The 70,372-nt window shown below is 52.3% G+C and overlaps 1 protein-coding gene across 1 annotated transcript; it reads left to right on the top strand.

Annotated features, from left to right (window-relative positions):
• The first annotated feature begins 11,969 nt into the window (after positions 1-11,969).
• Zcchc24 (zinc finger CCHC-type containing 24) lies at positions 11,970-65,851 on the top strand. Its single transcript, XM_028893554.2, has 4 exons — positions 11,970-12,410; positions 24,434-24,634; positions 56,938-57,102; positions 62,076-65,851. The coding sequence occupies exons 1-4, from the start codon at positions 12,165-12,167 to the stop codon at positions 62,187-62,189; spliced, it is 726 nt and encodes a 241-aa protein (XP_028749387.1). The 5' UTR covers positions 11,970-12,164; the 3' UTR covers positions 62,190-65,851.
• Positions 65,852-70,372: the final 4,521 nt, after the last annotated feature.

The raw sequence follows: 70,372 nt of genomic DNA, 5'->3' as shown, positions 1-70,372 counted from the left end.
CTTCTTTGGAGAAGTGTCTAATCAGATTATTTGCCATTAAAAACAGGATTATTTATCTTTTTGGGGGGAGGAGACAGGATGTCATACATCTTGCCTAAATTTGCCTCAAGCTCCATATGTCGTAGCTAAGGATGACCTGAAATTTCTGACCATCCTGAGGGCTAGGATGACAAGTGTGCACCACCATACTTGGTTTATGAGGTTCTGGGGTTAGATCCCAGGCAAGCATTCCACAAACTAAGCTACATTTTGCGTGTGTATGTGGGAAGGGCCTGCTTGTACGTGTACATATGTATGCTGCTATACTCACCTGTGCGTGCACACGTAGAGGCCCAGAGGTCTATGTCAGGCATTTTCTTCTTCTCTCCCCACATTATTTTTTTTTTTTATTTTTAAGTTTCATTGGTTGATTGATTAATTGTAAAGGGGCAGGTGTGCCTGGTGTTTGTGTAGCGGTCAGACAGAGGACAGTTAGCCGCAAATGGTAGTTATTTCCCTCCATTATGTAGGTCCTTTAGGTCAAACTCAGGTCATCAGGTTGGCAGCAGGTACCTTGGCCTGCTGAGCAATCCCTCCAGCCTCTCACTTCATTTTCTTTTCTTTAAATATGTATTTATTTATTTATTTATTTATTTATTTATTTATTTATTTATTTATTATGTGTACAATGTTCTGCCTGCACACCAGAAAAGGGCACCAGATCTCATTACAGATGGTTGTGAGGCACCATGTGGGTGCTGGGAATTGAACTCAGGAACTCTGGAAGAACAGCCAGTGCTCTTAACCTCTGAGCCATCTCTCCAGTTCCCTCACTTCATTTTCTGAGACAAGGTCTCTCAATGAACCTCTTCAGCTAGACTGGCTGGCCGTGGAGGCCGGGGCTTTCCTATTTCCTCTGCCCCAGCACGGGGGTTATAGGCACAGCCATCACACCCGGCCTCTCTGTGGGGGGTAGGATCCAAATTTATGTCCTGATGTTTGTACAGCCGGCATCTCTCTCCATGGGGCCATCTCTTCAGCACCTGCACTATCTTTTTTATTGGAAAGCTGAAACTGTGCTTCATCTGTTGTGGATGCAAGTTCCTCTTGAAGTACACGAACGGCAAAATGTTTCCCTTGTCCCTCGGACTGCCTTCTCCCTGCGTCAACAGCGTGCTAAGGAACACAAAAGAGCCTCGTTCTCGTAAGGTCCCACTTGTCTACTGGATGGCCACGTGAGCCTTTGGTGTCATATCCAGGACATAAGTCATCTTCCCCTTGTCCAGATACTTTCCATCTGCTGAGTTCCAGATCCTTCCTTGCGTTTGCAAGCCTCGCTTCTAACACTTGCATCTTGAACAAGTTTATCTGTCTCAGATAACCAGTTCCCCAGGGGTAGTGACCAGCCCTGAAAAAACAAGCCAACAGAATGCCATTAATTTGAGCTTTTAATGATGACCAATGATGGTGATCATGGGTCACCAAGTTCTCCCCTGGGTCTGCTTCATACTGCAGAATAAATCCATTTTATTTTCACAGGAGATGACCCTGAGATAGGGGCCACCCTGGTATACAGTTGGGGAGGGCGGTCCAAAGATGCTGTCCTACTTGAAACAAGACCACTGTCCATCCTGGCTTCCTATCAAGCTCAGGACAATGCTTTTGCTGGGGTAATGGTGTGGGCTCCTGCTCCAAGAGAAAAAAAAAATATGGTGCCCACACAGGATCAAGGTCCAGCGCTCTGAACCCAGGCTTGAGAGATGAGAGACTCAGGGAGGCACTGCTCAGTTTCCGGTCTCGAACACTCTGCCAGCTGGAAATTGGAGCCTATCCCTATATGGATATTCCCAGATCAGCTAAGAGCCTTTACCAGGGCATGGGGGCCCAGGACATACCAGCCTCAGATTCCAGGCCTTCCACCCTGAGAGTCTCACTGTGTGTCTGGAAAGTACTTCTGGGACACGCATATCTGCTTGACTCTGAGGCCATGAGAAGGGTTGAAGCTTGTCATGTTGGATTTTCACTTAACTAAGGTGATGAGGAGAAAAAAAATTTTTTTCTTTTCCCTTTTTTTTTTTTTTTTTTTTTTTGAGACAGGGTTTCTCTGTATAACAGTCCTGACTATCCTTGAACTCGCTTTGTAGTCTACCTCAGAGCACGGCGCTCCATTCGGGACCCTCAGGAATCTCTCCATCCACTCCCAATAAGAACGCCCATCTTCGCAGTGACCCGCGAAGCTCTGCACTGTTCTTATTCTCCCCTCCAGCTACCCTCTACCCTCCACTGGGCTCCTTCGTTCTTCTTTATGCCCCCTGGACACTTGAAACACAGTTCTACCTTGCAGCCTTTAACTTCCTGATTTCTGGCCATGGAGCACCTTCCTTCTGCTGTTTCCAGGCTTCACTTCATCCCCTTATTCAGGTCTTCATTAGGTGATTCTCAGAGAGGTTCTCCCCAGTGGCTTCGTTCAAACAATTCTTGACTTGATTTTTTTTTTTTTAAGTTTAGCCCAGGTATGTCTTGAACTTGTTTTTGTTTTGTTTTGTTTTGAGACAGGGTTTCTCTATATGTACCCTGGATGTTTTGGAACTCTCTCTGTAGACCAGGCTGGCCTCAAACTTAGAGATCTGCCTGTCCCTGGATAAAAAGCGTGCACCATCATGTCTGGCTTGGCCTTGGATTTCTGATCCTCTTGGCTCAGCCTTCTGAGAAGCTAGGATGAAGGCCGGGCCATTGTGCACAGGTGGGTTCTTTTTCTTTCTCTTTATTCTCCTCCTCTTCTTTTGGAGGCGTGGTACCACAGGCTGGCCTCAAACTCACTATGTAGCTGAAGATGACCTTGAACTGCTTATCCTTCAGCCTTCACCACCTTTTAGGAATACAGGCCTGTGCCACCACGCTTGACTTCTGGGGATTGAATCTAGGGCCTTGTGGGTGCTGGGCAGGTATTCCACTGACTAAGCCGTCACCTCAGTGCCCACACCTGACTTTTCCGTCCCACTTTCTTGCTTTGTCACTCTCCATTTTCTTAATCTAATATCTCTTATTTATTCTTTGGCACTTTCATGCACGTAACCAATAGGTCTCCATCATATCCACCCCAACTCCCATCCCCATCCCTCCCCATCCCCTTCCCCGCTTCATGCCTCTTCTTTTTGTTTTTAATGAACATACTGAGTTCATCTCTCCTTTTTCCTTTCTTTCCTTCTTAGCAGCACACTGAGGCCCATCGGTGCTGCCTGTCGGAACGCTGACTCACCGTGTTGGCTTGATCTTGGCAGGTAGCCATTGCTGCAGTGAGTTCATGTGGGCAACGGCCGTGTCATGTCCAGGAGACTGCACTTCACCGCCCTCCTCCTCACCCTCCAGCTCTCACACTCTCTCCACCCTTTCTTCTCCCATGTTTTCTCAGCCGTAGGGGAATGATTGATAGGTCCCATTTAGCACCGAGCACTCAGTATTCTCATTGTTCTTAGCACTTGGGTCACTTATGGGTCTCCATATTATCTGATGACCACTGAAGAGAGAAGCTTCTTTTGTTTGAGGTTGAGGCTGGCATTATCTATCTATCTATCTATCTATCTATCTATCTATCTATCTATCTATCTATCCATCTATCCATCTATCTAAACATAAATGTTTCACAATATGTCCACTGAGCAAGATAACAGCCTTGGGCCTATGATTGTCTTAGTCATAAGCATGTGACCATGTTTATGGTACCAGGTCTGAGTTCCTCCTGTGGCTCAAATCCAGTTAAAACCAGTTGGTTACCCTCACAACCTTCACGCCCCTCTTGCACTCCAGACGAGTTTACGTTGGAGCATGCAGGGTTTGCCACTGGGTGATCTCATGGATGGGTTTTCTCCCCCAATGATGTGCAAAGCACATTCCAGGACTATGAAATTTAGCCAGCAGGAAAGGACATTCTCAGTCAGTTTCCAGCTTAATTTCTGTCTTGCCACCAAAGTGTGTTGTGTGTTCAGCAATGGGCCTTACCAGTATCCTCATTTTCTATCATGCTGTTCATCATAGTTTAAAATGCAAGCTCACTGAAGGCACCCATTTTCATATTTTGCATTGGCAGTCTTATTTCCGGCACGTGGAACACATGTGCTCTGCTACACAAAGCAGAGACTCCGCGAGTTTTGGGTGAATGAGTAACTCCTCTCCCTTCCAGCCCAAGCTCACATAGCAGCCAGTGTCCTGACAGGAGCACACAGATCACACCCCTTCCTCCCTTACCACTGTTCAGCACTCCCATTTCCCACTCTTCAAGACCATCCACAACCCTGGCACTGGACATCTGTTATCAGGTCATGTCTGTCTACTCCATCGTGAAACTCTATGAAGACAGAGGCATTTGCATATGTGCTTGTGTGCATACAAGAGGCACACATGCACACATCTGTACACGCACAAAGAACAACACAGACCAAAATCTCTCCTAAAGGTTCTAGACAGGCACAGATCTCCTCTGTACAGAGACCCAGAGTGGAGGGAATCCTCCATCACCAGAGCTGAGTTGAGCTGCAACCCTTATGAAGGCTGCTCCTTAACAGTGGTCATCCCAAGACCCAGAGATGCAGCTCCTTCTGCTGGGGTGGGAGGGAGAGCGAGGTCTTTGCTCCTGTGTCTTCTCTCCACTTCCAATGTGTCTATCCAGTAGCAGCATCGCAGAGTGGGCCATCTCCCGCAATGCTGACCCGAGAACTAGAATTTCAGGAAGCCGAGGGCTGGGGATTGGGGAGAGTACTGTTTATAGCCATTCATAATGGGACAGCCGACATCTTGAGAGGAGATGGGTTCATGTCTGAACTTGGCCTTGTGGGGACTCAAATGGCAGACTCCACATCTAAGTAGTATTTTGTTGTTTTTGGTAGAGGGGACACTGAAGCAGGGTCTCACTCTTAGCCCAAGCCTCAAACTCTTTGTGTGTTGTTCTCAAACTCAGATTCCCTCTGCCTCAGTCTTCATAATCTCCATGTTCAGTAAGAGACCCTTTCTCAAAAAAAAAACAAGGTAGAGCCTGGTGGTGGCGGCAGCGGCAGCGGCAGTAGTGGTGGCGGCGCACACGTCTTTAATCCCAGCACCCGGGAGGCAGAGGCAGGTGGATCTCTGTGAGTTCGAGGCCAACCTGGTCTACAGAGTGAGATCCAGGACAGGCTCCAAAACTACACAGAGAAACCCTGTCTCGGAAAACCAAAAAACAAACAAACAAAAAACCAACCAACCAAACAAACAAACAAAAAACAAGGTAGAGAGCATTTGAGTGAGACACATGCTGCACATGCAAACATACCTACACACACACACACACACACACACACACACACACACTCATGCATGCATGCACATAACACACCTACATATAATTATATATGCAGTCACACACATACATATACAAAAGGGAGGCAGAAAACTGGTATGTTGGCTAGTTTTATGTCAACTCCACACTAGCTAGAGTTGTCTGAAAGGAGGTAACTTCCATTAAGAAAATGTCTCCATAAGATCTGGCTGTAAACATTTTCTTAATTAGTGACTGATGTAGGAGGGCCCAGCCCATTGTGGGTGGTGCCATCCCTAGGCTGGTGGTCCTGGGTTCTCTAAGAAAGCAGGTTGAACAAGCCCTGAGGAGCAAATCAGTAAGCAGCGCTCCTCCATGGCCTCTGCATCAGCTCCGGCCTCCCCGTTCCTGCCCTGTTTGAGCTCCTGTCCTGACTTCCTTCAGTGATGGACTGCGATGTGGAAGTGTATGCTCAATAAACCCTTTCCTCCTCAGCTTGCTTTTGGTCATGGTGTGTCATCATAGCCATAGAAAACCTAACTAGGACAGCTGACCTTTGTGATAAGTCCCATCCCTTCAAAGTAGTATTAGTGTACCCATGAGGCAGAGCCCTCATGACCTAATCTTCTTTCTTTCTTTCTTTCTTTCTTTCTTTCTTTCTTTCTTTCTTTCTTTCTTTCTTTCTTTCTTCCTTCCTTCCTTCCTTCCTTCCTTCCTTCCTTCCTTCCTTCCTTCCTTTCTTTCTTTCTCTCTCTCTCTCTCTCTCTCTCTCTCTCTCTCTCTCTCTCTCTCTCTCTCTCTTTCTTTCTTTCTTTCTTTGAGATGCTCGGGATCGAACCCAGGACCTCACACATGCTAGGCAGACTCTCTACTCTTGAGCCACGTCCCCAGCATCTGATCACCCCTTGAAGGCTCCACCTCTCTACACTGATTCTGCAAGGACTACATGTCCAGGACATGGATGGTAGGGCACATTCAAATGTAGCAGAGGACACAGACGGCCAGCACATGCTGGCAGTCCCTGCAGGAGCTCCTTGCCATCGTCCAATCCCTGTGTCTCTGAACTGCCCCACAACATGCCCCACAGTCTCCATTTCTCAGCCTGTAAACACAAGGACGCACTGAGTTTGTTAAAGTAAACAGAAGGCTGCTTCTGGGGCAGAGCTGAGTGAACAGAGGAGATGATGGTAGCTGCCGAAGGTGGTGGGCTGGGTGGGAAGTGAGAGGAGGGTGGTTTACACTTGTCACACCAGGGGAACACCGAAGGGTCAAGAAGAGAGGGGAGCTATTTACTGGGTAGGAGTGAGGGTGGGGACTATCATCACACACAGTTTTCCGCTGAGCTTGAAGGGTGGGATACTGCAGAAGACTCCCTTCGGAGGCTGTTCCAGAGGCCTGGGAAAGGCCAGTCGTCTCATTCATCTGGAGGATGCTATCCACATGTGTTAGAGCTGGGAGATAATTCAGGTAGAAGGTAGAAGGCGGGGGGGGGGGGGGAACGCGGAGGGGGACAGGAATCAGAAACTGACAAGTCCTTGAATGCCATGCCCAATGATTATTTGGATTTTATGCAGATAGCTACCATAAAAAGAACCTGAGAATGAAAAGAGGGTCTGGGATGACTAGAGAGAGGGTCCTCAAATTAATGTCAGCTCCCCTTTTGCCCTTTGATATGGACAAGGAGTTTCTCAAAGTAGCATAGAGAGTTCTGCTCACTGAGTTTCGGGGCGGGTCTCTTAATCCCATCTCCCAAACAAATGTCTCGTAAGTCAAAACATAGAAAGCTTCCAGACTGCTTCCCACCACTGCGATGCACAGAAGCGAATATTCTTGTTTGGATCATGGATCCTGCAGGAGCAGGCATCTCTGGAGTGACCAGTAGCCCCTGGAGACCTGGGGTTCCTCCAGAGGTGGAAGCTTGCTGACAGACCGTTGAGGAAAGGCACACCACCTGCTTTTTCTTTCTTTTCATTTCTTGAAAGTGAATGTGGAATCAGAAGGTAGAGCAGAGTGTCTGCTGCTCACTCACTCCCTTTTTGGAGGATGCTCCTGGGCTTGTTCTGTGACTTCCAGGTACCAGACATGTAGGGGACTCCGCCAGGTTGCCTGGCCATGTGTGCAGGCTGTCCAGGCCTCCTGCCCACAGGCTGCCCTTCTCAAGCTTATCTGTCACTGTCCTGCAGCCCTGAGACCAAGCAGGTACCCACGGGGGCCTTTCAGGAGCAGGCCGCCTGGCCACCCATTTCTCCCTGAGTGGTCCTGGGATTCAAGCAACAGCGGGAGGTTTTTTGTTTTTTTGTTTTTTTTTCATTAGGACACTCTTCAGGTGGGACACTCAGTTTGTCAATGTCTCATAACTGGGAGGAGTTGATCTCTAAGGGACCAAGCCCTTCCCACCACTCAGAAGCTGCACCCCGTTAGGAGACTGAGCCCAAGGCTGGTGAATGTGTTCACACTTTGCCCCTCTTTCTTCTGCCTCTCCCTCTACTCTCTCTCTCTCTCTCTCTCTCTCTCTCTCTCTCTCTCTCTCTCTCTCTCTCTCTCTCTCTCTCGGGGTTGGGTATGGAATACAAGGCTTCACACATGCCAAACAGTCTTCGGCCGAGCTACATCCCTGGTCTCTTGCTGCTCTCTTAAAGGCTGGTCAAGAGCCTGTATGAGGGCTCTAGTGTGGTCAGGCTGCTCTTAGGACTTTACCATCTGCTCAGAAGGGCATCTGGGGTCAGTGGGGGCAAACCCTAGCTGGTGTCTAGTAAGCTGTGTGCCTCGATGACAAGGGGCTGGGTCCTTGGGTAAGACGTTGCCTTCAGTGTACACATTCAGGGAAGGGGAACAGAAAGCCGGGGTGCGAAGAAAATTTCATTTTGTGGGACAATGCCATCTTCTTATGAGGGCGGACCTTGAGTGGACCTGGAGTGTTGCATTAAAGAGGAAGGACCTGAAGCCCGGTCTGGGGAGGTCTGTCTGCCCTGGAGAGAGCTCTCCTGGTGGGGGATGGGACAGGAACAGGAGTCAGGAAAGCGTTTGTCATTTTGCCCTCTCTGCTGTAAACTGACACCTTCTCTGTCAACACACAGCTTAAAAGCACCCAAGTGCCCGGCCCTGGTCCAGGGGGAGAGGAACCTCAGGCTTGTCCAGTGGGCACGTCATTGTAATCCTGATGCTATTTGGGAACAGCCAGAGATCTGCAGACTCCTGGATTCCTTCCTCTGTGTGATAAATCACCATGCTCTGTTTGGCAGAGAGATAAGCAGCATGGCTTGTACAGAATAGTGAAGCCCCATCTTCCCTGGGCATTTCCTTTGCCTTATTGGCCCCAAGTGAAGACCGATTCCCTCCCCAGGGCCTCCCCAATGCCCTCTCCTTCCTCCGTTTCTCCTAGTCTTTTGACCTCAGAGTTCTTGTCTAAAACCCTAGTAGGACTTCTCAGACCCATTTCCTGAGTGACTTCAGGACAGAGACATAGCTGCTATCTCTTCCCTCATTTTCCTAGACAGCCTGAGTATTATTGTTATCGAGATGGCCTGTGCCCCCCTTTCTCTCCCACATGGCTGCTAACAGTTAGCAGAGCATGTTCTGGTCACACCTTCTTTTAGCTCTTCTAGTCCCTGGAGAAGTGGGTAGGGATGAGCTAGCCACTCTCACAGTTTTAAAGAGAAGGGAGGAACCTGCCCAAGGTTCTCTAAATTCTGATTTCTCTCCTTTGTCCCATGTTGTGGACCATAGACTAGAAAGAATCCCCAGGTGACTGGGGCCTCACATGAAACTCCCTCCTCCCTCCAGTTCCAAGGTTACCCGCAGGGGTAAAGCTGTTCATCAGAGAGCACTAAGGGAACTCAGTGGTATGGTTAGGAACAGGTGACTTAGTAATTAGGATTACTGTGTGACCCCGGCAAGTCCCTTCCCTTGCTTGGGCCTCACTGCGTCCTCTGGTTAAGTGTGTGTCCGGGCAGGGAGGCATGGGGACTGGTCTGGCCCAGCCTATTGGCCTAGTACTAGTCCCCTGGGGACTCCCTGCCACTTCTACCCACAACCCCATCCCACAGCCCATGTTGTCTCAGGGAATTTGTAGTATTTGTCTCCAGCAGTCATCTGGGGGCTGACCTCAGGCCAGCTGATGGCTAGTCAAACAAACTGCCCATAGGCTGTTCACATTTATTGATCACTTACTGGGTACAGAGCCCACATATTGAGCAAGTACCCTAAGGACAGAGGGAAGGAGAGACATGTAAACCCACAGAGGCCACCCAGGCTTCCAAGAGGCCCAATCTTGCTATCCTTTCATCTGCCTATCTCTCAACCCACCAAGTATTTCCCTATCAACCCCTCATGGTGCACCAGGTTCTAGGTAGGAACTGCAAGGAGGGGGTGGGGGAAAGAGACAGAGATTACCAGTTAAGCAAGCACCCTCCTGGTGTCAAATCATTCTGGAGACCAGGAAGAGACCAGCGTCTCTCTCTAAGCAGGCGTCAACGTCAGACTTAAGTCTCAAGGTGAGAATAGGTGTTTGGCCAGCACCACCTTTCTACTTTTGTCTGGTGGTTACCTGTCTGACCTCTAAAGGAGTCTGGATCTGCAATTCACACTAAGGGGGAAAGGTCAATATTTTTGACAGCACAGGGCGACTTCATCTAGAAAGCTAGATTGATGAATAGAGTCAAGTTTCTGGGTGTCTCAGGCTCTCCTCTGGGCTTCCTAATTTTCCCCACTGTGCAGCTGGAAGATATCATCCACCTTTGTAAAAAATATTTATTATTTTACTTTAAATATGTGCGTGTGTGTGTGTGTGTGTGTGTGTGTGTGTGTGTGTGTGTGTGTGTGTGTAAGGTATATGGGCATGTTGAATGCTCAACAAGACCAGAAGAGGGTGTCAGAGTCCTTGGAGCTGGAGTTACTGGTGGTTGTGAGCCACCATACAGGGGCACTGGAAACCAAACTCAGGTTCTCAGCAAAAGCAATGCTTGCTCTTAATTGCTAACCCTTATCTCTCCAGCGTTTATCACTTATCTTTAAAGTCTGTGGAGGGTGGTTTCAAATCCTAATTCATATTTTTAGGAGCTCAAAGTCTCTAGCAGAATTGTAGAAATGCTGAGGTGTTTTGTTTTATTCTGCTTGAGACAGGGTCTCATGTAGCCCAAGCTGGCCTCAAACTCACTGGGTAGCAAGGATGACCTTGAACTTCTGATCCTCCTGCCTCCACCTCCATGATGCTGGGATTACGTACATGCACCACTCCATCCATCTTATAGATATGTCTTTGATGAATAAAAATATTGTGATTTTATTGGCATACACATTGTCATTTGAATTAATAACTGTCAATTGTTTAATAAACAAATTCTTTCAAAACATGGAGATTTGAGATCAAATGGGATCTTGGTTGGTGACACTGGTCAGCTCTTGGTCACCACTGTCAGGTACAAGCATCTGCAGATGTGCTGAGGTGCCCAGGCATGGTGGTTGATGGGAAAGAAGTGGCCTTCCTGAAACAGCTCCGACTTACCAAATCCAAGCTTCCACTCAACAGACAAGTTTGAATTCGATCATTCCCATTTTACAGAGAACACGGGCTGGTCGGCAGAGGTGATATGGCTACTCACAAGTCCATCTTCCCTCACTTTAACTCCAGGCTGAATGAACGGCTCCAGGGCCAAACTGGAGACAGGTGACTTGAGTCCCCACAGAGCAGTGAGAGGCTGGGCCCTAGTTGTTAGGTCCCGGGATATGGGGCAGCACATACCTTTCTGGGACCCTGAGGTTAAGGCACCAGGATCTGGGAAGCCAGTGCCTACTGCAGGCTTCTCCAGGCAGATGTGGGTTTCTGGGATCTTTTAGACCAGGTCAGGGTCCTGGAACCCCTACAAGAGATTAGGGAGGGTTGAGGATGGAGCCAGGGAGCAGAATAGAGGAGAAAAGCCTAAGCCGGCCTGGAGCAGAAACAGGAGAAGTGCAAGGAGGGGGGGGCGTGGGGGCGTGGAGAAGGGGAGCCCTTCCTGGGCAGGAACCCGGGCCCCCCTCAGCGCAGGCCGTCAGCAAAGCGATTCTGCAGATGGAAGGAATTAAGGGGGAGGGGGAGGGTTCTATGGTGATAGCGAGAGGAGTGTGTGTGTGTGTGTGTGTGTGTGTGTGTGTGTGTGTGTGTGTGTGTGTGTGGCAAGGGAGACAGAAGGAAGCTTCAAACGAGACACGTTTAAAAGAGGCGTTGGAGAACACCAAGACAGCCACAGAAATACAATCAGAGTAACAGCAAGAAGAGGGAAGAGAGGAAAAAAAGGTGTGAAAACGAATTAGCTGGAGAGGGCTGGGAAGTGATGGGAGCCAGCCTATAGTGGAGCAGGCAGAGTGTTTGGGCCTGGTCGGTTCTGAGCTCCGGGTTGAGGAGCTGCGCTGGCCCGGGGAGGGGGCGGGAGGAGGCCGCTCTTGGTATGGGGGCGGGCAGGGAGCTGCATGTGCGGACCCGCCTTCTTTCTTGCCCCGCCCCTACATCCATATTTAGCCAATGGGGGAGCGAGGACGGGGGCCAGACGGGTCGGGATGGGGCGGGGTCTCGGTGGACCCCACCCTTTAGAAGCGTCTCCGGAGGGGTCAGCGCAGAGGCAGATAGCGGATCCCCGGGCGGGGCGGGGCGGGCAGCGGGCGGGGCGGGGCGGGGCCAAAAGTTTCCTGCCCAACTTTCTCTGCCTCCTTCCTCCGCCCGCGCGCGCCCACTGCTGCAGTCCCGGGAGGCGGCGGTGGTGGCGGCGGCGGCTTCGGGCAACGCGCGGGGCACGGGGCTCTGGGTGATAGCCGTCGGGGCCGGGGCGGCCGGCAGTGGGCACAGGCTCCCCGGTGCCCGCCCCTCCGCCGGGAGGGGGGCGCGAGCGGGCGGCCGGGGAGGGGCCGGCACCGCCACGGCAAAATGAGCCTGCTGTCTGCCATCGACACGAGCGCCGCCTCGGTGTACCAGCCGGCCCAGCTGCTCAACTGGGTCTACCTGTCGCTTCAGGACACACACCAGGCTAGTGCCTTCGATGCCTTCCGGCCCGAGCCGCCCGCCGGCGCCGCGCCCCCGGAGCTGGCCTTCGGCAAGGGCCGCCCGGAGCAGCTGGGCTCTCCCCTGCACTCCAGCTATCTTAACAGCGTCTTCCAGCTGCAGCGCGGAGAGGTGGGTGCCCCAGCGCGCGCCTGCCCCGCTCCCACTGCTCCAGTCAGACCCCCTTTCCTATCTGGTCTGCTCTTCCTGGCCTGGCCCGGGCTGGCCCAACATTGCCCGGCCCGGCTTGGCTTGGCTTGGATCAGCTTTGCCAAACTTGCCGCCCGAAGTCCCTGGGGCGCCCGGAGCGCGTCACCTCCCGGCAGAACCGCTCGGAGCAGCTCAGGCCTGGGCAGGGCCCTCCCGCCCCCTCTCCCAGCCCCCGAGCTCTGCTCCTAGTAAGCAGGCTTAGGGGTGTCTCCGGATTCTCTTCAGACTGCCGGGGTGCGGCTAGGGCGGGGACCCCCTTCCTAGTCTTTCCTTCGCCCAATGCTATCAACTTTTCTGGCTGCCGGCAGCTGGGACCGAGGGTTGCAGAGCCTGCTCTGAATTCCTCTGGAAGGGCCTAAGAGCCTTCTCCTTCGACCTCCGTGGTTCTTCGCCTGGAGGGCTCCCTGGAAGGCAGTGACTCTTTCAGGGGCTTTTCCTCCCGTTCCCACCACTTGGGAACCCCTAGATCCATCCTGCAGCTGTTTGCCCTCCCCCAGCCACATAGGAAGTGGTTTTGGAGGGCTTGACCTAGCAGACTGCTCTGTCCCCTGCCTTCCCAGGCTGGAAGGAAATGAAAGGGAAATCCTTGGGGGGGGGGGGCGTCGGTGGCTGTGGCTATGGGAGAGAGGGCTCCAGCTGCCTAGAGCCTTTTCCCAAAACCTGGATGTGTTGCAAAGGCTGCTTGTTCAATAGATTCGGTTACAAAGTCTACTTCCCCAGTGCTTGTCCCCAGCTAAATAAATACACAGGTGGCCATGACCTCTCAGCCCCTTTTAAGTGGGGTCTTATCCAGAACCTTCCCAGAATCTATCTCCCACGACCCTACCTCCCCCATTTACTCCAGTTTGCGAATTGCGGATCCCTCGGGGGCCTCTTTCACTGGGCCCCTTGTGCAGGAGGTAGAGGGACACACACGGGGGTCACTTTCACTTTTCTGACCTGGTGTGGTCTGGGAATAAGGCCTGTGTATCCTGAGGTGTGTTAGGGTTGAGTTGTGGAGCCAGAAGGTCACTCTTCCTGGTATCGGGTGTGTGTTCAACGCTGCCACGGTTCCCTGAAGGACCAGGGACATGTGAGGCAGTGGTGTAAGACCAGCCCCTCCCAAGCTGCCCGGCTGCCCTGTGGGGGTAGAAGTGGTGCCAGGGGAGGGGGGATGGCTGGGTGTGGGGGCAAGGCTGGAAAGGTGCCAGCAGAGCCAGGGGGATAGTATTCATATGCCAAGGCCCTTTATAAGCCATAACGCATGCTCTCTGCCCCAGGAATGGTTCCTGGCTGGGATCTTCCTTTCTTAAGACAAGCTGTTGTCACTTGAGGAGCTGGCTTCAGGTGACCAATGACTTTGGAGAACTGTTTATGGAGCGTTTCTTTAGTACCTGGATCTTTTCTGCTATTAATTCTCTTACCAAACCTTTCTATGCAAGAGTGGGAGTGTGGAGCCTGGGGCTACGGAGTCACGCCGACAATCCCTGTGCAAAAGGCGAGTGAGTGGATAGGGTGCTATCTTGGGTCATAGTTGGATGGAAGCGCACTCAAGGGGGGGGGAGGGTGTCTTCCATCTAAGGAGAAGATGACCATGGCCCAGGGGTCCAGCAGTACCCCAACGAGGCTTTACAAGACTCCCTCTGCTCCCACCCGGCATTGCCTTTTCCTCACATGTGGTCTCTGCTCTGCTGCCTGCCCATCAATCCGTGATCCTCTCAGGAAATTTTACACCTCCGGGATCCCAGCTGTGGTTCAGTGAGACCCGTCTCCTACCACACTTTGTTGCTGTGTTCCTCAGTTTCCCTCAAGAAAGGGTCCAGTGTGGGAGGAGTTGGAGCCATGGTGGGGGAAGTCTCTTGCGATCTGGCTCCAGGGAGCTCCCATCTCTCAGGTCCTCAGCTTTCCGGTAGAGTAGATTTAATCTCTGCTGTCACCCAGGGTGGTATGTTTGAGGTTGGAGGCATATATAAACAAGAGAATATCTGCCAGCAGACAGCCTGGACCCGGGAGATGAGAGGGACTTTTTGCACTAAAAGACCTATGGCCTCCCGGGAGGCTGGAGAGCTGTACTCTCTTGGGTTCTGGCTCCCTCATTCTCACCTCCCAGTCCTTGACCTCTTAGACCCTCTCAAAACCACAGCCATGGTCTTGGGCATGGGCCTTTCCTGAGTCTAGGGCTTAGCTGGCGACCTGATATAGCCGAGAAGGTGAGGACCCCCCTCCCCAAGTCAATACCACCACCAAGGGACTGGGTGCAAAAAGCAGCAAGTTCTGTGTCTCCAGAGTGGACTTTAGGAAGGGACCCAGGGTCTACAAGCATTGCCATTCTGTTCGAGGCCTGGCAGGCCCGGTGGCAGTGCCTGCGGATGTGACTTGCATGCTGACCGCTGACCATAGCCTGTCTGCACCAGCCCCTGTGCCAAGAGCCCACCCCCCTCCTGCACCGCCCGCAGGCTGCTCCCTCCACAATAGCCAAACACCATGAATGCAGCTGGCATTGGGGGAGGTGAGGATACGGGGGCACAGAAGCCTATTGTGCCCCTGAAACCTCAGCCCTGGGAGCTGAAGATAAGCCAAGGGTCCTGAGTGGCCCTCCGGCTCTGGGAGCACGAGGAAGATGGAAGCATTCACATACAAGGGCAGGACAAGCTCCAGGAGGTGGCTCTCAAGTGGACATGGACACTTGGTTGTGTCTGAGAACACGTCTGGGTTCTGAGCCGAGACCTGGTAAACCTGACTTTCAGAAATGGCATCTGTGGTCACAGCTGTGTGTCTTCAGAGAGAGAGAGAGAGACTCCTTGGCTGAGCCCCTCTGTCCTCCAGGTGCTGCAGGAGGAGGTGGGGCCTAGGAGGGGGTTGGACCGCATGGATCTTCCGTGCCAAATTCTGTTTGGAATTTAAATTCCCAGCAGTGTAGCCACCGCGAATTCCATATCTGGAAAAGTGGAGTGAAGCATTACCTCTCGGACCCTTGGAGGGAGGGGTTCTCAGAGCTGCTCCTGGGCCGTCTTTGTACCCCACGCCCTCCACACCAGGGAAATGAGACTGCCCCATGTCATTTAATTCAGATTCTTAGGACAACTTTCCCCTTTTCTCTGAGACTAGAAGTAGCCGGAAAGTGCTGCCCCACTGTTGAAGGGACCACCCCTCCTTTGTGAGCGTGGGGGGGCACAGGGGGGAGGAAGGCTCAAATAGGCTTAGAAAGCACAGCATATGTCCTTTAGTTCACACAGTGCTCGCTAGCACAGTAGAGGCTCAGAGAAATTCTGCAATCCAAAATGTGATAACAGTTCCTCATCCCAACATTGCTTTTTTTTTTTTCTTCTCGTTTTTCAAGACAGGATTTCTCTGTATAGTTTTGGTGCCTGTCCTGGATCTCACTCTGTAGACCAGGCTGGCCTCGAACTCACAGAGATCCGCCTGGCACTGCCTCCTGAGTGCTGGGATGATCCGCCTGGCACTGCCTCCTGAGTGCTGGGATTAAAGGCGTGCGCTGCTGCTGCTGCTGCTGCTGCTGCTGCTGCCGCCGCCGCCGCCGCCGCCACCACCACCACCCGGCATCCCAACATTTCTTATAGTTAATTTAACAGAGGATGGTTTTGGCTCAGGATACCTGCCAGTGTTCTTCCAGCCATCTCCAGGTCCTGTGATGTTCCACTGAGTCAGCTATATGGTCTCTTGGGCTGCATAGCTCTAAACTTCAGGAAGCTCTTCTTGGTGACATAAGGTGGTGGTGGGGACCCCTGAGGCCTCACATTACTCTCCACAGTGCTGCAGAGCCCACTCTGGGCCGCTGTGGCCCACCCATTGCAGATTCGTTAGTGGTATCCAGGGTCTTCAGCTCTTCCGCACAGAGATAGCAATGAGAAATTATGGGAACAAATATAGGGTCTTGTGCAAGGTTCCAGCTGGAGGAGGTGGCTCATATCTGTATTCCCAGCATACGAGGATTGCCATGAGTTCAAGGCCAGTCTAGGCTGGAGTAAAACCCTGTCTCAAAAAACAAAGTAGGGTTGGTGAGAGGGATGGGTGGGCAAAGGCTCCTGCCATCATGCCTGACGACCTGAGTTTAATCCCTGGGTCCCGCACGGCAGAAAGAGGGAACCAACGCCTGCAGGTTGTCCTCTGATCTTTGCGTGCGTGCTGTGGTGTGTGCCCACAGACGCACAGATAAATAACTAAGCACAAACATTAAAAACAAACACTAAAGTCCCCAGCCGAGACAGCTGTTGGGAGTTTGGTTGAAATACCGCGTGTGCCCCTACGGCAGGTGTCCAGAGGCTCCCCAGTGTGGACATGTGGAACAAAGTCACAACGCAGGGGGCTGAGCTTGGCTTACACAGTCTTTGTGGTCTGGTTGAGATGGGAGGCAGGCAGCCCCGATCATGGGAGGAATGCTCTAGATTTGGTATGACCAGGGAAGAGTTCCCAAATGCCTGGTCCCTCCCCGTAGGATGCTGACCGGTGACTCAGACAAGGAGGCTGCCACCTGAGAGGAGTTGGCACAGGCAGCCTGGCTCTCCTCAGTCAAACTAAGTTGACTGCATGGGTCTGGGCTCAGAGGGAGACCATGCTTGGGCCATGTCAGTCAAGTGAAGGGAGGGCAGGGGCTTCAGTCATAAATGATTAGTGGCAACAGAACCCAAGGTGGCATAAATGGGGAGCAGCAAGCAGCCGTGTTTTGTTTCTTGAGACTCTGCTTCATCCTAGCCCAGGCTGGCCTTGAACCTAGGTCAGTTCTCCTGTTTTAGTATCCCAAGTGCTTGGAATACAGGCATGAGCCATCAACCCCAACTGGAATATGATTCTTCACCACTTCCATTGTGTAGAGAGCAGTGCAGAGGCCCTGGATGACCGAGTCATCAGTAGAGCTAGATCTAAACCAATTCTGCATCCCAGCCTGGAGCGATCTATCTCTGTAGCCTGTGTTGCTGCTGGTCTCTGGGTTAGCTCCTGCCTGCATCTTCCTCTGGGCCATGTGCATGTCAGGCACCTCACCTGAGACTTCCTAACATGCCACACTACTTCTGATGTTTGATGTTTGCTCTGGATACAAATCCTTTTTTTTTTTTTTGAGGCAAGGTCTCGCTGGCCTTAAACTTGCTATGTAGCTAAGAATGGCTGTGAAGTTCTGATCTCTTTGCCTCCACTCCACAAGTACTGGGATTACAAGGGTATGTATCATGTCCAGTTTAGGCAGCGCTGGTGATCAAACCCAGGGCTTCATGCATGCTAGGAAAGCACTCTACCAAAAACCACCTTTTTGAAGAGTCATGGGCACTTGTGTAGGACTAGGTTTCCTAATGTGTTCCTACTCGGATTGGTCTGGTTTAGGAGACACAGAGGAGAAAAACCATGTTTTCCTATTTTATGCCCATGTCTCTGCCTGGGCCAGCAGCCCTGTTGTCCAGAGGAAGAGGTTGCATTCAGAGAACTAGGGACAGAATCAAGCATGTGCCATTGGATCTGTTCCCCAACCCTGGTGTCTGTGTGTGTGTGTGTGTGTGTGTGTGTGTGTGTGTGTGTGTGTGTGTGTACACGTGTACACACGCGCGTGCATGCATGTGTTAATATCTTCTGTGGCTCAATCCTCATTTGGCTGCACTGGTTAACTTGTAATTTCTGGAAGGACCTAGCAGTCTTGTGTGTCCAAGCCTTTATATTGCTTATGATTATAGTAGGATATCATTTCCAGCTCCTTCCCCATGGGCAGATTCCAAAGTGTTCCTTAGGGCGCAAATGGATGTCCCTCCTGAGAGGCCCAGGGTGGCTGCCTTAGGGAGCAGCTCTGCTTCCAGCTGCTCTAACAGCGTGGGCAGTGGTAGCCAAGGTGTGATGCTTCAGGCCAGGCAACAGGCTGGGCAGCTAGGCTGCCGTTCACTGGGCCATAGCTGTCTCTCTATAGCTCTGCTGTTGGTAGAAATCCTGCCTCTCCCAGCTTAGCATGATACTCACTCGGTGCTTTGGCCACCCTGGATGCTCAGCTTCTTCTACTAGGTGGGCGGGGGTAGGGCACATGGCTGGGAACCTGGTCTCTCTTCTGTCTTCAGCCGCGTGATGAAGTGGATGGTCTCCCCTGTCTCAGCCTCCTGTGTTGTCTCAAGGAAAGGGTGTTGGTGGCTAGATTAATTGCAATGAGCTGACTTGAGAAATGGTGAAACCCTGTCCTGATCCATGTCCTGCTATTGGCTTTGATGTGCAGATGGTCCTCACCCTTTTAGGTCACGAGAATCTTAAGGCATTTGGACTTCCTGGTGTGAGCCCAGTACATATGACAGAAGCACACATGTCTGCCCATGACTTCACAGTTCGTGGACACCATCACTTCACAGTGGATTCCAGGTCCAGGCCTCTGCTGTAGAGGCTATGGCCTCAGTTGTACCCTGGACTGGCTAATACCATAGTTCTGCCCAGCCCTTGGTTTTTCAGATTCGTGCTTTCTGTTCTTGCTTGACAAGTGTGCTTCACAAGTGTGAGGCACAGGGTCCCCAGTGCTTGTGTGCTAGCTGGGCAGAGGGCAAGGAGCCATGTCCCATGAGCACCACCAAGTGAGTGGTGACCCCAGGTTGGGGGCCGAAGAACTGAGGTGGGGATAAAGTCTTCACTCTTCCCTAGGTCTGCTAGGCTCGATCCTGTCTCCACTGTCTACTCCTGCAGTCCCTGGTCTCTATTTCTCTCTGCCCCCTTCCACGCGACCTTAGTCTCGGATCTTTTATTGAGCACCAGCTGGGTAGGGAGAGCTATTTTACATGTGAAGTGTGAGCAGTGCCCATACAGGCAAAGGGTCATGATCTGACTTGGCCAGTTCATAGGTTCCTGGCCTTGGAAACAAGAATGGGGGGGCGGAGCTGAGTGTGGCAGGGAAGCCCTCAGTCATGGAGTGCCTCATTTCCCTGTGGCTCCCGGTTCACCTGTGTGTACTGTCTCCTGTACCCCAACCCAGCAGATACCCACCCCCCTGTGTTTAAAGGGTGGGTTTGTGCACCATTCCAAGTGTCCCTAGGCCTTAGGGACAGAAGTACAGATCTCTGGAAGAAGGGGTACAGTCATCGGTGGTGTGGGTGGTTTCTTATTGCAGTGTGTGCTGTTTGTGTTGGGTGCAGAGGTGAGTGTAAATGCATTTTCTTTGGGCTGCCAACCAGCTTCCAAATAAGGACACGGAGACTTATTATGAACGCTCGGCCTTAGGCTTAGGCTTATCCCACTAGCTCTTTTAACTTAATTTAACCTGTTTCTGTTCATCTATGTTTTGCCTCAGGGCTTTTTACCTTTATTTTATTCTGTATGTCCTACTTTCCTGCTTCCTCCATGTCTGTCTGTCTGTCTGGCCCCTTGCGTCTCCTTTTCTCCTTCTCCCTCTGTCTCTGTCAAGCCTAGATTCTCCCTCCTACTTCTTCTCTCTGCCTAGAAGTCCCCCACCTATATCTCCTGCCAAGCTATTGACCATTTAGCTTTTTGTTAGACCAATCAGGTGCCTGAGGCAGGCAACGTAAAAAATGCAACACATCTTTATATAGTTAAACGAATATTCCACAACAGGTGAGGGCTGGGTGGCTTTGGGTGCAGAGGTGAGGGGTTGGTGGCTTTAGGAGATGAGAAGATAGTTGTCTGGCTGATGAAAGAAACCCCATAGAACTTGGTGCTAGAATCAGGCTCCTTCCTCTGGGCCTGTTTTGGGTGAGAGGAGGACACAGAGCATCTCTGTTTGCTAATCTCCCTGGAGTAGCCTGCCTGTGGCCCAGCCATGAACACTGCCTCCACCATTGTTGGCCTTGCCCATGGCTGTGTCTGTCTCACTTCCACCTGCTGCCCTGCTGCTCCTGCCTCTCTGTCTCACCTCTCATCTCTATGGTTCAGCATTCCACTCTCTCTGGGCCACTCTCAGAAGTATCGGCCTACCTATGCAGAGCCTGCCGGTTCCGCCCTAGCCTGTGGTGCCCTCTGATAGTCCTGCGGGAGGGTCCAGCTGGGCAGGCTTCTCTGGGGAGAGGGGGGCACAGCCTTAGGACTCTGCGTCTGTTCGCCACAGTCTACAGCAGAACTAACCTTCTCCAGAACCCAGAGAAGCAGGTACCATGTCTTGCTCAGCACCGAGGGGCTTTACATATGATGTCACACCTGACATCGTCCTCTGGCTACCTTTTTACAGGTGGAGACAGGTCTTGGAGGCTGTGTGGGGGTAAAATATAACTGGCCAACACATTTTGCCTGTGTTGCCTTGGGCAAGTAACTAAGTCTCTCTGTGTCTCAATTTCCAGCTCTACAAAAATGAGATCAGTGTTCAGATAAAAGTGTCTTAGCAGTTAAGGGGAACTAAGACAAAGAAGAGATTCTGTAGATTATACCAGAACAACTCAACAGTGGTCAGAACAAACCAGTGTCTTCTCATCGACTTTTCCCTCTCAGCCCATCAAGAACCTTGGAGAAGGTTCTAGCAATGACCATGAGTCTGATGCCGTATCTCAAACATATGGTGGAAGGACCCCATGTCCCCTGCCAGCTTCTGCCGTCACTGACCCAGGACGATGATGTAGTCCAGAGGCTCACTTACATCATGAGTGGGCCTGCCCTCCTTGGACAGCAGGGCCTTGGGAACCCATGCATCTCTGCTTTGCTTGCTGGCCCTGCAGCGCAGGTGAATGGCTGATCACCTATTCCATGCTGGGTCCTGGGTACGTTTCAGGACCCGAGTGTCTGAATGCAGTGATGCTGTACCTGCAGGGATAGGCAATTTGTCCTCTCTCCCTTCAGTTCTAAGAGGGCAGTCCCAATCCTGTGCTCTGCCCAGTTCCCGTGGGCCAGGAAAACAGCCGAGACTTGCCTTTCACCTCTGTGGCCGGAGCTCAAACAGGGCTTTGCAGAGGAAATGGCTTTCTGACATGCAAAGCCTGACCCTGACCAGGCAAGTTGGACTCTTGGCTCTTAGTTTCAACTGGGTCTGAGTCCCTGCAGCCCTCAGAACCTCGGCTTCTCTACTAATAACATGGGAATGTGGTTGAATCAACTGATTACTCTCTGGATTCTTCGTTCTGAGTGGTGTTTGTCTTGGGTTGGGGCTTGGAGAGGAAGACTGCGGCAGTCATGTGGACAGGATCGGGGACAGTGGAGGCCAGGATCCGGGAGGGGGATTCTAGCCTTGCTGTGTCCATGGAGCTACTAGAGAAGGCTTATCTGCGACCCTTGGGGGCATTTGGGACTACTGAGTTGCCAGAGAGGGGGTGGCTTGCTCAGAAGCCTTTGGCTGTTTGGGGACGCCTGAGGGGCTGTTGTGAGCCTAGGAGTGTGGCCACAGGCCTGGGGAGAGGACTATTTAAGGTGTAATTAGTGTACTTTTGGTGTCCACCAAACTTCCCCTTCCTCTTAAAGCAGTCTTGAAGGCTGCAGACTTGTTTAAATCCTATCCAGCAAAAAGGAAAGAAAGGAAAGCAGGCAAGAGAAGAGGGTTGTTATTTTGTGAAATTGCATTTCCCAGCCGTGAGCGTGAGTCACAGGGTCTGGAGCTTCAGATTTCTTGTTTGGATGAACTTTTCTCCCAGAGGCTGGGGCTGTGTTGCCCCAACTCAGGCCACTTTGGGACGATAGAGCCGGTGGCCTCCTGGCACGGGACAGGTCTCCCTGTCAAGATATAGAGCGACCTGGGAGTTGATGCTCTGAGGCCGGTGAAGTGGCTGCTACCGCCCAGATTTTTCAGGGGGCACTGGGCAAAGCAGATTTGGGTCAGGAAGGAGGTCAGGAATGGATTCAGATGGTCCAATGGATTCAGAGTTTTGGCTTGGGGAGGTGGAGGGGTCGGGAGGTGAATGGTGGTGGTGGTGGTGGTGGTAGTTGTATTTTAGTGAGAATATGCTTAGTGTCATGGAACTGTACGCTTTAAAATCGTTAAACTGGTAACTCGTTATGGATATTTGATCACACGCCAGAATATGCCCTTGGTCCCAAGCCACCGCTGTGGTGACTCTGAGGCGGAGCCCAGAAAACTGTTTTTGTTACTGGTTTCCAGGTCATTCGGTACAAGTTTGGAATACTCATTTCATCTGTTAAGTGGGGGGGGGGCAGTAGTGACTCACTGGAGTGTGATGAGAGCCAGCCATCTCCCTAAGTGCACAGTTCCTAGGGTTTGGCCTGTCACCGTGGCCACCTTGTCTGATTCCCACCAGAGCGGTCCCCCTGTACTTCAGAAAGTGACCCCGCATAGGCAGGCTCACTGCCTCCAGGATTGGGACTGCTGCCTGTCAGGGAGCCACTCCATCCTGGGCTGGCCCAAGAGCGAGAGCTGGCCTAGACCATGTGCTGATTGGTGCTAGGGTGCTCTGACCTGGGTTTCATGGTGCACCAGATGGCTAAGTACAGGGTTGTCAGGAGCCATGTGGTTCCCTCACTGCAGGAAAGCTGTGTGCTAGCCGTGGGCAGCTCCAGGTATGGCGTCTTGGTGTTCTTCCATGGCCAGACTATGGCCAAAAAAATGTGAGAGGGAGCAGAGGTCCAGAGAAGGAAAGGGCCAGTCTCAGGGTCACCCAGCAGGTGTCTGAGGTATGGTCTTACCTGGAAGGTGAGGACTGGATCCTCTAGGAGCTGAGTGACCAGCTTCTGAAGATGGAAACATGAGATTAGAAGCCATTCTCTTTGGGGTTAGGCAGGGTGTACCCCGTGCCTTAGACTTCTGTCAATTTTCTTCTCTCCCTTTCTCACACTGAGGAGACAGAGGACCGCCCCTGCTCTAGGCCTGCCCTGCCCACTTTGTAAAGGAGTCTGAGATCTTGGGTTCAGGGACCTTGTTTCTCTATCAGCCTAAAAACCTTGTTTCAGACTCCTGAAAACAAGGCCTCATCTCCACATCAGCCCGAGGCTAGAGCTCATCTCTGCCCCTTGGGGCATCTGTAGTGGGCTCAGAGGACTCCAACCACTGTGCCAGGGTTCACTGTTGACTTTCCCGGGGAAGCTGCTGCTTTCTAGCCTTGGCCCTTCACTAGGAAAGGGGAGCCCTTGGTCATTCCTTGCCAGCCCCACCACAGGCCCCACCTTCACGAAATTCCGGTGTGCCATGCCACCCGGAGCCCGTGATACCTATAAATAGAGGCTGTATACACCAGGAGGGCCTGAGCTGTGTGTGCTCGGGAGCTCAACGGGTGTCTGGTTCCTGTCATGTGGAGGTGGGAGAGGTAGCCACTTCCCTCTCCAGGCTCTCAGAGAGGTGGCTCAGGCTGGCCGAGCTCCTCTGTGCAAAATAGCAGCCACCCTGCAAGCTCCCAAGTCTCTTCCTTACTAGATGGGAAGTAGAGTGGACAGAGATGTGTCCGAAGTCCCTCCACAGGTGACAAGTGGTTTCCCATGATGCCGTCTGTATTAGTCACCTGTCTTGTTTCCAGGGCAGCTTAAGGAAGAAGGGTATGCTTCAGCACACAGCAGAGGGTACTTCCGTCATGAGGGAGGTCGCGCCGTCAGGAGCCTGGGGCCGATGGTCACATTGCTGCAAACCTGATTCGCCTTTTTATTGAGTGCAGGACCCCAGCCCATGGAATGGTGCCTCCCACATTTAGGATGGGTCTTTCGGAATTGCTTAACCCAATCTGGAAACTCCCTCACAGACATGCTGAGAGATTTTTCTCCCGAGTGATTCTAGATCCTGTCGAGTTGATAGTGTTAGCCTCTACATCTGGTGCAGTGTGTCAGGAACTGATAGCAACACCAGTCACAGCTGTTAACATCATCACCATGTACCCAGGGGTCCTAGGGGCCAGACATATGACAAAGTGCTTTAGACTCATGACTTCACTTTACCCTATGCAAGCCTTAGGGGGGTCTCTCTCATGTTCCCACAGTATAGTCAGGGCCCCTGAGGCCAAACCCACAACTAGAGTTAGGATTTGAACTTGGGGGATGGCTGAAAGTTCTGTGTGAACTGGTGTGGCATGGTGAGCAGAAGCCTCCTTTACCACAGCCCTGCATGGCCTCTGTTCCCACAGGCGCTGAGCAGCAGTGTGTACAGGAATGCTTCGCCCTATGGCTCCCTCAACAACATCGCGGATGGCCTCAGCTCCCTCACCGAGCATTTCTCAGACCTGACGCTCACCTCTGAGGCCCGCAAGCCCAGCAAGCGGCCTCCGCCCAACTACCTGTGCCACCTCTGTTTCAACAAAGGACACTACATTAAGGATTGCCCTCAGGTAAGGTAGCTCAGCCCTGCTGAGCTCTCTGAGCTTCCTGCCTGCCTGGGTCTGGGGGCAAGTGGACACCATGGTTTCCCCTGGCCCTCTGTTTCCCTGATACTGTTAAGTGAGCTAAGGCTGTCTGGGATAGAGGGACATAGACCCCACTTGGGTCCGTGATGCTTGCTCAGCAATCTACTTGGGGGATTCTGGACCCAAACCAGGCCCTCACATCAGGTTCCGGCCCTTTGGGTCCCACAAGTGGTCCTGCAGGGTGGGTCCCATTATAGTGGGGCAGGAGGCAGCCAGCAATCTCTTCATAACTCTCCGGAGGCCCCATCTGCTCACACTCACCAGGAAGGAATGTGGGCTCCTGGCCAGGAATCCAGATGTGCACCCCCTCCCTCAGATCCACCACAGCCTCCTCTGCCTAGAGCAAGGAAGGATCAGGGTCCTCCTGGCCTATTTGTGCCCCAGGGTAGGTCTAGGCAGAGGCACTGAGTGCCAAGAGACTCGGCATCCTTCTCAGGGTGCAGGACTGGGGGATGGAGGGTTTTGGGGGCAGCCCCGCTCTGTCCCCTGGGCTGTGATAAAGCAAGGCTGCTGCAGCTGACTCCACTCCCTGGGTGACAGACTCCTGGACAGAGACAGGCTCCTGGGGAGCAAAGACAGCAGCCATCTTTCTTAGTGCCGTTTGAGGTTATTGGTGATCCTTTCCCCCCACTATTTTTCCACATTTTCTGTTTTTTATTTATTTATTTATTTTATAATGTGGTGCTGGATTTATTTTATATATGTAATGGAAATGGAATCCCATCAACTCTGAAAAGCCATGTCGTATTTACCAGAGTGGAGCTGGGTGGGGAGCCAGGATGGGCTGGCCACTCATTACATCCCAGGCGCTTCTCAGGAAGGGCTGTGCTAGGCTTGGTGCGCTTGGTGCTCCAAGTCTAGCCCCAACACGGCTCTTCACAGTTCCAGGGAACTTGCCAGAAAAGCAGAACCCTAGGCCCACCCTAAACCCCCTTGCCTCCCCCAGTGGAGCCCTGATAATGTCCCCCACACTCCACACCCCATCCTTCCATGGGGGCAGTGAGCAAGAGGCCCTTGGAGTCATGTGATTTCACTGGAGGCTGAGCTCTCCTCCTCCAGTGCTCTCTGGGTAGAACTCTCATCAGGCAATAGATAAGGATTTAGAGGCTGCCCAGGGCCCACTAACTGGCAGCTGCTTCCCAGCTAAGAGCTCCCACACGCAAGCCATTCAGGACACCTCCAGAACCACCTCGCCGTGGGCAGCTTGGGAAATGGGTGAGCAAGACCCACGCACATTGAGGAGGAGACCGACCCTGTGCCACTGTACCCTGACAGCCAGCCCGTCGGGTAACGCTGGTGACTGCCTGTCTGTCAGACTCGTGTGAGCCTCGTTCTGAGAGGCTGAGATGAGTACTTTGAGCATGGAAGGAACTCCTGCAGAAGTTGAGCTGGTCAGGGGAGGAGCCAGGATTTTAACTCGGGCAGGTGAGAGTCCTCTGAATACTGGGATAGAGGGGCCCTTGGTTTCCAGCACTGTGCTGTGCTGACACCGGCTCTCCTTCGCAGGGATCATTCTCTCTTAGCTCTATGGCAGGTGAGGGAGGAGGGACCAGTTGGCAGTGGACAGATGAGTCTCCGAGAGCTTTGGAGCTGAGGAAGACACAGAATTGCTACTTGGTGCCTCCATGAGTACCAGGACCACCCCTACCTGGAGACCTGTGCTCTGTGCAGCCTAGACCAGCTAGAGCTGGCTGAGACTGTCCTATCCTGGTCCATTCTTGATTGTATTCGGGAACTCCTGGAGGCCCAGGGACCTCCTGCCTGCTTCGGTGGTGGAGGCAGAATTGGGATAAGGCAAAGGAGAACCCTAACTAGCACTTGGGTGTAGTGACACAAGACAGGGGAAGGACCTGGCAGGGCCTGGCCCAATGGAAATGCTTGGTACAGGATGTCGGGTTTTATTCTCTTTGCTTGGACACCACCATGACGAGAGTACCCCCCTGGGTGCTAGATGGCGGGGAATTGGGTGGGCTGGCATTGAGTTAGATGCTCTCCACCCTCCATTGACCACAAGCAGCTGCTGGGCCACAGGGCCACATTCCTCCCTTTATCCTTGCCGTCTGACTCCTGAACCAGCTGAGATTCTTAGGCTGTCAGGTGTTGAGCACCAGTCTTCCTCAGGAGAGGAAAGGGGCGATTGAGCTTTTATAAACCTATGATTCAAATGAAATGTTATATACAACAAGCCAAAATATGTCGTATGTAAGTGAGATGTGGTAACCCACCCCTGTACTGGTCGTATCATGGGTCATGATTTCTTTTTAAGATGGAGTGGTACCCCACCAAACTGATATGCCTTCTCAGTCCTCAGTGGACAGCTGGCTGCTTCCACCCACTACCATGGGTAGTGCTGCTGTGGGTGTGGGCTTAGAAGTATCCCTGAAAATCCTTGATTTTGGTTTTCCACTCTGAAGTTTTGTTTTTTTTTTTTTTTTGGTTTTTCCAGACGGGATTTCTCTGTGTAGTTTTGGTGCATCTGTATGTACTGCATCTCACTCTGTAGACCAGGCTGGCCTCGAACTCACAGAGATCCGCCTGCCTCTGCCTCCCAAGTGCTGGGATTAAAGGTGTGCACCACCACTGCCCGGCCCACTCTGAACTTTATTGTGCCCTTCTGTGAAGTTAGTTTATCCTTGTTCTCATGTCTTGGTGTGGAGGCAAAGGTTGGTTCACTGACTATACGCTTTTTCATTGTTATTGTTTGTTTTTGTTATGAGACAGTCTGTCACCTCCCCAACTACTTTTTAAGCCAGGTCTCTCACTAGAATTAACCAGTTCATCTTGATTGGCCTGCCCACAAGCTCCAGAGATCTTCCGATCTCTGCCTCCCATATGTGGAGAATATGGACATACATGGCCACACCAGGCTTTTGTGTGGGTACTGTGGATCCAAACTCAGGCCTTCATTCTCGCACGGCAAGCAGTTGGACAACCCAGCTACCTCCCCAGGCCACCACATCTTCCTTCATTATTGTAAATGTTTATAGCTCTGACTTCTTCTGTGAGCCACGTCCCGTGTTTCGGTGTGTTTTTATGTGCCACCTAGTATTTCCTTGAGTTTCCCTCTTGGACTCCCTGGTTATTTAGCAGCACGTTGTTTAATAGCCACATATTTGTGAGTTTTCCAAATAGCTTTTGATGATTTCAGAATGTATTCCACTGTGGTCAGAGGACATGCTTTGTATTGTTCCATTCCTTCCAAATGCATTGTGGTTGTTGTGGAGCTCAGCATGTGGCTGGCCTGGAGACTGTCCTGTGAGAAGGTTGGGTGGGGTGTTGTGGGGATGTCTGCTAGGCATGCTGGCTTATGCACTGTTTATGTCTCCTGTTGCTTTGTTGATGTTCTGCCCAGTTCTCTAGCCATTAAGTACAGATACCAGTGTCTCCAACCATGATTACTGAATTACTCCTTTGTCTTCCGTAGCCTATTTTTCCTCATGTGTTTTGGTGTTTTCTTATTAGGTATGCCCTATTATTCTAATGGTTATAGCTTTCTGATGAATTGATCCTTTTACTATTAGTAACATATTAGAGCTAGAGATGTAGTTCAGTGGTAGAGCACTTGTCAAATACATGCAAGGTCTTGGGTTCGATCTTTAGTACCACAGGAAAACGGAACCAAAACAAACCCCATGAAGTCTGTTTTTTTCTGACAGTGGTATACCTGGCTTTCTAGTGGTTGCTTTTACACATTCAGATATTTGAATCTGAAGTGAGTCTCCTGGAGATAGCGTATGATTGACTGGATTTTAAATTTGCTGCCCAATCTGAAAAAAATCCCTGCATTTTGATTGGATTCTTTAATCCATTCACCGTTAGTATTATTGGTGTAGTTTAATTTACCTCTACCACAAGTTTTTATTTTATAGATTGTTTATCTTTTTATTCTGTTTAATTCTTTTTTGTCTTGTTTTTTTGTTTTTATGAGACAGGGTTTCTCTATGTAGTTTTGGTGCCTGTTCTGGATCTCGCTCTGTAGACCAGGCTGGCCTCGAACTCACAGAGATCCACCTGGCTCTGTCTCCAGAGTGCCGGGATTAAAGGCGTGCACCACCACCACCACCACCACCACCACCACCACCACCACCACCGCCTGGATCCTCTGTTTAATTCTTATTTCTGTCCTTTGTGTTCATTTTCTAATGTAACAGTTTGATTTCTCTAATGATTTTAACGCTCTTTTGTAGTGATCTACTTGTGGGATGTGGTTTATGTTATGCATCTTAATTCACTAGCAGCACACACAGAAATGCCACTTCTGCACAGCTCTGTGAGCTGCCGGTTTGGGCCTTCGGTTGCTCACTTGTGCTGGGTCCGATCCTGTGTTCATCCTACAGAGTCTGTTGAGCTGCTTGGATGCATTGATAAAGCTGTCATTAGATTTGGGGATTTTTAGGCCATTGTTTCTTCAAATATTCTTTCTGTTCTTTCATCTTTTGTTCTATGATCCAAATGTATTTAGAATTCTCCATAGTTTAACTGGGGTAGAATATACCCATGAGCACTGGCATTTCACAGGGGCAGCAAGGAGTGTATACAGCTAACACTTTCACTGCTAGGGGCCCTGGTCTGGTAGCATGGGACTTGATTCTTTTCTAACTTAAGGAAAGGCTAGAGGAGCTGGGAATGGAGCTCAGTTGGAGGAATGCTTGCCTGAGATGCTCAGAGCTCTGAGTTCAATCTCCAGCACTTCATAGGCCAGGGTTCGTGGCTCACATCTATAATTTAGGAACTCAAGAGGGGGAGGCAGGAGGATCAGAAGTTCCATGTCATTCTTGGCTACACAGCAGGTTCAAGGACAGCTTGGGATATATGAAACCTCATTTTAAAGAAGAGGACCCATAGCCGGGCGGTGATGGCACACACCTTTAATTCCAACATTTGGCAGGCAAAGGCAAGTGGATCTCTGTGAGTTCAAGGCCAGCCTGGTTTACACATCGAGTTCAGGACATCTAGAGCTATTACAAAGAGAAACTCTGTCTCAGAAAAGCAAACAAACAAATTTAAAAAAAGAAGAAGAGATTGTGAAAAGAACAGGATAGCTGTCTCCAAGGCTTTGTTCACATGACTCTGGGGACACTGTGAAGGGTACTGTGAAGGGTACTGAGTGCTACAAGAAGTCTGGAGCCCACAAAGCAGAGGTAGAAGGTGATGGAGATCAGCTGCCCACAGGACATCACTCCTTGTGGGTGAGGCTGTGCCAGTGCCCATCTTATAGATGTGAGCACTTGTCCAGGAAAACTTAGGAGCCAAAAGTGCCGCCACTTCACTCTTGGAAAAACAAAACAAAACAAACAAACAGCCTTGTTTGTAGTCCCCGACTTTGGGTGTGTGCAGCAATGTGACAGTTTTGAAGCCCAAGGGTAAATAGTAAAGTCACTGTCCAGTAGCCCCTAAGCCCTCACTCTCTCCGTGGGTACGGCAATACTCCTCAGTTTCCAGTTGACAAAACCGAGGTCCAGGGAAGTCAAATGGCTTGCCCCTGGTCAGACAGCTGGTCACTCTGTGAACTTGGAACTCAGGTCCTCTGAGTCTAGGCCCAGACTTTTTTGTTTGTTTGTTTGTTTATGTCCTACATCCACTGTTTTTAAGATCAGAGGGTTTTTTTGTTTGTTTTCTTGAGACAAGTTTCTCTCTGTAGCTCTGGCTGTCCTGGAACTCACTCTGTAGACCAGGCTGGCCTCAAACTCAAGAGATCTGCCTGCCTCTGCCTCCTGAGTCCTGGGATTAAAGGGGTGTGCCATCCCACCTGGCAAGATCAGAGGTCTTTAAAAGAGAGGGGCTGCTGGAAATAGAGGATAAGAAACCACACCTGCCCATTCTGACCAAGTTGGTGTGCTCCATAATCACCACGGGTCCATCCTCAAGGGGTCTTCTGCCTGGTATGGCAGAGAGGTCAGAGTAGCACTGGACTGCCAGCTCTGGTGGCAGTAGACTCTTGTTGTCTGCAGGGGAGGCCTAGGCAGTACCTGCTAGCTGCCTGCAGGGTCGCCTGGGTGCCCGGTGTTGACATCACCAGGGGCAGGACCCTGAGGTTCTGAGCCTCCAATCCTTCCAGCTCGGCCTGTGTATTTGTAGTGGGGGCTGTGAATGCAACCTTTCTAAGTGTCTTTTGGGTGCGGGTATGCTGTTGGGGTAGGCACAGCCAGCCTGGGACACTGTGGGAGGTTTGAGAGGGGAGGAGCTAGACCAGGGAGGGAAGGCATCCAAGGCCTCTCTGGGCACTGCATGCTCTGGTTCACGGCTGGCACACCCAGAGGAGAGGCGGGAGGTGTGGTCAGAGCAGGTGGTGAAGGCCTGCGTGCCAGGCTGTAACCCTGGGCTTAGTGTCGAGGGCAGGGAAGCCATCTGGGTTTAGGTAACAGGCTCATGTGAACAGTCTGAAAGATCATTCTGGGGGCAGGTGGGGCCTGGGTGGGAGGAGGCCTGGCTGCTACAGAGGGCAGCCTGTGAGTCTGGGTGGAAGGTGACGAGACCAGAGGAAAGGCATGGGGAGCAGAGGTGGAGGATGAGGAAGCCTGGAACACCACAGGGAAAGAAGAAAGGGCCCCTTTGGGGCTCAGAGGCTCAGCACATTGCAAATAGTAGGAATGAAAGCCCAAATCAGGGAACATTACACTTGAAGAGCCAAGAGACCCCTCCTGGCTACCTCTCCACAGCATGGGCAGCATCAAGGCCCATGGTCTTTTTAGGGGTCCACAGAAATGGCTCTTCTCTTACGTGTTTTAAGACCATGAAAGGAAGTAAACATAATAATAACAGTAAGTATGTAATTAGACTCTAGCCTGGGTGTCTACATTAACACAGAAAATGTGATTTTTAGTAACTTGCAAAGGAAGGGCCACACAAAAGAACACGTGCCTGTGGACATGAAACTCATCAGGTAGCCCTAAGAGGGACTGGTAGCAGCTTGCAGTTAGGTGGTCTTGCTGATTCCAGGAAAATGCACAGGGTCTGCACGCCACCAGTAAGGATTCTCATGCTAGTGAGGGATCCTACTAGGAGAAGGAAAGAGCCTTGGATTTTTTTTTTTTTTTTTTTTTTGGCTCAAAGGTCAAGTTCAAGTCATCGTTCTGCATGTTGCTCTGCTGTGCAGCACTTGGTAAGTTGCCTAACCTGTCTGAGCTACTTCTCCATATCTGCAATTTGGCCTTGGACTTCTCTTGACTGGAGGCTATGTTAGGAGTCCGGGCAGTATACTACTCAGGACCCAGTGTCCTTTGTCTAAGACCTCCCTCTGCCCAGCCATGCCAAGCTTGGCAGCCACCCTGCAAACCCTCACCCGGAAGCAGAAATTCTCCAAGCCTGGACCTCCCCTACTCCCAAGACCTTGATGAGCAATGGTCCCTGTCTTGAGGGAGGTCCAGGGAGGGTGGTCACCTGTGCCTCCATGTCCGGCTAAGGGCTGGAGCCCAGGGGAGCACTGGCCTGAGTCAGCACGCCTGGCTGCTAATGTGATCCAGATGTCAGACGGAGCAAAATCATCACCCCCACCCAGCTGGCAGCTCGGGTTTCTTGGAGATTGCAAAAGAAAAAGAAAAATAGAGCAGAGAGAGACTCAGATCCCAGCACAGCTGAAACCGTGGGATGTAAATAGTTTCAGGGTCTTGCTAGGAGAGGGGTGTTGGCCCTGCAGCCTACTCGGCCTCCTCTGCCCTTGGGCACCAGCCTTGCCTCTCACCATAGGCTGGAGGAGCCAGTCCCAGAGGGCTTGGGTGTTCAAAGGCAATAAACAGGGCTGACCAGCCATGTCTGATCCTGGCCTGGGTTGTCAACCACTCATTCTGGTCCTGACCTAGAAGCAGGTTTGGGTATTCCCTGGGGTCAGAGTGGGTGGAGCTGCTCAGGGGACAGATGGAGAGGGACCGTGGATCTGTGGGGTTCCCCTTGCAGAACTCAGGCCAGGCACTAGACGTTTCTTAGAGCCTCCAAGCTGAGTGACATGGAGAGCTAGAAGAGGTTAGCCTGCTCATTGAGCCCAGCTCCTTCCCTCTGCGTGGGAGCACCTCCCATAGGAGGGAACCCATGCAGGAAAGTTCTCGGGCTGAAAGGTTACAAAGCCTCTTGTCAGCCCAGAGCTGCTGTGGCTTGGACTTGGCTTGAGTGTGCCTCTCAAGGGCTCATGTGTAGGGAGCTTGACTACCACAGGGTTGATGGATGAAGCAAGAGGTGGTGGGACTTTCAGAGGTGAGGCCTGGCGGGAGGTGGTTAAGTCATTGCAAGGAAAGGTGGGAACTCTCCCAGGACCCTGGTTATGTCTTGGGAAAGGGTTATTATGAAAGAGCAGGCTTCTCCCTTTGCCAGGTGATTCCTTGGTCTTTCTAGCATTGGTGTCCTTCTCCATGGGATCTTCAGAGGACCTAGTGTTTGGACTTTTAGCCAAAACTGTGGGTTAAATAAACACATTTTCTTCGTGAAGTGTGAGATTTGGTGTTTTTTTTTTTAATAGTAACAAAAAAAAAAAAAAAAACAGAGAGGACCACCAGTGAGCTGGTGGGAGAACTAAGGGCTTTCTTATATAACCTGAGCTAGGATGACTTTATAGAAAGATCTGCAGAGGGAAGGAGGGAGAAAGCCAGAAGCAGGGAAGGAAGGAGGAGGAGGAAGGAGGAGGAAGGAAGAGGAAGGAGGGAGGCTAACAACACCATTTTGTGATTCCGCTGAGGAATCCTGGGCTGGGGGCAGGTAGGAATGACCCCTCTGGAACCCAGGATGGCTTCCTGTGGGAACCTGGGCTGTGCTGCTCTAGCTCCTAGCTCAGTACCTGGAATGCCACCTGGAGGGCCCAGAAATGTTCTCAGGAGCATTGCTGGGGGCTTATGACCAATGCTTGGCCTAGGGTCTCATGGGCCCTGGTGTTGGAGGTGCCAGGACTCAGGCTGTGTGCTAGCCTTTCCTCCCTCCCTTCTGAGACCCCATGCTGCCTCATACCACCCCAATGTGGCCTCTTACCAGCTGTGAGCTCTGGGAAAGTAAGCCAGTCTTTCCAGGTCTTGGTTCCTCCTATTTCTAGTGAGGATACTGAAAAGTCGGGCCTCAGAGCATGCTGGGAGGCTGCTGTTTGCCCGAAGCATCTCCTGCATTCTCTGGGCACTTACATTAGGTCTCTTAGTGGCTGTCGTTATTTTTAGGCTGCAGTTTAGCTCTTTCAAACTGGTTTGGGGGCGTCCCAAAGTCTGGAGTGTGCCTCAGAGCTGTGGGGTCCCTAGAGGGCTCTGGGCCTCCCCTCCCACCCTCTGTCCACAGTAGGGGGCCAGGTGACAAGGCTGTGTTTCCTCAGGGGCTTGGGAGGATCAGGGGACAGTTCCAAGTACTTGGGACCATGCAGGGGAGATTCCTGGAAGAGGCTCAGGGGATCTGTTCTACCCAGAGTGGTAATCCGGCAAGAGGGCTGGGGGTGTGTGTGGCTGTCAGCTCCTTCTGGCTCCAGTGGAGGGGTGGATTCGCCAGGTCTCACTCTGCCTAGCACAGACAAGAGGGGACAGCTTTAGAGGTGGCATGAGAGTGAAGGAAGAGGGGTGTGGTGCAGGACACGTGACAGGAAGGATCCGCGCGGCCAGTTTCACATCCTCAGCTGGTGGTTCTCTTTGTAAGCATCCTACACTGTGAGAAGGAGTCCGCAGTGGCTTCACGTCTCCGTGGTCAGTGCTTCATCTCCTAGATCCTGAGGGACAGGGAAGAGGGCAGAGCCTGGGAGGAGGACTCACCCCCACCCAGCCTTGAGCAATTTGCCAGGCCTGGGGAACAGGGTGCTGAGACAGAGCAAGGCCACCTGTGCGGGCCAGCCTGTTGTCGCTGTCTTGAAGTACCTGACACAAGCTGGCCTTCTGAAGGGGTTTATTAATAGAGCCTGGAGCTCCCACCAAATGGTTTAGCTCAGGCTCGGGCTGGGGCCACTCCTTGGCTGCATGGCTGACCGGCTGCATGGCTGCACAGCTGCATGGCTGCATGGCTGGTGGTGGGAACACACATGAGAGCATGTGAGTGGTTCAGGACAGAACAGGGGAGAGAGGCGAGGGCCGGCTCCCACTTTTATAAGCACTCTCTGGGGGAGCCACCAAGGAGTCACGTGGAAACCACCGTGATGCCTTACTAAGGGGCATCCCGATGAGCTAGGGACCTCTTCCTACCTTGTACCACCTCCTACTGCCTCAGCCTCTGGGACCGAACTCCCAACACAGCATCACTGGGGGACACTCAAACCGTATCCAAACCACAGCAGCGTCCTTGGGCTGGGGCACCTCCTCCAGTCAGCCTCCTCTGATTCCTCCTGCTGTGCCTGCTGAATGCTAGAAGGACCATGGAGGCTCCCCAGGGCCAGGCCCTTAGGCTGCGCTTCTCACATGACTTGTGTTTATCTTGGGACCGTTCAAGGAAGAGCTGGCTTCGAAGGCCCGCGATTCTGGCTAGGCCTTCCTTCCGGTGGCAGAGCTTTCCCGAACTGGACTCGGACTTCAGTCTTGTGCCTGGCCACTGTCTGGCCTTGGCTAGGCATGGTCCTCTTGCCTTGCAGGGGGGAATGTGGGGGCCAAGCTGCCCCCCTTGCTTGGCTCCTCTGATACTTGGTGTGCGGCTGCACTCGTGAGATTTAGCTCAGTGGTAGAGCGCTTGCCTAGCAAGCTCAAGGCCCTGGGTTCGATCCTCAGCTCCAAAAAAAAAAAAAAAAAAAGAAAAGAAAAAAAAAAAAAGAAAAGAAAGAAAAAGAAAAGAGATCCTTGGCCCCAAAGCCTCACCCATCCTCACTGGTAAAGTGAGGCTGGGGCTAGAGCAAAACTCCTGGGATGTAACAGACACTTCTCCCTACCACTAACACACACACACACACACACACACACACACACACACACACACACACACGTGTATGCACGCTCACACACTTGGTGTTTTCCAGGCTGCTAAGCCCTACCTCATGCTGCACCCCATCTGGCACTGCCTTAACTTAGTTGCTCCTCTCCTGTTCCCTTCAGAGCCCAACTGAATCCACCTCCCTAGGGAGTCCTCCCCAGCCATCCCGTGCCTGTGGGAACCTGGCCTTATGGCTGGGCTGACTCTTGGTTCCTTCACAATACTCACTGGCTCAAGCCCCAGAGGCCTAGAACAGCAGCCAGCAGGTCCTCTAGGATCAGCTGGAGAGCCAGGAGACCTCAGGCCCTGCTGCGCTGAAGGCCGGATGGGAAGTTGTTTGCTAGGCAAAAATTGCTCATTGCCCTGCGTCTGGTTCTGATTAGGTACAAGGTGGGGTTGGAGGTGCGAGAGCCAACTGGGTAACCTTGCTGTGCCTCAACCTTCCCTTCTGTATGATGGGTCCGTGAACACACATCCAGCCCGTCCCTTAGGGCTTCTGTGAGGATCTTCTGAGCTGATAGCGACAAATGAAAGGAAAATCAAGGGGGTGGCTGCTTCTGGACATCGGGAGGCTAGAGCCTGGGGTGTGGTACTTGAAGCAGCTGCTGCGTTAGCAGAGGCTTGGAAGTGCAGGCTCAGGTTGAGGGTGTGGCTCAGCGCAAGGCCTGGATTTTGACTGCCATCCCCAAAGCTTCTCTTTCCTACTTCTTAGGATTGAGGATTGGCCTTAAGGACCCTGGTGACCCTCCTGGGGGCCATGGTAGTCACTGCACATGTGTCTTGAAGCCTAGAAGACCTATGTGTCTCACTCTGTTCTGGCCTGCTCGGTACCTAGGGTTCTAGAAGCACCCGAAGCAGAGGTTCCTCTAGGGAAGCAACAGAACCTTTGGAGCTAGAGGGGTCCGAGAAGGAGGATACAAGGAGAGGCTGGGGGCTTGACCTTGGTGTAGAGGCTGGGGGACACTGCTGGATGTCCTTGACCCAGTCTCCTGTGGTCTCTGTTTCCCTGTAACAGGAAAGAGAGGTTGAGCCCAATCAATGATGCTCCTTTGGGATTCCCCCTTAGGAGTGCCTGGGATGTTTTATCTTGTTTATTTTGGGGGTGCTGCAAATGTTGACCGGGGAGGTCTAGAGCAGGCCTAGACACACAGATTTGTCTAGATGTTCAGGCCATTGTGATGGGCAGCTGGGCAAAAGTACAGTGCCCAGTGTGAACTGGCATGGTGCCCAGATGAGAGGATCTGCAGGGGAGCAAGCTATATGTCCTGAGGTCCCCAGGGCCCCACTCCCTCCTGCCTGTGCTCCATGCTAGACTCCTGGTCCAAGTAGCCAGAGAGCTTGTACCTTGGAAGCAGGCTTCCTTCCAGATGGCCCTGGCTCTCAGGGACGAGGATGGTGTGGTTTCGGGTCTAAGGCTCTCTGATCTGTCCATTCCCGAGTTCCATCATTCTAAGCCTCACACAGATGTCTGGGTTCTCAGGGGCTCTTGTTCTGGGGATGAAGTCTCTTGCCTGAGTGTGGTAATCACCATCCCAAATTCTAGAGCCTAAGATACAGTGCTGTTGTGGCTTTAATACCATGTCAGAGTCTGAACTCAGTGACCCTGCAGTGATCTGCCTGGCCATCTGGGCCAATGGCTACTGGAGCCCAGGGCCTGGCCTCTGTCTTCCTGAGACAAGGTGGTGGTCGTATGAGTATGGACACAAGCCACTCCACCCTGCCTTGGGGGACAGTGAGAGTGGGGAGAGCAGAGACCCCGTAGAACTCCTGCACTCTGGCTCCACCCCCCAGCACTACAGAGGAGGAGTGAACGATAGAGAAGATGTGAGGGCCACCGGGCAGCCAGGACAGTGGCATAGGCACCCGGCAGCACCCCTGGATTATGTTTTATATCCACACATCTCACAGCAGCGCTGTCGTTGCCCAGGGTAGCAGATTAGGCTGCAACCTGAGGGGCTGTAACATACAAAGACCTCTCCAACTCCGCCCCGACCAACACACCTAACTCCAGATGGAGAGCGGAGACCCAGGAGGAGATGAATTGCTTAGTAAGAACGGCATCCTGTCTCTCAGCTGTTATTGCATGGTCCTTTCCAGCTAACCCTACGTAGGCCTGACGTTTTGCACAGAGCCATCCTGTTTCTGTAGGACCCAGATGACCTTCGGTCCTTCTAAGGTAACAGAGACCATCTCAACCCCCAGGATTATACACTTATCACCTGGTAACTGTACCGAGCCCGGCTCTCTCAGCCCCATGTGACCCTAACCCCATGCCATTTTCGGACCAGCTAGAACTCACAGTCGTGCATAAGGTCTGGTGTCCCACCCCTCACCTGTCATCCCCTACCTCCGCTAGGTGCTAGAACCTCAAGCCTGGAGCCATGACATAGAAGGTGGGCTGCAAAGAGTCACACCTCCTGACCCTCATTCTCTGTGTGACCTTGAAAATGTCCCTGCACCTCTCTGGTTTCTTCCATGCTGAGGGACGGTGGAGTGTGACTCACAGAACGACCATGAGGATTCAGCAAGATCTTGTAAGGACAAACCTGGCACACTGAGAAGGGGCAGAGGCTGCCCACATGCCTGCCAGCTTATCAGTCTTGGCACAAATCCTGCCTTGGTGAGAGCTTGTGTTTTCGGAAGGAGACTGGGTGGCTACTTTTATAGTCACTTTAGGAGTGAAATTATGCTTTTCAGAAAACCTGGGTTTTTAAAGGTCTATCAAAGTACAGGAGGAAGAGTCTAAGGATACATGAGGTACTAGGCACATTGATAATGGTGAGGATGATGGTGGTGGTAATGATGGTGATGGTGATCATAACTGATTATGGCTAAAGATAGTGATGAGGTCGTAGTGGTGAGAGTGGTGGTGGTGATACCAGTTATGATGATGATGATGATGATGATGATGATGATGATGATGATGATAGTGATAATAATAATTGCAGTGATGGTAGTGATGATGTCGGTGGTGATGATTATGGTGGTGATGTGGTGATGATGGTGGTGGTGATCATGACTGCGATTATGATTACTATAACCTCAATTCCAACCATATGGCAAGCATTTGCTTTCAGTGAACCCAATCGTTGTCCTCCCCGCTTGGATGATGGCAACCTAAGACTCAGAGAATGGAGAAATCCCCCTATACTCTTTCTGCTGTTCAGTGACATTGGCATTCAAACCCAAGTCTCTAGGGCTATGCGTGAGGAGATCTGATTTTGTTTGCCATCACTGGATGACCGTGGCCACTTCTCCATGGGGCCACAAACACCTCACAGCAGGGAAACAGGAGACATACTTTTTTTTTTTTCCAAGAGAGATGGAAGAACTGTGGTTTCTTTCCTCCTGCACAATTCTCCTTATTTCCCATGTGGCTCTTTTTGCCATTTTTAGAAATCCAGCGCTGCCTGTGGCCATGGACCCACCTGCAGCCCACCTTGGCTGTGGAGATGTGCATGCGCACAGAGCTCCTGAGGCAGGGCCGTGCATGGGGGGGGGGGGTGCATGCTCCTCATGCCAGGCCTGTGCTGTTACAACAGGGCCAGGGCCGTGCTGTGTGCCTGCTGCCCAGTCAGGAGCTGGTGTTGAGGCGGAAGCTTCACCAACAGACCCCCTCACAATCCTGCAGTTGGTTTGAGCCACTGTGCTTTTCTTGGCCACCCTCAGCCACTCACTTCCTGTCATTTGACTTAATAGGAGGATCCAGGTCATTATGAGGTGTGAGGGACGAACTTTCTCATGCTTTATTCCTGTGCTCTGTGCTGCCCAGCCTGGCCGCACACAGATTCAGGGCCTATCTGGACAGACCTGAGGCACCCCCCCCCATCTCCTCACCAACATCACCAGGTGGCACACCAACTCCTGGGATTCTTGCTTTTTGGGCCACTAGGAACAAAGCCAAGATGGGATAGACAGTGAGGACCAGTCATGGCCCATGTGGGTACGTTGCAGGAACTGGGGACATGAGACCTGCTGGGGACTTACCCAAGGTCTCTGCATCAGTCCTAGCATTAGGAAAGCCTAAGTACCCCGGAGGCCTTCGTGGGGTGTGGCAGCAGGCCTCTGGAGGCAGGAGCCTCAAAAACTGTGGCAGAGTCCCAGAACAGCAAGCCACCTCAAAGCATAGCTCTAGGAAATGCTCCTCAGGGTCTGGTGCTGCTGGAGGAGCCAGGCCTCTGGTCACAGCACCTCTGCTGTGTGGAGGGCCAGTGGGAAGTGACGATGCCCGTGGGCATCTGTACCTTGTGTCCACTAGGTGCCTGCTGACCGGGACACTGAGCTTTCTGTCCTTCTGGTTCTGGCCTCACTTGCACCCCAGGGGCTGCTTCTGTTGTGGGCTCGGCCTCCTCATTCATCCCTCTTTCCTGGCCCCGAGGAATCACTCTGGGGTCTGGCAGGCTGCTGGGAGCCTCAAGGCCTGCCGTAGGGTGCTCCGCATGCTCTTCCAGCTCACTTACTGGGGAAGGAGTCTGCATCTGTGTGATTAGGACGGCACCATAGTGCCCAACCCTGCTTCTAGACCAGCGCTGGGGTAGATACATCTGTCCCCCATGCTGTTCTCGCTCCAGACTTAGCCAGAGGTCTTCTACCCATATCTGTTGGAGAAAGCCATGGCCAGGTTCTACCCCATCACTGGCACAGAGAAGCTTGTCTGCAAAATGCTACCTCAGACCTCTTCTTAGTCCTCACTGTCTCTCCCTGCCTGCCACTATCCACCACAGGTGGCCAGAGAGATTTCAGAAGGCCATAGAGACCTGTCCATACCAATCTTAAACCCATGTGGCTTCCCATGGCTCCCGGGCTAACACCTAGCCTTGTGATGGAGTCTGGGGGCCCCTGAGGCCTGGCCTTTGCCCCTCCAAGGTCTTTACCTCACGCTTCCCGCCACCCAGCTCTACTCCAACTGCAGGGAAGCCTTTTCGCCTGTGACTTCCTCTGGCTCCCTGGACACGCCCTGACACCTCCTCACCACCCCCAAACACAGGCCCCTGCTCTTCCCCGGCATGTCCTTTGATGGGTAAGACAGCGCTCAAGTGGTTTCTCGTCTCTGTTCATTCATTCATTGTGTACTTGTGAAGCTCCTCCTGTGTGCCTGACATGGACCACAGGGCACAAGGAAGACAAGGAAAGAACAGTTCACATTCCTGTGACAGTAATGAAATAGTCAGGGACACCATGATATAAGTCGCGTTCAAGCCAACAGGTTGTCAGGGACCACCTCTCGGAGGGTGTGGCAACCAGATCAGAAACAAATGAGCCCGGGAGGAAATGTCTGGCAACCTGGGGCACGATCATCCTTGGAGAAGGAAGAGCTAAGGCGAAGGCTCTAAGGATATCCAGGCGAGGGGGTTCTTCGCCTGATGGCTCCAGCTCCGAGGGAGCTGAGGCCCACAATTAAGAATGTCCCCAGCGCCGTCGCCCCTTCTCTTACTCCCTCTGCCTCGAGCTGGGCAGCTCTCCTCCAGGGGACACAGATGGGTGCTTGTCTGAGAGCTCCCTTCCCCCACCACCCCAACATGTGCAGTGGGGACAGGAAGTGTCGGATCTCGCCTCCCAGCTGCCTGGTGGGATGCCACCAAGCCAGGATGGCCTGCTTGGGAAGGGACAGAGGCCCTATTGAGCCAGCTCTCTGGGCCAGCAGGGACAATAGCCACACTGAGAACTGGGAACATCGGCCAGCATGCTTGTCCAGGAAGTTGCCAGGCCACTACCGCCCCTTCTGTGCCACCCCACCCCCAGCCCTCTCTCCTCTAGCTGCCCAGTTTAGGGGATAGTAGATGCCAGTGGCCACTTTGCCCTGGCGCTGCCTGCTTTGTGCCAGCCCCAGGCTGTCCCCAAAGAGGGAGAAGTACGGGGTCCCGGGCATATTGCTTACAGATAGGCACAGGGGCAGGGACTGGAGGGGGTCCATCGGGGAAGGGGTGTGTACCCCGAGAGCTGGATAGGAGGGCTTTTAGGAGGAAGAATCATGATTCTAGAGCATGTCTGTAGCCAGGGTCATGCTTTGAAGAAGGCGCAGCACTCATGAGGCATCAGCAGACCTAGCTGGCGTGAGGGACAGGTCAGGAGGAGGAGGAAGAGAGAAATCATGGTCAGGACTACCCATGACTCAAGCCATCTGTTGCTCAAGCCTGAGTGCTGTCTATAGGTGAGATGTTTAGGGGGCTGGAGAGATGGCTCAGGGGTTAAGAGCACTGACTGTTCTTCCAGAAGACCTGAGTTCAATTCCCAGCACCCACATGGCAGCTCACAACTGTCTGTAACTCCAGTTTCAGGGGACCCTGACACCCATGGCAAAAACACAAATGCATATAAAAAAATAAAATAAAATAGGTGGGACGTTTATTCCAGAAGGATCTTGTTGGCATCCTGCCGTACATGCCTTCCATGTTCAGGGGCAGCTATAGATCCAAGGCAAAACCCTGGTGGAAAGCACTTGGGGTAAGCACCCAGGTGCAGCATTGACCTTCCTGACCTCCAGCCCCCACCCCCACGCTTGCTGACAGATGGGGAAACTGAGCCCCAGGCCACAAAATGTGCTGGTGAGTGTGTTGGGTCCAGGAAGGAGGTTAGGGACGTCTACATGATCAGATCAAGTCATAAAGTTTCAGATTCTTGGGGTGGGTGGGTGGGTGGGTGTCTGAATTGTCCTGAAATACCCTGCAGTGTGGCTTCTGCTCAGAGTCAGATCCCTGTGGGGCTCCATTCCAGCACCCTGTTCCTTCCCAGCAGCCAGAATTACTTGAATAAAATACTTGCTACGTGTCCTGTGCATTGGCTGTAAATTCACAGGGCTGGGGGTGTGTCCTGTTCCAGGGCCTCATATATAGTACTGCCCCCGCACGTTCTGGTTGAGAGTATGAACGCAGTGTCATGGTGGGGAAACACACCCAGTCATTGTGTGACTATAGCCTAGTACTTTCTGGGTCCTTGTTTAGCCACCATTGACCTATAGAAAAACAAGCTGGGGCCAGTTTGGTTGTCAGACACATGCCACTACATAGGAAGCAGCCAGGCCAGCTTTGACAGATCCTGCCGAGAAACTGAGGCCCGGGGAAGCTAAGTCACAAGCCATAGATGTGGCAGGCAGGGCAAGGAGTTGAGCTGGGGTCACCTGGCATCTGTCCAGGCTCTGGAGCACCCGCTCTGGCCATCAGCCTCCATGTCTGTAGCTCAGGCTGACTGTTCCCAACAGCTGAGCCCATCAGGAGCCACGTAATGCTGGTGCCAAGGCAAACATTGGTGGGGAGGTGGGGGCCGGAGGTGTGGCTGCCCATTCCTCTGCTTTCTGAGCAGACCGCCGCGGAGCCTAGCAGCCAGGTCTGCACTGCAATCATTGTTCCTATGATTGTTTCCAGATGCTGTGGACTTGCAGGTTTGGGGCTTGGCCAAAGAACCAGCCCTCCCTCCCCCACTCGCCAGCCTTGCCAGTCTGGTCCTATAAAGCTGGACCGTCCATCCAACTCCAGACTGTCACTTTCAAGCCTGCAACCTGCCCAGCTCCTGGGCCACTGAGCCCAGGCTCCATTCCCAGCTCTCACTCTTAACTTCCTATGTGGCTTGAGGAGGTTGCTTGCCTTGTCTGAGCCTTGTTTCCTGGGCTATAGAATGGGTACCTAGGGCAGCCAAGGGACAGAATCTGACTGATGCTCCTACTTCTCCTCGCTGTGCCCTGGACCCTCCCCAAAGTGGGACCACAGACCAGCAGCGGCCCTCAAGGATGAATTAGACATGAAGATTCAGGGATACCAGGGTGGGGGGTGGGGAGGCTGCACTGTTACCAGCATGCCTCCGGGCAGCCCAGGCATCAATAAGAACAGCACATCTTCCAGATCCTGAGCTGGGGTCGGAAAGACGAGAGCTGACTTCAAAGCTGTGTGGAAGTAGAGGCTTGACTTCAGGTTAGGAAAAGGGGTTGAGACACTTACCTCAGTGTGTGGCAGGGTGTCCACCTAACCCTGGGGAGATGCCAGCTCTGAAGTCATGGGTCTTCTGGGACAAGAACTACATGAGTAGCAGGCCTATGTCTGCTGCTCAATAGAACTCCAAAGAAACCGTGTGCAAGAATGTGTGTACTCTTTTTTGTTTGTTTGTTTGTTTGTTTTTCAAGACAGGGTTTCTCTGTGTAGCTTTGCGCCTTTCCTGAAACTCACTTGGTAGCCCAGGCTGGCCTCGAACTCACAGAGATCCACCTGGCTCTGCCTCCCGAGTGCTGGGATTAAAGGTTTGTGCCACCACCGCCCGGCTGTGTGTACTTTTATGACTCAGCAGCCTACAGTGAATCCTGGGGCTGCATGAAGGCCTCTATAAGAGGTGAGAGACCAGAATGCTCTGGATATGCAAGGCAATCAGAGAAGCTTTTAGAAGAAAGTGCAGCTTCCATTAGATTTGACTGGGAGACACAACATACCAGGTTATAGGACTGAGGTGTAAGAATGACCAGTCACCCACCAGCCCTGACCTCTGTAATGGGTTCCTCTCCTTCCTCCTCTGGATTCTTGTGGGGGAGGCTGTCCACAGACAAGGGCAAGGAGACTAGTGGGAAAATGAGACTGTGCAAGAAGCATGGGGTGCAACGGGAGAGGTCCAGCGTGGGTTTGGATCCCAGCTCTGCTACCTCTTGGCTGTGTGACCCTGAATGATCTGCCACCCTCTGTGTGTCTTGGAGTCCTCGTCTATGGGAGTTATGGACCAGCTGCTGGGGAGAAGCTGATGACCAGAGCAGGAAGCTGACCATTTGTGGAATGCTCCATCCTTTGGCCTGCAGCAAGCACTTTGCTCTTGAGGGCAGTGGGGAGGGGTCAGTTCTGCAGCCACGGTCCAACCCTCCGACACCGAAACAGGGTGCAGATGGGGATCGTCAGCCTTGCTTCCTCTTGGCCTCCTGGACAGTGGACTAGAGAGGAGCTCTTCATCTGCAGGGCACTCTTCCCAAAGAGGTGGGACACCTTGGGGTGTGCTACCCATGTGGCACTTCGCACCCGCCTCTCTCATTTCCAACACCAGCAGATACTCGGGAATTATGGGAAGAGCTGCAGATGCCGTGGCTGTCTACAGGGACCTCCTCACTCCTACTCTGTCAGTTTGCGTCACCACAAGTGGACTTCACACCCAGGTGATGGAGTCAGACAATAGTCAGAGGTCCAGGGTTCAAGGCTAGCCTCTCCTTTCCTTAGTGACCTTAGACAGGTGGCAACCTCTTTGGGTATTTGTTTCCACAGCTGGAAACAGTCACCGTGACACCACATAGCTAGTGTGTAGCTGGTCTCAGCTGGCCTCAGTACCATCCGTTGCCTGTGGCTCTCAGGTCTCCTGCGGGCCCAGAACTCCAGTGCTCACAGGTGTGAAGCAAAAAGCTTGCTTCTGCCAGCTGTCCAGGTGAGGTGATTGATGGGAGACTAGAACTGAGGATGGAAAGGCAAGCCAGGCAGCAGGCAGCCAGAACTGCCCCAAACAGCTGACTTCAGCGTTCCCCATCCAGGGCGGAGCGGATCTCTTTGCTGGCACTTGGCCATCTCCACACCCTTCCCCCATTGCTATTTTGAGCTGAGCTCATTGTCTGCTCTTCCCACAGCTGGTTAGAGCCCTCATACCCAGAGTCTCGCTGTAGCCTGTAGCCTTTCCACCTCTTACACAGACACTTGCCTGCCCCCAGGACTGGGCAGGACCTCCCTCCAGCCAGGTGGACGAGCTCTTCCTGAGTATGTGTAAGCAGACCTTCCAGGTAAGACCTCAAGAGGAGCAGCCAAAGACAGACATCTTAGGAGTGGACAGTGCCCTCTCCAGGGTCAGCCTAGCCTCTCTCCAGGTCTCCTGTCTGAGAGACCTGTGCTCTTTATACCTCTGCTCGATACCTCATGCCCAGGGCCTCTCCAGATGTTTGTGGGAGAAGTAGGATGGCCCTTTCATGGATACACACACACACACACACACACACACACACACACACACACACACACACACACACACACACATACACACACACACTTTATGGTGAGCCAGGAAAGTTTGTAAAGATATCTTTAAATTAGAGATGAACTCTGAGTTTGGCATGCTAGAGATGGGTTTAGGGAAGGGCATGACCCAGACCACACAGTCCCTTGGAGTCTAGCCTTCTCTAGAAGGTTCTCAGCTAGCCACTAACATGGAACAGTGGAATGAGAATACTTGAAGGCCAATTAGCCCCAGGGAGATTGGAAGGGATGGCCTTTGAGCTTTGCCCTTGAAGGATAGTGGAAAATCATCAGCACTCTAGGGCACCAAACTGGCAAGACACTGATTTTGTTTTTAAATTTTAAGTTTTACGGGAAGAGTTAATTAAAGCTAAGGCTAGGTCATCTGGGGCTAGATGGGAATGGGCCTAATTGTCTTGTGCACATCATTTTTATGATGTAGTGTTGGACACTTCAAGGTTGAATTGGCCGCCAAGAGTTGGGGACTCTAGCTGAACTGGGATCATGGCTGCAGCTGGAGAGAAGGGAGTCGGTAGAAGAAAGGACCTGCTGGATGCACAAGGACACAAAGGTGCACACAGGGACCTGGACTCCCACTGGGAGTGGCCTACAGTCATCAGCAAACCACGGGGTGTCTGCAGATCTCCCATGCACCCCTCCCTGTGAGGGCACTACTGCAGCCCAAGTCTGAAGTCACAGCGGGGAGGAAGCACGAGTCTTTTGCAATGCCCATGATTCCACCCCTCTGCACAAGCCCCTCTCCCCCTCCCTGCCCTCAGCCCCAATCCCATCCCTGCGGCCAGTGGAGGGAAGCCAGAGGCAGGAAACAGATAGCCAGGGAGTGGCTGTGCACATGCTTACAAGTTCTGCGTTCCAGAGAGTTTTGCCCAAGATTACTTCCCCTGGCGTGGAGATTTGGAGAGAGGAGTCTGCCTGAAGGCATTCGGGGTGCTGGGGCGTCTGAACCACTGGGTCCTGGGGGGCTTCATGGTCTCTCTTGGGCTTTATCATTTCCGACTGTATCCTCTTCCTTCTTGACGTCATCCATTGTCTCACCCTCCCTTGTCACCCTGCGGAGGCATGGCCTTTTCTCCCTGGCTTCTCCAGGGTCTCCCACTCCTGTATCTCACTCTCCAACCCCCTCCCCAGGGTTTTCCTGAGGCCTTTTCCTGTCACTGTGAAAGCTTCCATTGTTCCCTGGACTCTTACAGACCCTAGTGTTGTGGGCTAGGGAGGGCATTTTTGTGGGGTTGGGGGGGTGCCCTGGGGGCTGGGCCTACTGGGCCCATGTGGGGCCTGTGGCAGGAGCCCAGAAAAGGGAGGGAGCTGGCAAGGGGACATGGACAGACGTTGAACTCAGACAAGGAGGCCCTTGAGGCTCAGAGGAAGCTGGGTTGGCTTCTCTCAGTGGCCTCTGTCCCTGCATCCTGCAGGCTGCATATGCCCAGCCCACCTGTCCCTGCACAGGCTGCTTCCTTTAGGGCTCCTGGAAGCCTGCAGCTGCCAGGAATGGGCTGCAGAGGCTCAGGGCCTCCTGCCTGCCTGGGGGTGCTGTGCGGACATAGGAGTTGGGGGACAAGAGTTAGAGGGTTCCTGAGGTATAAAGGCGGAAAAATAGAGGCCTGAGCACTGGACAGAGACTTGACCCTGTGACGGTGGATGGCTCTTCACCCCACCCTACGCCTTAGTTTCTTTCTCTGCCACCAGGGTCAAGTGCGGATTTTTGTTTTGTTTTGTTTTTTGAGACAAGGTTTCTCCATGTAGTTTTGGTGCCTGTCCTGGATCTCACTCTGTAGACCAGGTTGGCCTTGAACTCACAGAGATCCACCTGGCTCTGCCTTCCCCAAGTGCTGGATTAAAGGCGTGCACCACTGCCACCAGGCCAAATGCTGATTTTGAGAAGGCTGCTGCATCAGAGATTGTCACCTGGGAAGCCTCAGGGTGGCCTCTGCCTGCAGGCATAGGTTCAGCTGTCCCACAGAGACGGATCTTACTTGGGCTTGACCTTGGGGGCTGTGACCCCAGAAAAGGACCTCTTTAGAAGGCCCCAGACTGTGAGCTCTGTGAAGGCAGGGCATTCCCTGTCTTGTTTATTTGCATGTTCCTGGAATTTTCCACAAAGCTTGGTCAGAGTGGGTGTACGAGAAACGTTAGCTGAATGAATGAATGTTCATATGTCAGTCTAGAGTCAAAGGTCAGAGGGGTCGTGTTACTCGGAGCAGGATTGTTCTCTTGTTTTCTCACAGCCATTTCGGGGAAAGGCCAGGCACTGGGTGGAAAGGGTCACACTGGAGTCAACAAGCGAGTGAGTGGGCAGGCATTCAAGCCTTGGTTTCACAGCAGTGGGGCCCTGTGCAGGTGCCTGGGCTGTCCCTGCTGGGCAGGTGCTCAGGCTGTCCCTGCTGGGCTGTCCCTGGCATCTGTTTGCTCTCTTGCTACGGGAAGGGGCTATGGAGGGGCAAGTTAGGAATTCTGGTGTATAATAATGCTCATTGAAAGTTAGGGTCCCCAGCTCTCCTAGAGACTACTCCCCCCGCCCCCAACACACACACTTAGCAAAGAAATGGGCTCTAAGAAGGGCCTGGAAGAGCCAGGGCCTAACATCACATCTGCTTCCCAAAGCTTGTTTACTCGAAGCTGAAGGGCTCAGGAGAGGAAGGACTCACGGAAGTTCTGGCCTCCTTCTGGGAGAGCCCTCAAGCCTCACAGGACCCCCAGCTGGGTGAGTCCATATTGGGCCCCATGTCTCTTGGATTGACCATGGGAAGCCCATGTCAAATCCTGAGACCTAGGGCTGGTTCCCCAAGGCCAGGGTCACCTCAGTGGCCAGGTTGCACGAGAGCACGCAGACAGGGCAGGATAGGGCCAGCTAGAAGCCCATCTGTTCTTCATTTCCTCTCCCTGCTCCTCTGGCTCTGGCCAGGACTTCTCCGCTGGTTGCACAGGACCAACTCAGGGCTTCATGAGGAGGGTGCCCAAGGGGCTACCAAGCACACACTGAGTGAAGTGATATACTTCCAGGGAGGTGAGTGACCCTGCCCATTCTGGAAACAGGGAAAGCGAGGCCCAGAGCGACTTGCAACAGCAATAGCCACTTCCTGTTTCTCGCCATCCTGACATGCTGGGTTCTTTGTGCTGTTCTGGCACATTTCAAGGAAGTTCAGAAAGTGCGTCCTGGCAGATGGCTAGACAACCACTTGGTCAATGTGGCCTCACTGTTCCCATCTGAAACCCTGGATTTATTATATCTGGCTCATAGTGGTGTGGGAGCTACAGGGACACAAGAGTAAAGGTTACATCCCTACCCCATGCTCGGCAGGGCAGGGTCTGTCCTCCTAGGCAGCTGGAGGAGGAGAGGCCCTCAGCCAGAGAACCCTTTATTCAGACAAGAATCCAGCCTGAAGTCAGAGAACAGGCAACCCCCCCCCCCCCCGCGCTCCCCCACATCGACATCTTCGTCATGCTCCACCTGAAGCTGCCAATGGCTAGTATGACTGACATCTCTACAAAGAAGGGACCATTGAGGGGACCAAGCTTCACTCAAATGACTCACTCTGCAGAGAAGCCAGGCATCAGGTGATCCGCTGGGGCTGTGACAAGTGTCTACTCACTCCTTAAGATAGGGGAGCCATGGAGCCTTGGGCAAGGATGAAGTAGCTCCATGGAGCAGATCACGGTCCATCTGAGTCAGCACCCAGAGCTGCCCAGTGCCCTCTCCATTGTCCACACCTGCAGGGACAATAGTAGGGACGGAAGTGGAAGCTGCCTTTGGTTTCCAAGGGTTCCCACTGCCTGGGCAGAGCCCCGGGCGCCCCCTGGTGGGCAGGAGGGGCCTGCAGGTCAGGAAGCGAGCTGGTCCCTGTTGCTTTCCTCTAAGTCAGGCATGCTCAGGGAGGAGCATGCATTCATCAGGACAGAACTCGAGCAGAAAGAAGTCCATCCACAGACCCAGCCGCTACAGGCACATTCTGAAGCCGTCTAGCCTATTCCCTTGAGCTGTTTTTCATATGCTTTTCCTTTACACAGTACTCCATCCTTCATCCTCCCTTCTCTGGAGCACTTTCCTAAATGTCTAACAAAACTCATTATAACTTCCAAAAAGATCCATTTATTTATGTGTGTGTGCATGGATGTGCCATGGCGCGTGTGTGGAGGTCAGAGGACAACTTTCAGGAATCAGTTTTCTCCTTCTACTGTGTGGGCTCCAGGGGTCGAACTCTAGTCCCCAGGCTGCACTGAGCTATGTCCTGGGATGTCCATCATAACTGTCTCAATGGCTCTGTCACACGCCCACTGGGAGCCGCTGGGATCTGCTGTGGATTGTCCCATTTCCAGTTTTTCGTTGTCTTGATGAACATGGCAGTAAGATCCTCGCAAACGTCTATGGTACCTCAAGGTCTGTATCTCTGATCATTTTCTTTTTTTAAAGATTTATTTGCTTATTATGTTATCAGTGCTCTGTCTGCATGTATCCCTGCAGGCCAGAAGAGGGCGCCAGATCTCATTACAGATGGTTGTGAGTCACCATGTGGTTGCTGGGAATTGAACTCAGGACCTCTGGAAGAACAGCCAGTGCTCTTAACCCTCCAGCCCTCTCTGATCATTTTCTTAAGGCCATTTTTTTTTTAAAGAATCTTGACGAGCCGGGCGTTGGTGGCGCACGCCTTTAATCCCAGCACTCCGGAGGCAGAGCCAGGCGGATTTCTGTGAGTTCGAGGCCAGCCTGGGCTACCAAGTGAGTCCCAGGAAAGGCGCAAAGCTACACAGAGAAACCCTGTCTCGAAAAACCAAAAAAAAAAAAAAAAAAAAAAAAGAATCTTGACGACTTACAGTCAGAATGACCAGTAAAATGTAGTAGGAGACACCTGTCCAGCCCCTGCTCCCAGCGGCAACTGATAGAGGCTTTCTTTTCACACCTGCCTCAGTGGTCCTCACTAGCTCTCAGGGTCCAGAGGACTATAAAGCTGGAAGTACTCTCAGAGTCACCAGGCTTCTTCCTGACCAGGACAAGGATCCCCTTGGCGAGTTTTCTGGTGGTTGTTTACCCAGCCTCGGCTTACATCTCCTTAGTGACAGGGGACTCACTAACTCCCAGCCAACCTCAAGAGATGCCATGAACTGACGGAAAGCCAGTACAACCTCATTCTGAAGCATATCCAGAGGTGGCAGCTCCTCCCTCGCCTCCTTCCCTCCTCCCCTCCAGCTTTGCTTCCTCCTGCCCGGCCCACACCAGTGCAGCCTCCCACTTCTCAGGCTGCCTGCCTGCTGCTGCTCTAACCACAGTGTTAAGGTCCGAAAGCCCTCCTTTCCTCAGCTCCGTCCTGGATGCCTTGTGTGCCGTCTCTCAAATCTCCTGGCATCTATGGTACCTCAAGGACCTGTCTGTGCTACCAGGAGTAGCTTCTGGGACCCACCGAGCCGTGCCTGGGTTCCTGGGAGATGTTATTCCCTGGTAGGGGTGGGGTGGAAGGGGTACATAACCTGGGTCAGAAAAGCCTGCTGGGGCCTGGCAGGCCGCTTGGCTGAGTGGTAACTCCTGCAGGGCTGTCTGTTGACATTTATGAAAAGAGCCCAGACCTCTGCAGGGAGGAGACAAGGGGAAGGCCTTCTCTCTGGGCTCTGGGCCCTCCCTCACTGGTCAGTATAAACAATGTCAGGACAGAGACTTCCAGGAAGTGGCTCCTTGAAGCTGCCCGCCTGCTGGCCTGTGTCCCTTCCCTCTGCTAAGACTTAAACTTGCCCTGCACGCCACCTCCATCAGGAGGCCCGAGGAATTTTCTCATGCAGTCTCTGCTGAGGGGGTCGCCTTTGTAGAGCTGGGGCAGGCAGAAGAGCCTGCTGAGCCTTGCTTTCAGCCCCTCACACATGGATGCTCTTGGGCATCCTGCCCCCAACCCCCTGTCCTCGGTTTCACCAGCTGCCCTACAGCCTTCCGTAGTGAGGAGAAAGACCTGAAAGGCCATGAACCCTGAGCACAAAGCTCAGGACACAGGTAGTGTCCCACAAATGCCTGGCCTCTTCCCTCTTTCCTTGTCCTCTGTCGGCACATGTCCAAACTTCTGCAGCCTTCTTTGGACTTTTTGAGGGTTCTTCTGGGAGAATATTCCAGAAGGTGAAGATACCTAACGCCCTTTCTTCTTCTTAGGCTTGTTAGTCTTCCGACACACACGTCTTGAGATAGCGGACTACATCACTGCCGTCTCATTTCTAAAAAACGTTCTCCTTCCGATTTTGCCTCAGTCTCAGCCCCTCCCTCTGCTGCATCTGCAGCGACTCCGTGGCCCTCTCTCCGAGTGAAGAGCCGTGCCCCAAACACCAGTGTTCACCAAGCCAGGGAGTGCTACGTGTGCCTGGACCGAGCGGAGGGCACCTGTGAGGGTATCAGTCGGCATCTGGTGTCCAGATGTGGAAACCAGCAGAGAGACTGAGCGACTTGTCGAGGGTCCCGGGTAACAACAGGCAGAACCCGTCTGCGGCTTAGGAACCTGACCCTAGAGTCCAGGATCTGAGCTTGTCCTGTGGGATGAGGCGTCCATCAAGGAGCTGGCTGTCCATCTGGCCTGTCAGTGTGGTATTGGCATGTTGGGGTGTCTGGGCCTGTAGGAGGTCAGGCATCTCAGCCCTGTTATCTGGCAGACATCTCCCAAAGGGCCATGTTCTGATTCTGAGCTGTGGCTCTGTTCCTTGTTCACTTCTTGTCCAACGACCCGCTTTCCCCTTTGGTTACAGTCTATCCCTCACTACACGTGTGGAATCCCATCACCCAGCATTCTGAGTCAGACACCCTGGGACATAGACAGCTTATTTCTAATCCTGACTAGGACCCATGTTTTGCTCCAAATGTGCTAAAATGAATTGATCCCTCCCGTTCTGTCCTTTGCCATAGATATGGTAGGCAAGCCCCAGGTCTTGAGGGCTCTCTGAGCAAGAAGAGGTCTGGAGAACCAGATTCCAGAGCCAGTCTGCTGCGGACAGGCCCTAAATCTCTCCATCAGCTAAGCAAAATCTTTGTGGCAAGACAGGCACCTATTTGTGTCTATGTGTGTGTGCTTGTACATATATGTGTGTGACTGTGTGCATGCATGTGTGGTATGTGGACATCAGGGGACAGCCCAGGTGTCATCCACCTTTCTTCTGAGACAGGTCTTTAATTGGACTGGAACTTCACCAAAAAGGCAAAAGCACCAGAGTTTCCAGGGCTCTGCCTGACATCTCACCTTCTCTGGGATTACAAGCATATACTACCACACTGGACTAATTTACCTGGGTTCTCAGAAGCAAACTCACGTCTGCACACTTACAGAGTAAGCGTTTTATGAATGGAGCCTCCTCCTCAGCCCCACCACCCTCCCTCAGCACAGGCAGACACCTTTGGAAACGGAGGCAGGAGAGCACCAGTGTGTGGTGCCGTATTTCGGGATGACAGACCCAATGAGACTATGGACACAGGCCGCTCAGGGCCGAGGTACTGGGTGCTGCATGGAAGTGGAGGAACGGGCTGCAGAGGGCTCAGAAAACCTGCCAGCTGGGTACCCAAAGAGCTCAGCCTCAGAGGCAGCCTCTTGTCCCAAGTGAGTAGACTAGATCATGCCAGTGTGGGGTGCATCGCTCACCGCACTGCCCTCTCTTGGGCCTTCCCAGGGCTCATATTGATCCTGCCCCTGAGACATCACCATTCCTAACAAGTCCAGTGATGTCAAGCAGAGGACCCGGAAGTCAGGACCGAGTTGTGCTTGCTTTCCAGGTTTGGATTTTGACACTCAGCACAGCTCTTCCCTTTGATTGTTTTGCCTGGAACTATAGTCGTACATCACCTATGAATGGCTTCTGGGAAACAACAACAACACACACACATAATTGACAGAAATGATTATCTTACACACCGATACAACTTCAGATTAGTAAATAGTAGCTGTGCCAATAATCCTACTGTTCTCGGGGTTTACCTGCATCATCTCGTTTAATGCTCAGAATACTTTTAAAAGTCTTTATTGCAGATATTAACTATTTATGGGTGTGTGCATGCATGCCATGGCATGCATGTGTGGTGGGGGAGGTCAAAGGACAATTTGTGGGAATTGGTTATCTCCACCTGGTGGGTCCCGAGGATTGAACTCAGGTCATCAGAGTTGGCAGTAAGTGCCTTTGCCCACTGAGCCCTCTCACTGGCCCAAAACACTCTCAGACGGAGTCACTTCCTCGAGCCTTGTCCAAGGTCACAGAGCTAGGATTTGGATCAGAGTCTGCGCCTGACCTCTATACCCTGTATCCTAAGTGAGCAGTCACTTGGAGTTACCATGGCGGCGATCATCCCATAGCCCAAGCTTCCTGAATCTGGTGGAGGAGGAATTCTTGGGGGTTCTTATCAGAATGCAGGCTCTGGGATGGGGAGATGACTCATTGGGTAAAATGCATCCTGTGCCAGCATGAGGACCCGAGTTTAATCTCCAGTGCCCACAGAAAAAGCTGAGTGTGCTGGCACCTGTCGGTAACCCAGCATTGGGAAGATGGAGACAGGAGGATTCCTGGAGCTTGCTGGGTAGCCAGCCAAGCCAAACTGGTCAGCTCCAGGTTCAGTGAGAAACTGTCTTTAAAAATAAAAAGGAGCGCAATTGAGGAAGACCCCCTTGTTTTGTCCTGTCACTGCCGAGCTGGGTACTAATGATGACACGCAGAGCCTGCTTCAAGCCTCCCTCAAACTCAAGAAGAGGTGACTTGGAGAGACTCTGCTGGTCAGCCAGTCCTCAGCCTCAGCTAGCAAGAATCCAAGGCTAGTGTGGGTACATAGCTATGAGTGGGTCTCCCAGCTTAAAATCCTGTGGTAACAAGGACTTTAAGGTAACCATCCTCTATGAGCGCATGTAGGTTCGCAGCGGCTTGATCCATGACAGCCCTGACTGAGAAGCAGCCCAGTGTGTCCTGAGCTGTGGTATTGGCGTACAGTGGACGTTATTTGGCAGCAAGAGAAGGCGAAGTACGGACACATGCTTCAGCATGGCGGAGCCTCAGAAACATTACATTAAGTGAAAGAAGCCAGATGGAAGAAAGAATATAAACTAGAGAAAGCTACAGAGGCAGAAAGTAGTTCATGGGAGCAAATGAGCAGGAAAGGGAGTATTAATGAGTACAGAGTGATTTTTGGAGAGTGACAAATATGTCCTAAAATTAGGTTGTGCTGATGGCTATGCGCAACTCTGAATATACTAAGAACCATTGAACTAACCACTTTCAATGAGTGAGACCTGCAGTATTTGGATCATACTTCAATAAAGGTATCAAGCTGTGCAGGAGAGGACCAGCTTCTTTCATCTATAAAACACAATTTTCTTGTTGCAAACCAACAAGGAAAAGGTTAGGGTTGAAAAGATGGCTCTGTGGTAAGAAACAGTGTCTGCTGCTGTTTCAGAGCACCAGAGTACAGTTTCTATCACCGGTAATGGATGGCTCACAGTTGCCTGTAATTCTAGCTCCAGGGGATCTGACACCCTCTTCTGACTGCAGCAGACACCTGTGTACACACGTACACACACACACACACACACACACACACACACACACACACACACACACACACACCGGGTGGTGGTGCATGCCTTTAATCCCAGCACTCGGGAGGCAGAGCCAGGCGGATCTCTGTGAGTTTGAGGCCAACCTGGTCTACAGAAAAAGATCCAGGACTGGTACCAAAACTACACAGAGAAACCCTGTCTCAAAAAAAAAAAAAAGTTACCCCCCACCAGAAATGAAATATAAACAAACCATTCTTAAATACATGCAAAAATGTGTTTTGCTCATTATAACAGATGTATGTCAAACCTCCTCTGAGAAGACGGTGTACCTTTTAGATTAGTGATACTATGGCTTCCTATAATGTAGAAAGGTGCATTTCAGGACCCTCAGTGAATGCCTACTCTGGGGCTGTAACTAGTTGTTGGAGTTGCAAGATCAAAACTAGCATGAATCTCTTTCTTTCATCGGCTTCCCAACAGAGTATTTGTTCTCAACACAGGTTTTTAGCAACCTCCGATTTCTTTTTTCCTTTATGATATTGGCAAATTTCCCCTTTTCAGGTAATGGAAGCATTTTACAACTTCTCCTTGGCATAGGAGTTGTCTGCTACCTTATGCCTGTGCCCCAGGGCAATTGCTATGTACAATGAGGGCCACCTGAACATAAGCACTGTAGATACTGCAGTTCATCCAGTAACAGCCAGTCACTGAATAACTAATGGGCAGGTAGCATATGTAGCGTGGATACATGGGGCAATGAGACTCTTGATGTCCCAGGCACATGGAGAGAGCTCTCATGGTGTTCCTCAAAACTGCACAATCCAAAGCTTACGGGCTGTTTATTCCTGAGTCCCTCTGTTGAATCCTTCCCGATCGGTTGAACACAGACAACTACAACAGAGAAAAACAAGTATGTGGGAAGTGCAGCTGCAGACAAGTGGGGCTAGAACTCTGCTCCTGGGGATCTGGACCTCAAAGCTGGTGAAGCACTGTGGGAGTGGAGGCAACAGCAATAGGGGTTATCATGAAAAATAGTGCACATGCCCTTTGCCCCGGAAGTTTCACTTCTGGAAATTTCCTCTACAAAGACATGTATGTTGACTCGTGTAGCAAGCACTCATGGTAGCACATGGTGAGCTCTCAGGAATTCTGCCACCAGGCAGCTGTGAAGCAGAGAACAGTAGCTGCTGGTGCTGACATGAAGGAGACACCAAGATGAGTTGGGCTGGAGATGTAGCTCAGTTGGTGGGTGCTTGTCCAGCATGCACAAGGCCCTGGGTTTGATTCCCAGCATACCATAAGGCAGGTATGGTGGTACATGTGTGTAATCCCAGCACTGGGTAGCAGGGCTAGAAGTTCAATATCATCTTTGTCTCCGTAGTAAGTGAAAGCCAGACTAGGATACGTGAGACCTTGTACTTCAAAAGAAAAAAGCAAGGTGATGAGGCATGTGTATTATCTGTGTCTGTCTGGTGAGTGACAGGCGGCCTAGACATATACACCTATGTGTTTGCCAGTGTGGAGCTGCCTTTGGGCGGACACAGAAGACACAGACATGCTTCAGAGACTGGACAAGAGGGTGTTTTTCTCTCTTCCCCAAACCCTGGATGTTGAGACGGGAGGTTTGAGTTCAAAGCCAGCGTAGAAAATGATTACCTCCAGGTAGGGGAGCCCACAGTTGGAAGTAGGGGCAGCTGAGGAGATCCCTTCTGTCAGGCACTAGTTCCTGTCTGTCCCTGTGTTGACATCTCCCTGGTGGGACCAAGAACCTGTGCCCACCCAGCTGCCCCTGCAACACTGAGATGGAGAAGTAACTCCTCCGAAGCCCTGTACCCCACTGTCTCTATCCTGGCGTTAGCACGTGTACTCTGGAGAGGCGACCCAGGCTCCATTTTGGTATTTACTTCCTGTCTTCCAGGCACGCCCCAAAGGTGAGGGTCTGACACCTTACCAAGGCAAGAAGCGCTGCTTCGGGGAGTACAAGTGTCCCAAGTGCAAGAGAAAATGGATGAGCGGGAACTCCTGGGCCAACATGGGGCAGGAGTGCATCAAGTGCCACATCAACGTGTACCCACACAAGCAGGTGGGTGGGCGGGGCCTCTGGGTGAGGGCGGAGCCATCAGGGGTGGGACCGAGGCAAGGATACAGTAGGTATGGAGCTGGAGGGAGAGGGGAGGGCAGGTGTGGGGTAGGCAGAAAGAATAGGCCGTTGTGGAGTTAGGACAGCCCAATTTCTACAAGGTGTTCAGTGTCAGAGTTCCAAGGATCTGGACTGCGTGCGGGTCTCGGGGACTCACCTACGGTCTGATGACCTAGGCGGAGGGGCAGAGCCAACTCACAAACTCAGGGCCAGGGGAACCTGATACCTACCTGTAGCATGAATCTTAAAAGTTCTTATTAATAAGATCAAACCTAAGGCCAGGTATTGGGGTGAAGCTGGAAGATCAGAGAAGCAAGCCATAGCTACCTCACCTCGCTGGATCCTCAGCTGATCCTGTTTCCTCAGACTTGATGCCTCTGAGTCCTCATCCAGAATGAATCTCAGCTGAACTGTGCTGCTCAAAACTTAAAAGCTTAACCAGCCAAATGTTTCTAGTTTCTGGTCCTCACGCCTTATATACCTTTCTGCTTTCTACCACCACTCCCTGGGATTAAAGGCATGTGTCACCATGCCTGGCCATTTCCAATGTGGCCTTGAACTCACAGAGATCCAGAGGGATTTCTACCTCTGGAGTGCTAGGATTAAAGGTGTGAGTGCCACCATTTTCTAGCCTTTGTATCTCGTGGCTGTTCTGTCTCTGACCCCAGATAAGTTTATTAGGGTGCACAATATTTTGGGGGAACACAACACCACTACACCTACCCTGCAGTGTTCCTGTGTGCCCCAGCAGCTGGCAGGGCAGGCTACTACTTACTGGGGTCCCCTGGGTCGTGCCAGGCCATCCCTGCCATTTCTCTGCCTTCCCCCTCCCCACATCTTAGCAGCAGAGCCTCAGTGTAGCCTGCTGAGCTGCCAGCCTGGCTCTACACACAGGGGCCTGATCTAGAAGAATCCTCCAAGAGCTTGAGGCTCCATTTTCCCCACTCACCATCATCCAGTCAGTGTTTGTTGAGCACCTACTGTGTGCACTGGGGAGAGGTACGAAGGATGTGTACCCCTCACCCTCACCCCCACTCCAGGCCAAGTTCTGGGTTCCTGGGCTCTTGTGCATCTCTCTCTGACTTGAGATTTGGGAATACCGCCTCCTTGCTCTCCTAGAGGAGGCAGTGGAGCGGGGGGGGGGGGGGGGGGGGGGGGGGGGGGATGGGGGGATGGGGATGGAGAAGGGCTCTTGGCCCTCCCCCCTGTGCTGACCTGGGCCACCTCATCCCTCTGAGAAGCCCTGCCCCCACTACATCTGTTTCCTGTCAGGCTCCAACTGTGTCTCCCAAGACAACCCAGCCCCCCCTCCGCCCCCCAAGAGAAGAAAACACTAATGGGCTTTGCCTCCCTGCTGGTGGGAGGAGGGGGGCTCCCAGATCAGTCCCAGCTGCTGGGTCTTTCCTTCCACAGAGGGGGGTCATCCTGACAGCTCCCCCAAGCTCCCCACTGGCAGCCTGTGACTGCAGCCTGGACACCAAGGCCAAGGAGAAGAGCAGTTCAAAGGAACCCAGAGCTAGGGCCAGCCAGGAGGGTCAGGCAAGAGCATTTCCCAGGGATTCGGCTGACGATCCTGCCCCTTCAAAATATTACTGCTGATGTGCAACATAAATACTAGCCAATGCCAGGTGGATCTCCATGAGTTGGAGGCCAGCCTGGTCTACAAATCGAGTTCCAGGACAGCCACGGCAGTTACACAGAGAAACCCTGTCTTGGGAAACTAAAAAAATCAATCAATCAATCAAACAAACAAACAAACAAACTAGCCAGTGCATGGAAGGTTCCCCACGAACCAGATGCCGTTCTAACCGCTCCTTTCACTACAGGCCTAGCAGACAGAGCCTCTAGTACAGACACTTTTTGGAGGGGAATATGAGCAGAGAGGTTAAATGACTTGCTGGCTGTCCACACAGATATATATCATGAAGTCTTTGTGGAGCTCTGTGTTTATAGAATCCTTTAAGACAGTCATTTACTCTCTCTTTATTCTCTCTCTCTCTCTCTCTCTCTCTCTCTCTCTCTCTCTCTCTCACACACACACACACACACACACACACACACACACACACACACAAGCAAAGACAGCACCCGTCATTACCCACTAGCCCAGGCTGCAGAAAGGCAAGCTGAGGTGGCGGCTGCCAGCCAAGGGAGGGCAGAGGTGGTGTTCAAAGCTCTCTGACTTGTGGTGCCATGAACCGTGGATACACTGCAGAGACATGGGCAGAAGCAGTTTCCCAGAATACTCAAGTCTTAGTGATTGGCTCTGCCCTTAGCCCTGGGAGCACTGGACCTCTGTCGACCCCCGGGATTGAAACCTAGGACAGCAGTGCCCAGCAGGGTGGGCAGAGCAAGGCAGGTGCTAGTGAGTTTTCAGGGGCCAGGACGACAGGGCTGGGAGCAACCTCAGAGGAGGATGCTATCTTGGTGACAGAAAGCCAAGGATCTGGAACAGGCTAGAAGAGTACATGAGATCTAGAGCTAGCCCTGAGCCATAGGACGAAGACAGGCAGCGTTTCAGACAGTGTGGGGCCTGAGATTCACTATTTCCTCTCTGGAGGCCTCTGGACAAGACTTTTAGATGTCCTAAGATTTCCTCATCTGTGGTGACCCACCACTCCTGTGGAAGCTGTGCCCTTGAGGCAGCCTGAAAAGCATGGCCTGGCCACACAAAGCCCAAACCAGCGGGAGCCAAGACAGAGGAAGCTGGCTCACTCTTGTCCCTCTGTCCCCTACTAGAAGGCTGGTTCATGGAGGCGGTGGGTAGTAGACTGTGGGGAGCAGCAGAAAGTGGCTAGACATCAGCTTGGGTTTGGCCAGACCATCCTTTGGGAGCTGAGCAGTGGGGCCTCCAAGATAAAGGCATAGGGACCCAGATCCCAGCTCAAGATGGAGTCCTTCATACAGAACATACGAGAACCTGGCACTGTGCTCAGCCAGCAGAGGCCCAGCTTCCTGACCCTGGGGACATGCAAGCCCATAAAGTGAGAGGTTAATGCTGGCTCCCATTCTCCGGGACATCTGGGACAGCAGATGACCCCATGTCACTGCCCCCTCCCATTAATATTAAGAATAAACAACACCAGTACCTTGAAGGACTTTTCCTCTGTCTAGTCTTCGTCCTCGCCAGGTTTGCTGAGAACAACTCCCTGAACAAGAGCCAGCTACCCACTCTACAGAAGGGAATGAGATGGTGTCTCAGAGGGGTCGGGTGGCCAGGCCAAGGCCACACAGCCAGTGTTTGGAGGCTGAGCTCCCATCTGGGACTTGGTCTGTAAGGAAGTCCAACTCTTTCTCCTCTCCCCTGCAGGGACAGACTAGGAGGGGCGAGTGAGGCCAGTCCTCTGGAAGGCCCTCAGGTCCACACCCAGGCTCTCCTCCTCGCAGGTCTTCCCTTTGTAGCTGAAGTTTAAGAGCTGAGTTGTATGACATGCGTTTCCAGGGCAGCTACAAAGTAGAATCCTGCCCACCTGCAGCCTAAACCCTCACCTTTCCCAGTCCTCCATCCCATTTGCCCAACTGCTCCGAGGGTCACCTTGGCTCAAGGCCTGGAGCAGGTGGGAAAGCAGCCTGCTAGTGTTGAGTACCAGTCTACACAGTGGGCAGCACTCAATCCCAGCTGCCCTCCCCGACACGCCACCGTAGCCAAGGGTCTCTGCCCCATACCTCATGTCAGCCTCTGGTGTCTGCTCCCCTGTTCTTGCCAGATGGCTCCCAGCTGACCCTGACCGGTTTCCTCTGAGCCCCCCAAGTCTGTGCAGAGGACCCTTCTGCAGACAGGTGTCATTCTGGGGTTAGGAGGAGAACAAGGTCTTTGTGGCCAACTGAAATGCTGTCCACTTCGGAGCCTCTCCTTGTGATCTCGGCAGTGTTTACAGGTCTGCGCTGGCTATTGTGGGGAGGGTAAGGAGGGAGAGCAGGCAGGGAGACCCAAGCTGTCTAGAGTACAAAAGAGCTTTGAGGGCTGGTGAAGTGCCTCAGGGGGAAAGGCCTTGCCCCCCAAACCCGATGACCCGAGTCCAATCCCTAGGACCCACCCTGTGGAAGGAGAAAACTGACTTCTACAAGTTGTCCTCTGACCTCCAACACTCAGGCTGTGGCACACATGTGAACATACACACACATACATACACACACACACACACACACACACACACACACACTTAACACATACACAACTAAATAAATGTAATTTTTAAGAAGGGTATTTGTGTGTGCCTAGTGCAGCCCAGGACAGCTAGCCTCTCTCAGGATCCTTCCAAATTTTGCAAATGAGCACCATAACGGCCTGCTTTACAGACGGTGAGGAGGCACATATGGCATGGCAGGCCTGGTAAGTTGCCTCCTTTCTCTAGGCCTCAGTTTCCCCATTAGAAAACAATAAGGCTCTGTTTATGGAGTCACTCGATTAACGGGCAGGCACTGGGCCAGGACCTAGGCTGGGGTTGACCCGAGACCCCAGACTGGCTTTGTGGAACTAAGAGTCCTGTTGCCCCTCGGGCTGAAGTGTTGAAGTGTAAGGTTCAGAATAATCTTTTGACTCCCACGGCCCCTGGAGTGACAGGGAGACAGATGTGAGGTGGGGTTTCCTTTGCCTGAGACTCAGTTTCTACATCCGGCAGATGCCTTTGCACCCCTGAGCTGCATTGATTCTGGTCTGCATTTGGGAGCTCTCTGAGCTTCATTCAGGGGACAGCTGCCTAGAGAGGACTGTGGATCAGGCAACATATCTGGCCATGGATCCGGGTCTGAGACCCCTGCCTTGGCTCTAGGCAGCCCAGGAATTTCACCTGAGCTTCCTGGACTCATATGTCTGGAAATGGGCAAAAGGTGGGGTGCCAAGGCATTGGCTGAGCTACCTCTGTAACTGCGGATTCTCTCTCCCCCACCCCCTGGCCCCTTCCTCCTCTTTGCAGAGACCCCTGGAGAAGCCGGATGGCCTGGATGTGTCTGACCAGAGCAAGGAGCACCCACAGCACCTCTGTGAAAAGTGCAAGGTCCTGGGCTACTACTGTCGTCGTGTGCAGTGACCTTGGCCGCCACTGCAGCACCCCTCGGCTGCCACCTCCCCGTGCTGCCCGAAGGGCTGAATGTCCCCATACTTGAGGAGACCTCACAGGCCTGTCTTGCGTGCTAACAGTGTGGCTGACATGTTCCCAACAGGGTGCAGAGACACGAGGCTCAGGGACTCTTCACTGTAGGCCCTGGGCTCTATAGAGGGACAGAGGCCAGCAGAGGCCTTGGTGTTCCCGCAGGCTCTCTTCCTGAGTGTCTTTGGAGCTGAGTGGCTTTGTATCCGCCAAGTACACTAGTGAACTGTGAATCCTGAGGCCTGCAGGAAGTCTTCCCTCCAAGGCCATCCAGGGCCTATCCCACCCAGAACCCTGCAGCTTGCCGCCTATGAAAAGCCACTCTGGGGAAGCCCTGTTTCATTCCTAAGCGGTAGCCACTGAGGGCAGACCCTTGTTCTAGCAGCTGCTGAGGAGTGGTCCTCTGTTGTGCCCACATTGAGTCCCACATCTGACCACCCCTGACATCACTGCATTGTACCTGGTAGCTAAATACAGCCTCCCTCTGCCAATGGGCCTGGTAGGCAGGAGGACATTAAACAGTGAACAGTGCTCCAAGACATCCTAGGGGACATCCGGCATCGCCTCCCATGGTCTCCCCCAGACTGCCCCGTAAGCTTGGATTTCATCAGCTGCTCTCTCTTCATCCTTAGCCTCCTACCCATGTCAGGGACGCCACCCCACAGAAACTGTAAGCCTGATCTGCCATGAAGGATGCAGGTCTTGGCATTCTGGAGTTACTTTATGCCACCTGGGGCAAGGACATCTCATCTCCAGCCTCAGTTTCCCCACTAGTTAAGAAAGTGCCACCAGAAAGCCAAGAGGCCCCAGTGAGCTTTGGTGTTCTAGAAGAAAGCTGGCTACCTCTGGAACACAGGGCATCACTGGGGTGATGGGTTACCCCTAGAGTGCCCCCTAGAGCACTGCCTTCCAAACCTCTGCCCATGGTAGCCACTTAGGAAATCAGGCTGAGCGATGCCAGGTCCCCTCCTACAGCCCTCCTTGCCTGGTGTTCCCATCCCTGGAGAAGATGGAAGATGACCCCACCCCAGGTCTCCTCAGCCCCTCACAGTGGGCAAGCCTAAAATGAGCCGCAGAACCTCTCCTTTGGAAACTGGGGAAAATGGTTTCCTACTTTTCTAGGAAGGCAGGGAGATCTCCTGGCATGTCACGTGGCCCAGAAGGACTGCCGCCCTGGTCAGGATCAGCAGTGCACCCCCCGTCCCCTGTGACAAGCCACATTTCTCCTGCCTTTCTCCTCTTCACCAGCTGCCAGGACTGAGTAGCTTGACTTTGCCCCGACACTATGCCTCTATGGAGAAGAAAAGAGTCAGACCATGAAATAGGCCTGAAATTCAGTGTTTACACATGGTGCCCAGTTGCCCTTTGTTTCAAATGAGAATGCTTTGTACGACTGAGGAGTCACAGTGAAGTGTTAACCACGGGTCCAGGGAGTGAGTCGAAGAGATGGGCGTGTCTGCAGCCAGTTAGCTGCAGGATAGATTTTTGGGAGAACATACCCTCTGAATACTTAACAAAGGTATACCTGTGGCAGTCCAAAGCACTAGCTGCCACCCTGCTGCCCAGGAATGGTAGCATGCTGGGCTGCAGACTGTGAGCACCCAGCACCAAAGACTCCCCAGCCTTGCTGCTGCACTAGGGCCGCCCCATGCCAAGCTTCCTGTCACTTAGGAAAGAGCTGTTTCTGTCAGTCATCCCACAGGGCCTCTAAAGAGAATGTCCACATCAGTGGGCAGCGTGCTCGTGTCCCAAATGAGGACACGCATGGGTGAACCAAGTCAAAGGTTCAGAGAGCCCAACAACAGTCTTCAGGAAGCCAGGGCCAGCAGAAAGTGGGACCTCTCCCTACAGTGAGCATTTGGGTCCCTGTACTGAAGTCTGTGTGCAGCTGGGCCCTCTTGCCTCAGACAACCTCTCCCTGGGCCTGCCTTGCAGTGCTTTGGCTGAACTTGTGATCTTTCTGAGGCAAGCAAAAGATACCACTGTCTAAGCTGGGTGCTGGAGAGTTAATGCTCAGAGGGCCTGGGAACGCAAGGGACAAGAAAGTGTGTGGTTTAGTACATTCAAAAGGGACAATCGCTTGCAGTCAGTAGATCTAGCGATCTAGTTGAGAGAGAATGGTGTTTACCCCATATGAAGTATTCAATAGCTCTACTTGTGAATTTGTATTTATTTTGAGTTATACTTGACACAGAATTCTTTTTTTAAAAAAAAATGCTATGTGTGTATTTTGGGAAAAAATTCATAGATGTTAAAATTTCTGCATGGTTACCAGTTTTTCTTACGACCCTGAACTTGGTAGCCTCCCCCGCCCAAATTCTTCATAGTGATTTTTGTTTGTATATATTTGAGGTTCTCTTTTTTTTTTTTTTTTTAAGAAAAGAAAAATAGGATTGCTTGATATTGTTGAAACTGAAAACAACAAAAAGAGGCATTTTTTAAAAAGTCAGTGCTTTTGAGAGGGCAATCCATATTGAACAGATTTCTAGACATAGTTTTGTAAGTCTGGTTGATCTGTAAGAGGATATTTATAGTGAGAACTTTTCCTTTTTTCTTTTTTTTTCTATGCTTTCGTCTGTAAAAAGTATGCAAACTGAACTACATTAAGAAGGAAATATTATCTACATAGAATTATTATATGAAGTTGGTACATAATTCTAACGAGGAAAAAAATCTTTGTAATCCTTTAAGCTATGGTGTTTTTTTTTTCTATTTTGTTTTCCTTGGATGAAAATATCAGTATTAAGCACCCAGTATATTATTCAAGTGTTAGACTTATTAATATGCTCTTGTCCTGTATTTATACATTTGTGTATTTTTGGAAGTATTGCTTTTTTTACGGGGAGTTATCAATGGACAACACGGTAAAAAGGGAACAGAGATCTTTTGTGCCTCTGCCTCTGGCTTCTGAGGTGGACAGGTGGTATTGTAATCTTTTCTCCTGCACCTTCATGTTATTATCTTGTTATTATGGTTTTATTAATTTTTTAGGGGAGGGCAGGGGATGGGCAAGGGAAAAGGACACATCGGACGAACAGGTCCTTTGATCTGCCAGCCCATTTGGACTTGCCCGCAAGACCCAAGGAGGTACAGGAACACAGGAGGCAGGCTTCCTCCTCGCCCGAGCCTTGCCTCCCAACCCCATGCTCTTTGAACTTGGACCTGTCCACCTGAGCCCTTCCACCTGCCTTTTAGCATCTAATGAACTTGAATCTACTCTAAACAAAAGTCTAATCCAACCTCACTACATTGTAGCCAGTCAACAACTAACAGTGATGTGAGGGGTGTTGTAGCCTTCTGGGAAATGGCAATGAGGATCCTTGTTTGCTCTCATGGCCAGCTTCCCTGTGCCAACCCCTGCACCTCCATGTGGTGACCCTGTCCACGTCTGTATCTGTTCATGTGTGTGCATTCAGCTAAGAAGACAAACAGAACCCGTGAGCCCCGCCTGGAGGGGGTGCATGGAGAAGGCTCCTGACTTCCCTGAAGGGCCGGCCTCGGGGTGGCATTCCGGTGTGTGCCTTATTCCTGGAGACTCTATATACGGCTTGCCTATGAAAATAGAGCCTTTCTGTGCTGTATTAAAAGGACTTTGGAAAGAAGGAGGCTTGTGAATTTGTTTACAGGGCACATGGGAGAAGCTGGACATTTCCACAGATGTGGGACAAAGCAGGGGTAGGAAGAACTTGGGTGGCATTTGCTTTCCCCGAATCTGGTCATACTGTCTTTGTCCTGCCCCCCTCCCAGCCCCTTTGCTCTCAAGTGAACACTCTTTCCAGAGTGAGGGCTCTCCTCAAGTGGGGCCCCAACGGGGTGAGATTGTCAGCAGATTAAGTCACACATTAGCTCAGATGAGACTCCCACTTCTGGGTAACCATATATAGGAGTGACTCCGTCTCCGAGAGCAGCCCCGGGCTCCGGTGTGGCTGCACATGCTTGAATGTGAGCCCAGGATTGGGGTCCGAGACACTGACTATCACATGCGAGCAAGGGAAGAGGGAATGGGGAGTTCTTTTGAGCAAGGTCAGGACTGGATAAGGCTGTTACAGGTTGTCCACGAAGCCTCTTGGCCAAGCGCCAGTACTTCCCTTCAGTCCTGTTCTACTGTTCACCAGCCACCTCCAGAGGCAGCTATGCTAAGACACTGGTCTGAATGTACCTTTGAGTTTTTTTTGTTTGTTTGTTTTGTTTTTTGTTTTCCCAGACGGAATTTCTCTGCGTAGCCATGGCTGTCCTGGAACTCACTCTGTAGACCAGGCTGGCCTCAAACTCACAGAAATCTGCCCCTAGAACTGGGGTCATAGACAGCTGTGAGCTGCCATGTGGGTGCTGGGAATTGAACCCAGGTCCTCTGGAAGAGCAGTCAGTGCTCTTAACGGCTGAGCCATCTCTCCAGCCCCCATGTCCTTGGGTTCTTAAAGACCCCTGGGTGCACTGCTCACCCTGAGCAGCACCTGGTTTGAGGAGTCCCCTTATGACCTGTGGGAACTCATAGTACTGTCTGTCAGTGAGGGGCTGGTGAGGCGGGGCCTCCAGTTCCTGGCTGGAGCCAGCTTATCAGTCTAAGACTACTGTTGCCTGGTGGTCAGGGGATGGGGAGGAAAACTGGAAATCCCAGTTCTGAATTTCAAGTTTCCAGGTCACTAGATTTAAACAGGTCAAAGGGCAAGCTCCTGCCTCTGGACTGTGGCCTCCAGATGGGGCTGAGAAAACCAGAGGGGAGGGGACAGGACCAGCAAGAACAGACTAACTCCAGAAGCAAGAGCTTTGTCTGATTTGGGGTGTAGGGTGAACCCTGGAAGCCACCAAGCCTTTTTCTTCCGAGTAACAAAGAGAATTCCCGCTCATCCTCTGGTGTAATGTCAGGCAGGCTGGGGTCTCCTTGGATACAGTGGGTGTCAGTCCAGCTAAGCAGGCGAGCGGAGGAGACCCCACCCCGCAGAGTGATCAAGGGACCCGATGACTCGTGTATACAACTCCACAGCTGGTCAGTCACATACCAACTGCTGGGACCTCAACTAGCACCTAGAGGGGTGCCAAGCAGAGAGTGCCCTGTCCTCTGCAGGGCTGCCTTCTAGGCTAGCCCTGCCTCCGCCACCCCCACCTCTCTGAGGTCCCACTCCCTCAGCATACTATGCCGATAAAAGAGACCAGTGAACGTGAGTCTCAGCAGCTGCTTGGCCCTAGGACAGGCCCAGGGGAGGTGACCTCTTGGTCCCACTGTCTGCAGCTACCCAGCAACACTCAGACTGCATGAGTTGAGTGGGAAGGGGAGTGAGCCTTGAACCCAGGGCTCCTGTGCTATCTGTCCACTAGGAGCCCAGCCTGAAGCTTCCAGGTTGGCTTTCAGTTTTCTGGCCCAGCCTCCTCCCACTTGCCTCCCTAACCCCCACCGTGTGTGTGTGTGTGTGTGTGTGTGTGTGTGTGTGTGTGTGTGTGTGTGTGTGTGTCACACGTGCACTTTGTGCTCCATGGAAAGAAAACAAACCCAAAGCAAACACAGGCTGGATTTCGACACTTCCCGAAGCTGTGGAAATCAATAATTCCCCTGGACAGGAAGGATTTCCGGTTGGACTTAATGCTCACGTCCAGAGGCAGCAGCCACTGATGGGCCTAGGAGAGAGCAGCAGCCACCAAAGAAGGGATCTTGGAGGAATGTGAGAAGCCAGCCCAGCTTTAGGAACAAGCTAGGGTGCCCGGAAAGGAAAGTCTTTCCTACCATTCACCCACCGGGCTTGTGGCAGAGGCAGGATTTGATTCTTAAGTTGTCGCTTCCTCCCAGGCTCTGGCAGCTCTCTGGGCTTACTAGTCTCATGTGGCTTTCTAACAGTCTTGGGGGTATGCCCAGAGTAGAGGGGAATGTGTGCCAATGGGGCAGGTGGAGAAACAGACTGGAGGGTCCTGATGCCTACATCTGAGGTGTGTGTGTGGGGGGGTGTCTCAATTTATTATCAGCTTCCTTTGGACCAGGCTTGGTGCCCTAGAATGGAGCTGGATCCACTGTAAGATTAGCAACCAGGCTCCACTGGTGTCAAGGTGTCCTGACCCTAGCTCCCCATGGCCTGGAAGTACCAGGGTTGGATATCCAAACAGCTACCGGCCGACCAGAGTGCCTGAACCTGCCCCCATCCCCACCCCCACCCCTGGCAGGGAGAAGAGAGGCTGAGATGGAGGAGGGTGATGGCTGGGGGTGGGCTTGCCTCTCGGGAGTCAGGCCTGCTGGCTGTTCCCTCAGAGCTCTGGCCACAACTAGGAACAGCCTGTCCTGGGCTCAGGGCCCCTTAACACATCCTCCCTCATCTATCCTGATGCTGGAGTCCCAGGGGAGGTGTTCGAGGTCTTGATTCCCCTGCCCCACTCTCACGCCCCCCCCCCCCCCGTGGTGTGCACAAGCGCAGGAACACACAGCAGGCTAGGGAGAACCCTTGGGAGGTGGAGGTTGGGGTGGTGTGTTTCCCTGGGGGCAGGGCTCTACTGAAGGTAGAGAGAGCCAGCCAGTTTGCCCAGGAAAGCCCCGCATCCCCTTCTTAACCAGGGTTTTCTCTTAGCACTGAGGAAGAAGCTTCAGAGCATAAGGGAGATGAACTTCCTGTGGAAGCAGCTACCCCTGTTCCCACCGGCCCTAAGTCCCTCATCAGGAGTGGAAGACCTGAGACAGGGACCAAAGCCAGGCCTGGGCCCTGAGCCCAGCATAGCCAGAAGTCTCGTCCACAGTTAAGGAATGTTTTGGGAGCTGTGATGTCACTGGGGTCACATCTACTGGATACTGGAGTGTCCTGACCAACATGAGACAACTCCTGGGCTTGCTTTCAAACACTCCAGAGTTGGAGGGTCAGGGACATTAAAAGGGGACCGGCAAACGGATGGCGCGGCTCCGAGCCAGTCTGGTGACAGGTTGGTTGTGCTGGCTCTCCATCTCTGGTCCCATACCTGGGTCAGAGGTAAACTCCAAGGCAAGCCAGACCGAATGGGTGCAAGGTGGCAGAGGGGCGGATGATGCGATGCACCAGACACGGGGCTACCCGATTCATACACATCATCGCTTTTGGTTCCTGCAGTAACTTGTGAGCCGGGGGTAAGAGTCAGTGGAAACCTACATTGGAGAAGTCGAGGTTCAACGAGGTTGAAGGACTTGAGAAGCCCATTTCTCCAGCCTCAGAGCTGCTCCTCTCTCCATGTCTGCTTCCAGTGAACAGCAGGCCTCCTGTGCCCTCCTTCCCACACAGCCCTGGATTTGGCTGGCCATCCCCCAGCCTCCTGCACTGTCCTGACCCCATGCTCCCTCCCTCCCCCAGTCCACTGGCAGGCTGACTTCCTGCATTGCTCAGGGAAGAAAGAGCCTTGGACCTGTCAGCCCTCCTTGGCCCACAGACTGTTCCTCTCCCTTGGCCAGGCACACGCCCTGCCAGTTCCATTCTTCTGCCTGTTTCCCTGTTGGGTTCTGGCACAGGACCCTTGCCCAGAATGTCATGGAGTCTTCCCACTGTGTTCTTTGCTATCCCACCCCTCACATGCCAGTCCAGAATTTCTTCTGCTTTGGGGATTGAGGGGTGTGTGTGTGTGTGTGTGTGTGTGTGTGTGTGTGTGTGTGTGTGATTGAGGGGTGTGTGTGTGTGTGTGATTGAGGGGTGTGTGTGTGTGTGTGATTGAGGGGTGTGTGTGTGTGTTTGCCCCATTTTTTTAAAAATTATTTATTTTTATGTGTGCATTGGTGTTTTGCCTGCATGTATGTCTGTCTGAGGGTCCCCTGGAACTGGAGTTACAGACAGTTGTGAGCTGCAATGTGGGTGCTGAGGATTGAACCCGGCTCCTCTGGAAGAGCAGCCAGTGCTTTTTAACCGCTGAGCCATCTCTCCAGCCCCATGTTTGCCCCATTTATACCAACTAGCTGGTCCTTTGCTGTCCTCTGGTGGCTGAATCTGAGAACTGCAATTTCCTGCTGGCAGCCAGGTTGAATCTGTAAAAGACAAAAGGAGATTTCCTTCTCTGGCTTACGGAAGTGTGTGTGTGTGTGTGTGTGTGTGTGTGTGTGTGTGTGTGTGTGTGTGTGTGTGTGTGTGTGTGTGTGTGTGTGTGTGTGTGTGTGTGTGTGTGATTTCCTTCTCTGGCTTACGGAAGTGTGT

Source organism: Peromyscus leucopus, chromosome 9 (assembly GCF_004664715.2).
Source record: "Peromyscus leucopus breed LL Stock chromosome 9, UCI_PerLeu_2.1, whole genome shotgun sequence".
Taxonomy (NCBI): Eukaryota; Metazoa; Chordata; class Mammalia; order Rodentia; family Cricetidae; genus Peromyscus; species Peromyscus leucopus.
The sequence above is the reverse complement of the archived record's forward strand: the minus strand, read 5'-3'. Positions and strand labels throughout refer to the sequence as shown.

Excerpts from the sequence above, each read along its gene's own strand:
- Zcchc24 (XM_028893554.2), top strand. The coding sequence starts at position 12,165 with ATGAGCCTGCTGTCTGCCATCGACACGAGCGCCGCCTCGGTGTACCAG. Across the intron at positions 12,411-24,433 it reads TCCAGCTGCAGCGCGGAGAG|GCGCTGAGCAGCAGTGTGTA; the intron begins GTGGGTGCCCCA and ends CTGTTCCCACAG. Across the intron at positions 24,635-56,937 it reads ACATTAAGGATTGCCCTCAG|GCACGCCCCAAAGGTGAGGG; the intron begins GTAAGGTAGCTC and ends CCTGTCTTCCAG.